This window comes from Bos indicus x Bos taurus, chromosome 20 (assembly GCF_003369695.1).
Source record: "Bos indicus x Bos taurus breed Angus x Brahman F1 hybrid chromosome 20, Bos_hybrid_MaternalHap_v2.0, whole genome shotgun sequence".
In the NCBI taxonomy this organism is placed as follows: Eukaryota; Metazoa; Chordata; class Mammalia; order Artiodactyla; family Bovidae; genus Bos; species Bos indicus x Bos taurus.
The window spans coordinates 22710770-22782858 of NC_040095.1; the positions used below are offsets into that span (position 1 = coordinate 22710770).

Here is a 72089-nt window from a genome sequence, read left to right on the forward strand (position 1 = left end):
CCTTGCCTTTAACTTGGAGTCATTTTTGGTTTCTCTTGGAATCTGTCACAATAGATGAAAAAAGAAGATGTTAGTTGGTTCTGGTTTTCCTGGTGGCTCGGATGGTAAAGAATCTGCCTGCAATGTAGGAGACATGGGTTCAATCCCTGGGTCAGGAAGATCCCCTGGAGAAGGAAATGGCAACCCATTCCAGTATTTTTGCCTGGGAAGTCCCATGAGCAGAAGAGCCTGGTGGGCCACGGTCCACGGGGTTGCAAAAAGTTAGAAACGGCTGAATGATGTCTCTGTAATTACAACCATCTGAAGCCCACTATCAGCATTTTTTCCTTCTTGGCTGTGTCGTTTTGATTTGAGACTTTTGAAGACAAGGATAAAGTAGAAAGAGATATAGCAAATCCAGCTCAGATTGTGTTGCGTTACCAGAGCATCCTGAGAATGCCAAATGTTTATGTGCTGACCTTGGCCTTGCACAGGCTTGCTTTGTCTTCCTGGAGAAGCCTCTTGACAGCTAGGGGCCCTCAAAGTCAGTGGCCTGCAAAGGGAAATGATGAGATGAGGAGACCTCGACCTGTGGAGACATTCTCTTAATAAAGGAGCTGTTCTTCCTTCATCCATTCGGCCACACTGTGCGCAGAGATCCCAGTGCAAAGCAGAGTGCCTGATCAGGGCCTGGAGCAGCAGAGAAGCAAGCCTGGGGCGTAGGAGAGAGTGAGGGGTGGAGGGAGGGCTGAAGGGAGCCCCAAGGATGGAAAATTAGCCCTTGTAAAGCATGTCTCCTCCCCTGCCTCTGCTGTGTTGGATTCCAACCAGAGCCATCAGGCAATGGTACAGAGATGGGAGGGCTTGTTGTTGGCTGGAGGTCACCCAAAATAGAAGATTCAAGAATCCTAACTTGCAAGGAGTGATGATGAAGTCCAAAACATTTAAAAAGAGGGCCATTATCATAGTCGGTGTCAGGAAAGAACACACCCACACTCAGCCTTTAAGCCTCATCACCTAGAACAGCTGCAGCAGAAGCAATGACAACAGGCAGCTCTGACTTGGGAAAGTTTCCACCCCATCCATTGTTCCACCCAAAGGCTCTCAACCTTCCCAAGGCAGGATTGCTCTTGTCCTCACTCTCAGCCTCAAGGAGGGAAACAGCAGCCCAGGCTATGGCTGACAGCTTCCCTCGGGGAAGATCAACTCTGGGCCGTCTGAAACATAGAGTGCTTTCTTTCCCTGGAGCTGTCTACCTGCCAGGCTTCTGCCACGTTCACATCTGTCCACTCTGTGCCCACCTTAGAGAGCATGCAGTCTCCACTCTGTACCAGCTGATAGCAAACCTCAGAAGCTGTTCTAAGTCGGTGCCTGTCCTGCTGCCCAGCACTTTGCTCTTTTTAGGGCCTCAGTTTGCTCAATGAAGAGGTTGGCCTAAGTTGATTGTAAGATTCTTTGCACATTGGGTGTCCCAAGAGATTCGTATGCACCAGCTTGGTGTCTAGTACCAGTTCTTGCCTGGCTACTCCAAAAACCTTGATTTACACTCTGAGCTTCTGACCTGCCCCTGCTTTCCCTCCCAAACATATTCATCCTGTACCTTATGCCTTCAGGGTCTTACTCAAACCATTCCAGTTACTTAGTACCTATGCTTTCTCCATCCTATGGAGCCTATCAGTGGGTTATCCAGATAAGAAGCAAATCAGAATATACAAATTAATACTTTTCTGAAAATTATGTTTTTGAGAACAGTGCACATTCTGATCACAGTGCTTCACTGAGTGAAAAGCAATAAATTAAAGATACTTCAAAAAATCCAGATGGATTTATTTGGATATTTGTTACAGGCTTCCCTGGTGCCACAGACGGTAAAGAATCCTCCTGCAATGCAGAGATCTGGGTTCGATCCCTGGGTTGGGTAGATCCCCTGGAAAAGGAAATGGCAACCCACTCCAGTATTCTGGCCTCGGAAATCCCATGGAGGAGACACCTAGCGGGCTACAGTCCTTGGGGTCACAAGAGTCCGACACAACTGAATGACTAAACATTCAGGTCAGAATGCTAAACCTCAGATCTCAGTTGTGGCTTTTCAAACAGACAAGTTCTAACACGAGCTGAGAATGCCAGGCATATCCATACTCAAGATATAGACAAGAGATTGGAGTGGATTTGCCACTAGTGAAATGCAGTGTCCTAAATCCTAGAACTAACACTGCAGACTGAAAATGGAATGTGGTCCCTGGTCATGCCACTTCCAATAAACTTCAGGTTTAAGAAATAAGCAGCAAATGTAAGCTGAGAAGGGAATGGGAGTCGGGGATGAAGAGGGAAAATATATGATTCTCTATACCTCTGAATTCCCATGCAAGAAAGAATCTTCTGTACTTTATTTCATTAATCTAGTTAAATATTTCTGAGAGCCATCCAGATGCCAGAGTGTTCTAAGAAGCAGAGAAGCAAACAAAAATTCCTCCTCTCATTGATCAAGCATTCTAACTGAGCGAGGGAGAAAATAAACCCGTCACATAAACAGAACATATAGTATGGTGGAAGTACTGTGGAAGAAATGCAGAAGGAACAAGGTATAGGGAATGTCAAGGACATGGCTATTTTAAGTAGGGTTGTCAGGGTAGGCTTGAGTGAGAAGGTGACAGGTAAGCAAACCCCCAAGGGAGGCGATGGAATGAATTGTGTGGACGTTTGGAATAAAGTGTCCAGCAGAAGAAACAACAAGTGCAAAGGCCCTGAGGCAGAAACATGACATCTGAGGATCAGCGAAGAGGCCAATGTGGCTAGGTCAGAGCATAGAAAATCAAAGGGGAGCCTCATAGTAAATGAGGACAGTGAAATAATGAAGAAACAGTTTATGCAGTGTCTTAAAGCTTTTGAAGGTACATGGCTTCTGCTGATGAAATAGGGGGCCTCTGAGAGTTTAAGTGGAAGAATGATGTTATCTGACTTAACACAGGATCCCTCTGGCTGCAAGATCAGGAGTTGACTGAAGTGGGCAGAAGCAGAAACACCAATGGTGGAGACTGTCGTAACACTGCAGGTGAGAGACAGTACGGATTTAGACTGGGGTGAAGGTCAAAGAATTGATGCTTTTGAATTGTGATGCTGGAGAAGAGTCTTGAAAGTCCCTTGGACCGCAAGGAGATCCAGTAATCCTATAGGAAATCAACCCTGAATATTCATAGGAAGGATTGATGCTGAAGCTCCAATATTTTAGCCACCTGATGTGAAGAGCCAACTCATTGGAAAAGACCCTGATGCTGGAAAGATTAAAGGCAAAAGGAGAAGAGGGGGCAGAGGATGAGGTGGTGAGATAGCATCACCAACTCAATGGACATAAATTTGAGCAAACTCTGGGCAACAGTGGAGGACAAAGGAGCCTGGCATGCTGCAGTCCATGGGGTTGCAAAGAGTCAGACATGACTTAGTGACTGAATAACAGCAAGGCAATGATAGTGACCAGAAGTACTAAGATGTGGGATATGTTGTGAGAGCAGAAGTGACCGTCACTAGCATTAGCAGCTAGATTAGACAAAAGGAGAGAGAGGGAGGGAGACAGAGAGAGAGAAGCAGAGGAGAGAGGCAGGAAGAGAGAAAGAAATGGGAAGGGGAGAGAGAGGGGGGGAGGGAGAGAAAGACAGAGAGGTTGAGAAGAATCAAGGCTGACTTCAAGGTCTGTGGTGAGAGAAGCTGAGGTGGGGAAATGTCTGGTAGGAGCAGCTTTGAGGAGAGCGAGGATCGGAAACTCAGTTTTGGACTTTAAATCTGAAACATCTTTTAAACTTTCAAGTGGAAAGTTTCAATAGGCAATTAGATGTATGTGCCAATGCCTGCAAGGCATAAAAAAAAAACCTGTATGTTAAAAACAGTTTTATAAAGAGAGACTACTGTGGAAATTAGAGGTTGAATCAGTGGTAAAAAAAAAAAAAGTATTAATTTGTTAATTACTTCTTCAAACACTTGATTATTCATTCATTTGTTTACTTAATATCCATGTGGCCCAGTTTCTTCATGGAATCACTTTAAAATAAGCACAGGTTAGCAACTAAAGGTAAGCTTAAAAAAGAACCAGCCTGTACTTTTGATTAGGGAAGAGCTCCCAGAGGACCCATGCAGTATCACCCACACCAACAACTTTCCTCTCTTGCTCCTAGGGACAGGAACACACACTCAGAAGATGAGTTTTCTCTCTCCCATGGAGACTTCCTGGTGAACAAAATTTCCCATTTTATTGTATGATACAGTGATAAAGACATAGTGAACTAATATTTGCAAGTCACTCAGAACTGCTATGGAGATATGCAGAGAGTTACACTCCAGAACAAGTTTCTCAAGCTGGCTATACATTAAGATCACCTGGGGATATTTCTGAAAGTATTAATGTCCAAACCCACCCTAGATAATCAGGTTTAATTGATCCAGAGCAGGGTTGGTTTAGTAGTTTGTAGAAACTCCTCCTGGTGATTCTAATATATCTAACTGAGGTTAAGAATGTGTAGTGTTAGTCGTTCAGTCGTGTCTGACTCTATGTGACCCTGTGGACTGTAGCCTCTGTCCATGGAATTCTCCAGGCAAGAACACTGGAGTGGGTAGCCGTTTCCTTCTCCAGAGGATCTTCCCAACCCAGAGATTGAACCTGGGTCCCCCACATTGCAAGCAGATTCTTTTAGCCTCCAAGCTACTAGGGCAGCCCTAAGAATGTGTGCTGTAAGCCAAAACTCTAACCTAGTCTATCTGTTCAGCTGCTGAAAGGCAGTGATTTTAAACTGAAATTGAAGAAATAGTGAATAAAATGAAGTGGGTGGTAGAAAGGTGGAGCAAGGCAAGGAGAACGAGGCAATTCTCCAGGCAATAACAGTAGCCAGCAAAGACATGCTAATACCAGAAGTGAGCAGCCTCTATAACCATTTTAGTTATTCTGTGGGGTGAAAGAGAGTTATGCTCCAAAGGAGAACGTTTACTTCCTAATTTTCCACAAAGGCATATGAGAAATGATATAAAGAGAACACACTGTCTTATAGAGCTGGCACTGTTGTGGGAATCATTGGGTACTTAGATAACCAAAGGAATAGGGTTTTCACTTCCCTGGTAGGTATAGATTGAGTTTACAATTTAGCATGCGTTAACTACTGTGTTTTTGACTACTTTATCCATATCTTGGGATCACTTAGAAAGAGTATCAGTGAATATAATTCTACCTGGAATTTATTGGTTTTCAGAGACAAGGCTAAGATCCCCCGGGGAAAGTCTACTGGAACCATTACATCAAAATATGTAAATCCTGAACAGTTATCCTATTTGGTGAGAAAAAAGATAGAAAATGTAATGTTAACAAAAATAATGCAAGATTTGACCCTCATGTTACTGGAAACCTACAGGAAAGAATGGCCTTTACTGAGCTTTTTCCCATCTTCTGAGGAGCAAAGGCCATATCTCAGTAATTATTTTAGCTCTCTTAGCCTTAGAGCAATGTTTTGTCCACAGTATAATCATGTCTGGGGCCCAGCCTGATTAGTGCTTGCATCTTACTTCTCCCAGTCCTAAATATTATTTTTTTATCCTCTGCTTTTGTCCTTATCTTCCAATTGCTATTGGTTTGGGAAGATTAACGGAGAAGGGGATTAACAGATTTTGTTTCGAGCATAAAGTCTTAATGGTCTTTCCAAAGGATTTTTTTTTACAATGTATTTCACATTTTTCCTGATGACAAAAATAGTCCTTGACAGGAAATATTTGTCTTATATGCCTATGGTAGTCATGATGGAAGAAGTGAGAATGGCCTTAAATTCTTGCACCATATTGTGTCTTTTCTTCAACTACACATGGTATTGGGGGACAGGGGAGAGGAAATGGAAAGTTGTTAAAGTAATGTCAACTTGGGGAAAAAGTTTCCAATGTAAACATATTTTTGAGTTTTCTTCCATACTCTGAAATAAATTATTTGAAACCAATCACTGTGTTATAACAAGCTATTGTTTGACAAGGATAAAGAGAAGGGATTTGTGTTCAAATTGAACCTGGAATTTGGGGCCATAAACAAACCTTATAAATGTGTGGTGATCTTCAGAACACTAATGATGCCAGTTCTTTGAATTTGTGTAGTCAATACAATGTATATATTGAATTCATATAGTTAATATATTTTAAAGAAGCTCACCTTTGTATACACCCATATGCAAGCATTAACTTCTAATCAGTCATCTTGAGGTAGGAAGAAGATATTGATGGAGCTGTTTTCACTGAAAAATATTTTCAAAGAAACTTTGATTTGAAAGTAGTGGAAAGTGATTTTTATATTTTGTAACTATTTAGATACCTATTATAAAAATATAGGGCTAGAGATGAAAAATAATGAATAAGACATAATCCCTGCCCTTGAAGAGCTCTTATATGAACTGAATCTTCAGTACAGTTCAGTTCAGTTCAGTCGCTCAGTCGTGTCCGACTCTTTTCGACCCCATGAATTGCAGCATGCAAGGCCTCCCTGTCCAACACCAACTCCCGGAGTTCACTCAGACTCACGTCCATCGAGTCAGTGATGCCATCCAGCCATCTCATCCTCTGTCGTCCCCTTCTCCTCCTGCCCCCAATCCCTCCCAGCATCAGAGTCTTTTTCAATGAGTCAACTCTTCGCATGAGGTGGCCAAAGTACTGGAGTTTCAGCTATAGCATCATTCCTTCCAAAGAAATCCCAGGGCTGATCTCCTTTAGAATGGACTGGTTGGATCTCCTTGGAGTCCAAGGGACTCTTAAGAATCTTCTCCCACACCACAGTTCAAAAGCATCAATTCTTCAGCTTTCTTCACAGTCCAACTCTCACATCCATACATGACCACTGGACCTGAATCTTAGAGGATGAGAAAAAGATAGCCAGAAGGAAGGAAGGGTGTTCCAGATGGTGGAAACATCATTTTCAATGGCACAAAAATGTGAAGAACTCTAGAAACTTCCAGGAATGAAGAGCTCTTTAGAGTAAATGGAGCACATGACTGCGGCAGGAAAAGATGGTATTTGAGTCTTAGATGATAAATGGGGAGATAGAAGAATGTGGTAGTTGACAGCACAGAGTCCAGCCTGGGTTCAAACCTGGATTCCTTCATTGACTAACTACTTATCTCTATGCACCTCATTTCCTCAGCTTTAAAATAGGGACGATGATACTTCTTGGGTACTGAGAATAGTGCCTGGTATGGTTTACCCAGCTAAGACAACAGGAGTTCATCATGAAATGATGACGACCAATGCTAAACCAGTGTCACTGATAAGGAGAAGAGAGCCAATTGCAAGAGATGTTTCGAGTGTATTTGAAAGGTTTGTAGAGTGATTGGACTAGGTGAGTAAGAGAAAACAGGAAAGAGTAAGTCAAGAATGACCATCATGTTTTCAGGTTGAGAAATCCTAGATGGTAGAGCTTGTGATTAAGATCAGAATATAGAGGAAGGAAGAGAGACATTTTGGTCATGTTGTGTTTAAGATTCCCATATAACAACTAGCTGGTGCGAAATAAGTCACTTCAGTCATGTCTGACTCTTTGCGACCCCATAGACTGTAGCCCACCAGGCTTCTCTGGCCATGGGATTCATTAGGCAAGAATACTGGAGTGGGTTGACATACCCTCCTCCAGGGGATCTTCCTGACCCAGGGATTGAACCTGCATCTCCCAAGGCTCCTGAATTGCAGGTGGATTCTTTACTGCTGGGCTACTGAGGAAGACCCAATAACCAGGTTGAGCCCTCTGTTAGGTAATTAGTATTAAGAGTATGGGGTTTGGGAAATAACGGGTTTGACCATTCTGAGTTCAGAAATGATACTCAGAGAAACTTTAAAATGAGAGTGTGTAGAGCCTGTTTTCTCATGCTTAGTTCTACTCACATTTGAGGACAGAGGATTCTTTGTGACAGCAGGGGTGTAGGCATCCTATATATTCTAGAAGATGTTTAGCAGCATCCCTGGCTTCTACCCTCTTGATGCCAGTGGTACTTTCCTCCTTAGCTGAGATAATCAAGAATGTCTTTAGATATTACTAAAGGCCCTCCAGGGGCGGGAGTAGGGGGGTTATTCCCTGTTGAGAACCAACGACATAGAGTAACGACGGTAGAGAATGAAATCTGGGCAAAGTATACACATGCTGAGCCTCAGTTTCTAAATACATTAATTGCAAATAATTCTAACAATAGCACAGATACTATTGTGAGAAGCATTTTGAAGCAGTCAAGTACTGAGCAAATGGTACTTGTGATTAGCCAAAGTTGAAAAACTTGTATGTGACACAGTTAAAAGAGTAGGGGTTTTAAACTCCCTTCTCGTTATGGGAGTGTTTGGGGCCATCACTAAAGATACTCATCCATCTCCACTCATGCCAGCAGTCACTCTTCACATCACAGGCAAACACTTGGTTTCACATGGCAAAGCAGAGGGCCAAACATCTTACACTGTTTTTACACAAGGATGCACTGGCTATTTGTTAGATGAAATATTTCGAGTCCCACTGTATTCTCACTTTCTCTATTCTTTCTGTTCCTCCCCTAATGGAGAAAACTGTTGCTAATGTCAAATAACATATTTGTGGCTGTTCACGTATCTTGGTTGTCACAATTACTGGACATGAGATCTGTGGTATCATATATTTTGGTGTTACTCAGAAACATTTTTTAAAGAGCAAATGAAAACAAAGTCAGACCCCGGGTCCTGGTTTTCAACAGTAGTAAATAATTCCTTGTATTCTCTTTTGCACTAGGCACTTATACCACATGTACTCAAGCTATATCTCAAAGCCTGGGCACCAAATGGCTCCCGTAAATCAAGTGAACTTGCTGTAGAAAATGACATAATCTCTGTCTAGAAACACTTCCCCACAGTCTTTTGCTTTAGGGAGTAATCCATTAGCAAGACTGAAACATTGCTCCACTTATTTTATGCCTGCTTCTCCTCTTGGCTGTATCTGAGATTTGTTGGGTATTTTTTTATTTTGGTTTGCTTCCTCTTCATTTTCCCCTCCTCCCTCTCCCCCACCAAACAATCTCGAGAAGTAAAAATTTACTGCCTGGAACCAAAAGTCACCGCTCAATCAGTTAACAAAATCTGGTTTCCAGCTAAGGGTGAAAGCAACTGGCTATAAGTGCCTCAACCTGCTGATCCTGCAAAGGCCCTCACCTCCCACACCACCAGCCTTCCAGTGGAAAATTCCTGAGCACAGAAGGGTCAGCCTACAGACAAGGAATCAGCCTGCCATGCTCCCCTGGGCACAAGGACCTTGGCATCTGGCCAACCACTGTCATTAAAAGTAGGGGCTTTTATGTTAGTTTTTCTTAAGTTCATGATTCGGGCAGCTCTTCATTATGATGTGATTATTTTTTTTTCTCCAAGGCCAGGCCTCCACCCTCACATCTTTGGTGGAATGTGTTAATAATTTGCTCTAGGGAGATGAAAGCCTCTTTGATACAAGTAGAATAAACACATGGAACACTGCTCAAAGGTCTAATTTCCACAATAGGAGCCCAGTTTAGGAACTGAGAGTTGAATGAAGAGAACAGTTTTATTTCTGAGTCACTTTTCTCCTGCAGAGTCCCTCCTTAGCCTCTGAAGCTCTTCCCTGACTTGTCTAGCTGAGAACAATGCCAACACCTACTGCAGAACTCTCCAGACACTTGGCAACTGATAAAGGCCATCAGTAACTGTTGTAAATCCCGAAACAAGTCCTGAGACAGACCATAAAGGTAATATCTTTCTGGATAGAAAGAAGAGTTCAGAGTTTTTCCAGGTGCTAAATGAAGACTAGTTTCATGATACCATTACATAGTGGAGTGGGAAAGATATTACCAAGTCTAACCTGTTCATGTAATAGATGAGAACACGGATATTCAGGGAAGGTATATAACTCATATAGGTCTTTCAAATTCCAGCACAGTTTGTCCTTAAGACCTGTGTTGTTATAGTCTCATGGCCCTCAAGGAATGGTGGAAGTAAAAAGCCAAAAACCCACTTTTCAGAGCTTCTGTAACCCCCTTTTCTGACCTCCCTGCATTTTGGGTGTCCCTCCCACCAAACTCTGAACACCACTCCAGGAGTTCTTGAACCCTCTAGAATCCTGCTCAGTTGCTTGGTCTCAGTGATCTGGCAACTTGGGGCATCTCACTCACAGTTCTTCAAAGCCTCTATTCCATGTCTTGAAGACTCTGTCTGCTTCCTGAAGCCAAATGAATGCATCAAAGGGCATCCCCAGTGGGTCGGGACTTAATGGGCTACTCCTCTCAGACCTCTCGCAATTCATAGGAATACCTCATAGAAAGTCACTTGAACATCCTGAAGCCAGCCTAGAAAAGATTTGAACAAGGATGTATTTCTTAGTTCCCTTTGCACTTCAGGCTTTTTCAAGTTTCACTTTGGTATACAGGTTTGGGTACATCAGAAGAGTTGGTTTGTGCGCAACTCGTGGTCTGATGGAAGTGGGGTGTCCACAGGCCAAGATCTGGGAAATGCTATCAACTAGGTTTGACCTTACAGAGCTACTTATCTTCCCTTGAGTTCTGCCTCACCAGACAATTAGATGGAGATAAAACCTGCTCTAACCAATTTCTCAGGAGTGATGTGAATATAATTAAACAATAGATATTAAAGTAGTTCTTTAAGTAAATGGATGGAAAAGAGTCCAATATCTTTATAGTATATTTTTCATCTAATAATTTTACGAATTTTACACAGTAGATAAATAATCCTACACACAGTGGCTATTTCATTAATGATAGACTCTTACTTTAAACTTCCTTTCATGCAACATGAATTCATGTGCATATTCAACATTACTATGATGAATTTTCTATGTAAAGGTTTATAAGGTTCTTGCTTTTTATTGCTTTTTTGAGGCACCCAAGTATCCGCTTTCAGCCTTGTAATTCAAAGGTCATTCTCTCATTTCTTTTCCAAAACTTGAAACATGACAGTGATCTTCTTTTTATCCAAATTTTGTAGCTTTGATCTTTGTTATCGCAACCTTCAAAATATATAGTTTTTTTTTTTTTTTTTTATCATCAAAGTCATAAAACATGTTTTGGCTCAGACACCTCAAGAGAGATTGAGTTCATTTCTGCAGTTCCTCTGTCAGATTCCTCCTCTGTAGCAATTTGCGTATCCTGAGGCCACATTCCTGAGAGATACATCCTCCTCCTCACCTCACATCCTCCTTATCTGTCTCCCTCCACTCAATACACAGTCCTTTCTAGAACACACAGTTCAAGGATTAAAGAAAATCCCTCTTAATGGCGAATATTTCAATTCTTTAAGGCTTCATTTCCTCCCAAAGACAGCATTTAATTTGTTTCTGAGTTGACGCCCTTTCCAAAGCGGAAATGTCCCTGAGAAAAATTAGCAGTGCTTTTAATCTACTGGGAATTAGTGGCATCTTGCCCCTTAATATTCGGCAGTGAGTACCGTTTAAAACCTCTCCTTGAAAATCCTTACCAAAATAAGCTCCTTGGCAATTTATGTTCAACAAAATGTTAATATTCTTAAATTCTGCCCCCCCAATCATATCATTGTTGCATGTCCTTTGAGAATAAACTTCCTTCCTCCATGATCTACAATATGCTGCTCTTCTGGGAAAACACCGTCAAAGCCTTGGAAACCTATGGTGCTGGGATGCAAAACAAGGCAGAAAGAACAGAGATTAAATCATTGAAAGGATACGACAGAGATGGGTAGCTTTCCTTCAACCAACTGCAGTTTCCTTTCAGGCACTGGGTGAATCAGCATCATTTTTTTTATGTGCCACCTCTACCAATGGCTGTCTCCTCCAGAATGCTAAGCAAAGAGGTGCCTAGTTTCTAAATTCAGCTTGGTGAGCGTCAAGCTACAAATTAGCTTGTGATTAATTAGTGATCTGCCCATAAATAGAGCCACCACACTGACCTCCAAGGAGGCTGTGTGAATTCACTCTTGCTTTATAGCTTGCTTAAAAGGGACAAAGCATTCTGTAAAATGTTAACAAAGTTCGGCACTGGGGATTTACAACCGTTTACTCAGCACCGTTGCTCCCACCGCTCTGTCTTGTCAATTGCCCAAGCTGTGCCCTTGTCTCATCCTCCCCTGACCTGAAACAATACAGAAACGTCAATATAATGACCCTAATACTGGTTCCTTTGTGTTTATATCTTTGCTTTTTCACCCAAAGTTTCTTGAATGCACAAACTCACAAAGCCAGGAGCCCACACATCTCTGGAATATGGAACACGGGCTTATCAATGCATACAAGGCAGAATGTATTTTCCACATGTGGCATTGCAAGAGTTAAGTGATTAGCCTGAGACTAGAAAGGGAGTAAACTGTGCCAGGATTCAACCTGTTCCACAATAGTCTTGTCTGTGATGTTATCTCCAGAGGTCATCTCCTGTAAAGCACTAGATACTCATATCTTTGATACTCACTGCTAACTGCTAACTGGCTGGGGCTTTCCACCATGAGGAAATGTCAAAACAATAAGCATTCCTTTTTTTGCTGGGGGAAGGCCTTGTCTCACAGGATATTAGTTCCCTAACCAGGAATCAAATCCGTGCGTCCTACTGTGGAAGCATAGACTCCCAACCACTGGACCACCAGAAGATTCCCTAATAGGCAAGTATACTTCAGTGAAAATAAATAAAATTTAAAAATCTAAAAAAGATAACAAACTTGTTGTTTAGTCATTAAGTCATGTCCAACTCTTTTGCAACCCAATGGACTGTAGCCCACCAGGCTCCTCTGCCCATGGGATTTCCCAGGCAAACATACTGGAGTTGGTTTCCATTTCCTTCTCCGGAGAATCTTCCTGACTCCTGTCTCCTGCATTGCAGGTGGATTCTTTACCGCTGAGTCACCAGGACCCCAATAAGAAACTTACTAGTGGAAAAACAAAAGTAACTTCATCTAAGAAACCTATGTCCCTGAAAAGAGGAAAGATCCATACGTGAAATAGTAGATCCAATCAGTACTCTATTTAGCGCCAAAACAAATTGCTTACTTTGTGAGTGTTGTGGAGTTCCCAAGAAAAGGAAATGAATGGGAGCCGAAGAGGTCTGGGAAGATTCATAGAAGAGTGGGCTTGATTTTCAGTCGTTCAGTCGTGTCCAACTCTTTGTGACCCCCTGGACTGCAGCCCGCCAAGCTTCCCTGTCCTTCACCATCTTCTGGAGCCTGCTCAAGCTCATGTCCTTTGAGTCAGTGATGCCATCCAAACATCTCATCCTCTGAGATGGCTGTACAGTGAGCTGGCGGGCAGAGACGAGTTCTAGCCAGGAAGAGCCACTGAACATACCAGTCTTTACAATAGGCTGACAAAATTTACATAACCTAGGTGGAGAAAAAAAAAAGAAAGAAATACGTAAAGATGAAAAAAAATTCCTTTTTCTTTAAAAAATTTTTAAATTGTATTTACTTTTATTAAAGCATAGTTGCTTTACAATGTTGTGTTGATTTCTGCTGTAAGAGGAAAAGCTCCTCACTGTCAGTGTTTGACTGGAAGCACTTGGGTTCACAGGAGCCAGCAGGCATTTTCCTGAATGTATTTTGACACATTCCTCCTCTGCCACGTCAGAGATTTGGCCAAACCAGATGAAGAGAGTCAGTGACATTTGCTGTCTCTTTGCTGGGTTGAATATATTTGCATTTGAATATCAAATTTGAAATGTGCAAAATATTCCCAGAGAGAAGATTCATTAAATACTGTAAACCTTTGCTAATGAGGAAGTAGTGCCCGAATGGCCCTTTTGTTTAAAAATAAGACAGAGCTAACTATGCTGTAATTATTACTTTAACCATCTTTCTTCCTACCACCTCTCTTTCTCACAACACTGTAAACGATATTATCCCATTGCCCTAGGCTGCCTATACTACTACTACTACTACTAAGTCACTTCAGTTGTGTCTGACTCTATGAGACCCCATAGACAGCAGCCCACCAGGCTCCCCCGTCCCTGGGATTCTGCCAACACTGGAGTGGGTTGCCATTTCCTTCTCCAATGCATGAAAGTGAAAAGTGAAAGTGAAGTCGCTCAGTCGTGTCCAACTCTTAGCGACCCCATGGACTGCAGCCTCCCAGGCTCCTCCGTCCATGGGATTTGCCAGGCAAGAGTACTGAAGTGGGGTGCCATTGCCTTCTCCTGAGTTTGAGTAAACTCTGGGAGGTAGGGAAGCCTGGAGTGCTGCAGTTCATGGGATCGCAGAGTCAGACAAGACTTAGCGACTGAACAACACAAGTAGAGATGTGTTTCAGTACATTAGAGAAAAATAATTCAATACTTTGCTAACTAAAATCTGGATGAAAATGCCAGAAATATTAAAATATGCCTCCTCAGATCTTGAAGCAGAGGGAAGAGAGGAGATGCTAAATTGCAAAAGGACTGCCAGGACAGAGGACCAGACATGTGCTTAGTAGAAGTAGGAGGCCAGAGAGGAACAATCCAGAGAGATGTCTTGGGCAAGGGGAAAGCACATGTTCCCTGGACAGATTCTCCACAGCCCCGCGTACTGTCCTGGAAGTGTCAGGGGCTGTGAAGAGATGCCTGGACTTTTACAGGAACAGGCTAAATCATGAGCTCCTGGGCAGGACTACAGAATCCCCCATGGGCTCTCATGTCCCCAAGATCTCCCAGGTATTCGTGGATGCCAAAAATTCCTTTCACAATACAATCATTTAAACAAACAACAACCAAAAAAAGGCACAAAACACAAGTACATAAACGGGTGTGGTCTTGCTGTATGAATAAGTTCCAGGCAAAGCATTAGGTTAGCCAAAAAGTTCATTCAGATTTTTCCATACCATCTTAGAGAAAAACCCAAATGAACATTTTCACCAAACAATAGAAGCCATTCCCACAAAACGTCTGGTGCCAGAGCCTGTATGAAAGAAGAAAGGAGTGATGAGGACAAGAAGGTACCTGAGTATCTTAAGTGGAAGAAGGAAGCCCTGGGAAGAAAAAGGAAGGCAGATCCTTGTCAGAAACTTCACAACTCTTCCTGGGGGTGGGTAGGTGTCACATTTGTCCTTAAACCCAGGCACAGACAGAAGTGTGCCATCACACAGGCATAATAAGCAGTTCATGCCTGTGATAGGTAAAATCTGGCTTTCTTCTAGACATCACCAGGAGTGACCCAGCATGATTCTTATATATGAATGATGTCTAAGTGTTGGCATTTTAACAGTTAAATCTACTGTGTTAACTTGGGCAAAGTTATGTAAACGTGTGCCTCAATTTTCTGATTTCTAAAATGCGGATCAGAACAGTTCGCATCTCACAGACTTGATGGGATTAGTAAAGAAATTAACACATATTTTGGCTTAGCATAGGGCCTGGCATGTGGTAAACACTCAATAAATGTTGGCTCTAAAAAGCTACTTCATGTTCTCTCCAACAGGTATTTTGCAAGACTTTGATGACATATGGGCTTCCCTGGTGGCTCAGATGGTAAATCGTCAGCCTGCAATGCAGGAGACCTGCGTTCGATCCCTGGGTCAGGAAGATCCCCTGGAGAAGGAAATGGCAACCCACTCCAGTACTCTTGCCTGGAAAATTCCATGGACGGAGGAGCTTGGTGAGCTACAGTCCATGGGGTCACAGAGTCAGACACGACTGAGCGACTTCACTTGATGACGTATCATGGCAAAGGAAGTGGACAAAGTTTCAGCTGTATCTCACCCCACTGGCACATCAACATGGGAACATCAAGTCACACCAACATGGAAGCAGAAAAAGTAAAGCCCCTGAAATTGAACTTCAGAGATACTGGAAAGTTTTCTAAAAGTGTTGTTTTCAAAAGCTTGAAAGTACCATGGTGTAGTGGCCAAAATAGCCATTGGCTTTGGAACTAGTAACATATAATCTTGAGTTCTAGCTTAAATCATTATTGAGTCCAAGCTCACTTTGCTTGCCATATGACAGGCCAGTTAACCAAGAGAAAAGGTGTTGAGGCAAGGAATACTGACTGAGAAGATGGCAAACTAATGTCTCAAAATAACCATCTTTTCGAGGTCTGGATGCCAGGGTATTTTATAGAACAGAGATGGGGGGAGGTGAGGAAATAAAATTAAAAAACCATTAATATTGCAAATATCTCCTGGAGTGGCCAGCCTCCAGGAAGGGATGTGTCAATTTCTTCCTTCCTGTAGCCATCCACAGATGGACAGGGTCCTGAACAAAGGTATTCTGGTTTAACATTCAGGCAGGGGGCAGGGTTCCCTGAAGCTAGCCATTATATACGGACAGTATCCTTTCAGTAAACAAAAGTAACAGGAAGCAAATGATAAAGTAAAAGAAACAGATCCAACATGGAGTCAGTTCTTGCCTGTAACAAAATACTTAATTCATCTTTGAGCCTCCATTCTGCCATCTTTAAAATGGAGATGATATCAGCACCATCTCGCAGGACTGCTACAGAGATTAATTAATGTAATCACATACAGCATTTAGCAGAGGATCATAAATACTTGGCACAGAGTGAGAGTTCAGCAAGGGCTGGCTGCCAGTAGTGGTAGAGGAGGTGATAGTGGCGGACAGGTTTGCTTTACAGAACATTTTCAAATCACGTTTGGGAGATGGGCTGCTGCATTCAGAAGAGCACAGGTCATGGAGATCTAGTTCAACTCTTCCATTAGAATCCAATGAGAAGTAGGCTACTCAGTGCTAAAATGTCTGTCATAATTGCATATGTGTATATCAGTTTGTTTTGGACCTTCTGCAGTGTTTAGGATTTGGATGTTTCCTGAAATTCCATTTTAATGGGACGACTGTATCACTCAGAATGTTCCCAGTGAAACTATACTTCAGTTCATTGCTTTCCTGCCATACCCAAGACACACACACACCGCCATCCAAGACACAGGAACCAAATGAAGTGAAATCCACTCACACTGTAGTCCAGAAGTACAGATAGGGTATAAGGCGCCACTCCTTTACTTTGTCTGTAGCTAATCTGACGTGATACCCTTGCTACTGTATTGTTAAGAAAACTTTAACATTTAGTCCTATCTGATTTAACACTTAGTCTTAGCCTATAGTTTAAACAGTGCCTTTAAACAGTTCCATTCTTGGACACAAAGTCTCAGTCTTTCAAAAGACTTCCTCCTTTCCTTCCTATTCTGTCTCCCTCCTCTTCTGTCTTTTCCTCCTTAGGTGGCAGATTAGAAGGAAGACTAGGAGGAGGAGATTGCTATGGCTTACCTGACCTTAAAGCAGAAAGGAAGGGACAGAGCCTGGCAGTGGGGGTCCCCTACTGTTCTGGTCTCTGACACAGGGCCCTTGCCCCCCTGGGGGTCTGTGGCCAGAGAACCGGTGACTGGGTCTCTCTCAGGTTGGTCAGGACCTAGTGCCCTCACACCACTGACCACCTCTGTCAGCACTGCCTGCAGACCCTGAGCCCCCCGAGTCTCCATAGCATCTTCCATCCAGGCCTTGGCTCTACTGCAAAGGCCCTCATGCAAAGGGCCCCAGGAGGCTCACAGGCTTTTCCTCACCACACCTCAGAGCCTCCCCTACCTGAGCACTCTGTCCTGCAGACTAGGTTAGTGAAAGCCAGACAGTTAGATATTTTCTGGAGCCCTCAAGTAGAAACATGAGCCTTCTCTGCCCTCAGTGTTCCCTCCACCTACTCAAATACCTCCTAGGGCATAAAGGTCCTTTCAGTTGGTTCTTCTTTACCATTCCTGCACCCCCATCAGGAGCAGGACCCTCTCTTGCATCCTATCACCTGCATCCTATCAACCTTCCATTAAAGCAGCAAATGCATGGCCTTGGTGTTCTGAAAAGATGAGGGTTTTCTACCCTATGGGAAGAACCAGTAGGGTCCCCAGTCTTGGCTTCTTAAAGGAGAGATTTTTAAAAAATATTTTTAAAATCTTCCCTCAAAACAATAGCCTTATAAATGGGTACTATTTGAAGCTCAAGAAGCTGAATATTATGAGAACTTTTATACTTGGAAAAGTTCAATTTTTAAAATCCAACCCCTCCCATTTCCCCACCCCTCCCATCACCACCCACATACAAAGATACCATCACTATTTGAACATGTCTATGGCCAAAAGGAGTAAGGAATGATGTCCAAAGGCAAGAAAATGGTATATTCACATTTTCCAAAGTTTTGAATGACACATGGCAGGAAGTTACCAAGCCTTCCTAAATTAACTAACCCAGCCCCAATGAGATTTCAGAGATTATGTGGAAACTTGGTGTACATAGTCACCAAACACCTAAGTGTTTGTTTTCTGTAACATGAAAGCAACGTAGGAAATTATGCAAACCATTTGGAAAGAATGTGTTCCTTCTGCAGAATGGGCCCTTTCCTTTCCAGATCTAACTTTTACTTTTAGGTTCTTGTTTATGTTCAGAAAAGCCTTCAGTATTAGGAACACAATAGCCACCAAAACTTATTTTTAGAAAGAACACCACCACCCTATATTCCATGGCTTTTCACTCGGCTTTAACAAGATCCTATCTATTACATTAAATCTATTCATGGGCTACCCAAACACCTGATTCACAGTCCTTTGTCAATAACTTGTCTAGAGATAACTGTAATCCACAGGAAAAAAATTGAATGAATCATGAATGAATTTCTGATATACATGGGCCCCAGGGTAAAAATCAGTCCAGACTAACCCATTGCTAAAATTCATATGTTGATGCTCTAACTCCCAATGTGATTGTGGTTGGAGATTGGGCTTTTAGGAGGTGATTAGGTTAAGTGAGGTCATAATTACAGGGTCCTAATAGAGTATATTAAAAAGCAGAGACATTACTTTGCCAACAAAAGTCTGTCTAGTCAAGGCTACAGTTTTTCCAGTGGTCATGTATGGATGTGAGAGTTGAACTGTGAAGAAAGCTGAGTGCCGAAGAATTGATGCTTTTGAACTGTGGTGTTGGAGAAGACTCTTGAGAGTCCCTTGGACTCCAAGGAGATCCAACCAGTCCATTTTAAAGGAGATCAGTCCTGAGTGATCATTGGAAGCACTGATGCTAAAGCTGAAACTCCAATACTTTGGCCACCTCATGTAAAGAGCTGGCTCATTGGAAAAGACCTTGATGCTAGGAGGGATTGGGCACAGGAGGAGAAGGGGATGACAGAGGATGAGATGGCTGGATGGCATCACCGACTCGATGGACATGAGTTTGAGTAAACTCTGAGGGTTGGTGATGGACAGGGAGGTCTGGCATGCTGCAATTCATGGGGTCGCAGAATCAGACACGACTGAGCGACTGAACTGAACTGAACTGAATCGAGTATAAGAGGAGGAATAGAGAGAGACCTCTCTTTCTCTACTTTACTAGCACCAAGGAAAGGCTGCGTGTGGACTTTAGGAGAAGACAGCCATCTGAAAGCTAGGAAGACAGTCCTCACCAGAAACCAAACCCTGTTGGAAACCTGATCTTAGACTTTCCAACCTTCAGAACTGTGAGAAAGTAAATTTCTAATGTTACCAGTCTATGCTATTTTATGGCAGCCAAACAGATTAATACACCAACCAAGATGCTGAATAAGAAAACTCTCAGTATCATCTTCATGGATAACCCTGAACATCAAATTAGAGGGGTGTGTGTGTGTGTGTGCACGCGCGTGCCTGTGTGTGGAGAGAGAGAGACAGAAGACATTTTGCTCTGAAGTATGCTCCTGGATTTGTAAACATGTTTACTGAAAGCAAAGTTTCCATGGTTTCTACTGCATCTTTATTTTGGTTGATTGGAGAACAGAAGTGTATTCTTGAATACAGTTGGAGAATATGTGTTAGCCTAGGATCAAGTGTTGTTCACAACTCTTTTGCAAATAATCGCTATGAAATTTAGATAATTTAGTTTAAAAATAAGAAATACAGGGAACTACTCTTACAAAGGATGCTGATAGTAGGGAAACTCGTTCATTGATTTAAAAAAGAAAGATAAAAATTGGAAAATCTCCCTTGCCTTTATTTTAAAAAAGTGTGTACATTGTTGTACATTTAGTGGAAACTGGTACTTTCAGCTCCCTTACCTTTAGTGAGCCTTACACAACCTGAGGATGCAGCTATCATGTTGCCTCTGCCATGACCTAATCACTCGACCTTGGACAAGTTCCTCCAACTTTCTGTGACTCAGATTCCACACCTGTAAAATGATGACAATATTAGTAACTATATCTACAGTTGTTATGAAGATGACATGAGATAATACATGTAAAGTCTATTAAAAAATCTGATACAGAGTAGAAGCTCAGTCAATAATAGACATGTTCATGTTATCATTACAATTATTTTTAGCATAATTGTTATTTTATAGATCTGACAGCTAAGTCTCAGAGCAATCAAGGATTTTGCCTAATATGTGCCAGATCCAGAATTCAAATCCAAAACCACCTAATGTCAAAATCCATGCTCTTAAATCACCTACCACCTTATCCTTATCCTGTCTGCAGCCATGTAGACTCAAGCAAGAAACCCAAAGCTGAAGAATACTCAGTTGACCATAACTCCCAGCTTATTCAAGGGATGAGTCCTTGCTTATTGGAAAAGAGCTGGACCATGTCCCTTTCCTTTCAAGGGTGAGCAGCTTGGATCACTGCCTCGGAGCAGTAGCGCCAGTCACCTTAATCTTTCTGTCTTGCTTACAGCCTCCAGTCTCCTCACCCCACCTCGACACCCCATGTCGATAAATCAAAGAAATGGCAGCAAAGTGAAAAGACTAAACATTTTTGTAAGGATCATATGAAAAGGGATTTTTCTTTTCATTAAATATTTGATAACAATATCTTAGGCTTTCTGATATTACTTTCCATATTTTGCACCGGATGAAAGTGTATGACTCATAGAAATAACCAAGAGAGGAAAAGAAAATGAGTCATCTTGTCCAGCCCATTTGGGTCTTCCTGCCGCTGCGCTCCTGGGCACAGCATCCGTGAGGTCCAGATCAGACAGTCCCACCTGCTGCAGCTGGGGATGCATAGGAGAAGAAGGGGGTTTCTTCTGGAGACATTTGGATTCCCAGAAAAGGAGTTAGTCCAGGAAAGTGGAAAGTATCGGGGCCTCAAGGAGTTACCCTGTAAGTTTTCCAAAAAGCATTTTCTGCTATCAGTTTAGAGGTTTCTTGTCCACATTTCATCACTTTCAACTCCCAGGTATACCCCCACTGCTGGCTAATCACTCCTTGAGTGCTGTGCACACTTCAAAGAGTTGCCAGCTATGGAACTCTCCTCCCCATTCAAGTAAGCCGAGGTACTGATATTTGTGTATCTTTCCAACAGATAAATCTCTGTTCCCTTGATTGTTTTTATTGCTCTATTGGAACCTGTCCAACATGTATCCTTCTGTTACCAAAGTGCCAGTTAAGCTCATACTTCTGGATTTAGTCTGTGGAGCTGGGGGGAAGAATTGTTTCATCCTTCAGCGCACTTTGCCTTAGGTCTTTTCAAACTTCCTTCTTTGAGTCATCTACTCAGTGAACGACATTTCAAACCTAAGTGCCCCATCCTTTGTCTTTCTACCTGAATCTCTCTCATTGTGCTACTTCTCTGCATTCACTCCCCGGTCTTCTCCACTCAGACTTTGGTACCTCGGGGCCTTTAACTTGAATTCTTGCAGCCCTGATTATCTCTCAAATGGACTTTGAGCAGATTGATCAATATGAGCTTCAGTTTCCTCATCAGGGACAAAGGGATAATAATGCCCAGGTCCTTGTACACACTACTATATTTAAATAGATAACGAACAAGGACATATTGTGTAGTAGAGGGGACTCTGCTCAAGGTTATGTACCAGCCTGGATGACAGGGGAGTTTGGAGGAAAATGGATACCTGTGTGTGTATGGCTGAGTCCTTTCACAGTTCATCTGAAACTATCACAACATTGTTGAAAGGCTATGCTGCTGCTGCTGCTAAGTCGCTTCCGTTGTGTCCGACGCTGTGCGACCCCATAGATGGCAGCCCACCGGCTCTCCCATCCCTGGGATTCTCCAGGCAAGAATACTGGAGTGGGTTGCCATTTCCTTCTCCAGTACAAAATAAAGTTTATATAAATATATAAAAGAAAAAGCAAAAACAACAACAAAAAATAATTCCCATGTCCTAGTGTTGGGTGAGGATTTAGAGCCTGGTAAGTAAGTTGGGGTTTTGGGGTCTATTCAGTCTGACTCTCTCACCCTCATCATCCAAAGGTCTCTTTTTCTCTAGGGATAGCTCCCCCTATCCCACACTACACCCTCTCAAGGTAACTTTTTTAAAATTTTCCATTCATATATTCTCTCACAAGGGCTTATTTTTCTTTGTCTTCACCAAGACTTACAATTCTGTCTTTATTCCCAGGTATCTAGGACTGACTCAATTGCAATATTGCACCAACAGTTTATTACTCTCAGCCAAATCAATAATAGAAATTAAAAACAAAGTCATTTCTTCCATTGGTCTTTTTTTTTTTTTTAAATCCACTGAAAACTTCTCTCCATGGAACTTACGTAACCAAATTCACGTGAACTCTAAAGGCATAGAAAGACGGCCATTGTGTGCTTAAGTAATTTTACCAGAAACACTAAAACACCCTCCAGGTGGTTTTTAAAAATAATACTTTAATCTCTGCTCAGTTAAGAAAAAAGCAAACAAGATAACACTCTCCATATAATATTGTACATTCATTCTGTGTTAATTGGACTAAGGTATGTTTATTTTTTTTTCAGCTGTCTAGGGTGTTAAGAGGTATTTTCTTTGCAAACAATTTGTTCAGTTTTACTTTTGATAATCTAGTTCCTTCTTTTTAAAATTGTGTACAAACTTTTCTAACACTCAACTCTGAGATATTTATAGGCAGAGTTCTCCAAAGAAGCAAAGCAGTTATACTGGTCATTTAAAATTCACCCTCACCAAACCCCCTCAATATAACTTGATTTTCCAAATTTTGATTATGGGACTAGTTCAAGTTCAACCAGAAGACCACAGGGTAGCCATATTGGAATCTGCTTTTTATTTAAGGTTTTTTCTTTTTTTTTAATAGCTGTATTAAATCTACCCCCCCCCCCTCCCAAACAGCCAATATTCAACACCTTGAAGTAGATGATATTCTTGTAAACTGTTCTGCTGTCAAACTAAGGACCATTTTGTTGCTTGAGACCTGCTTTTCTGTGGAGGGCTCTTAGTCCATAAAAAGAATCTTAAAATTACAAGTCCCAAAAGATTTAATCCTGGGAAGAAATGAAAAGCAAAGGTTTCACATTCTACAGTGTTTCTAATAGATTACTATTCCTATTCAGAATATGAATTATAACTAAACAAATGACTAGACTAAAAAAATAAATCTCCATTCATTCATAATTGGACACTAGCCATTACTTCTGCAGAGAAGGGGAGTTTTAGGTTGAGTTGGTTACTAGCTGTCACCCCCATCTAAAGCATAATTAATAACTACAGGCCCAAATCAATCCACTGCAGTCATTGTTATTAACATATTAATGACAAGATATAAAACATAGAAAAGGTAAAATCGTCATGCAGACCAGAGAATTCAAGTATAAGCTTGTTATGGGGCCAGACAAATCAGTGAGTGAAACAGCCTGGAAGGTGAACTGGATAAGGGAGAAGCTGCTGCTTTGTTCTCACCATTTACTGTCAAGTAGAAATGCTGGCCAGAAGATCTGTTAGATTTCTGATTGTTTGAGAGAACCCCAAAAGAGTAGATTTTTTTTTTTTTAATGTGAACTCTTTCCATAGTCAAAATTTTAAACTAACTTGAATTTTTAAAGGATTTGCTGCAGCCAAAAGGAATTGCAATCAGGGGCAACCTTCAGCTTTCCTGCCACTAATTTATGTGATCTTTAATTTAAATCATATAACAGACTCTACCTAGATGCTCACCAAACCTGTTTCCTCTTCTTTCTGAGCATGCAGCTGAATTATATTTCCCAGTCTCCCTTGAAGTTAGCCCCAAAGAATGTGGGTGAAGGCAGTGGCCAGCACTGCCAGGCTCGGTCCTCTACTGTGTCTCCTCTTCTCTGCCAGCCAGATGCAGGGGAGCCAGGAGTACCCCCGGGGTCATGGAAGATGGCAGAACCTCCATGTCAGGGGCCCAAAGGACTGCATGGAGGAGGGCCTCCCTCCTCAAGCCTTCCCTTAAAGAGACTTGCACTGGATTGTGATGAGACCAAGAAATAAACCTTTTGAAAAGCCCTTGAGGGCATTCCTCAGTGGTCCAGTGGTAAAGAATCCGTCTTCTCACGTGGGGAACTTAGGCTCGATCCCTGGTTGGGGAACTAAGATCCCACCTGCTGCAGGTACCTAGGCCCGCTCACTAACCCCCTCCTGGCAGCTAGAGAAGCCTATGTGCACCAATGAAGACCCAGCACAGCCAAAAAAAAAAAAGCTCTTGAGATATTGGGGCTTAGCTGATCTTGATTGTCGGTAGAGTTTCTCCTTTTTATGTGTCAATAGTGATAATTGTTAGCCCAATTTGATCTTTAGGAGAAGGCAATGGCAACCCACTCCAGTACTCTTGCCTGGCAAATCCCATGGACGGAGGAGCCTGGTGGGCTGCAGTCCATGGGGTCTCTAGGAGTCGGACACTACTGAGCAACTTCACTTTCACTTTCATGCATTGGAGAAGTAAATGGCAACCCACTCCAGTGTTCTTGCCTGGAGAATCCCAGGGATGGGGGAGCCTGGTGGGTTGCCGTCTATGGGGTCACACAGAGTCGGACACGACTGAAGTGACTTAGCAGTAGCAGCAGTGAAACCTCAAAAACAACAAAATTATTTTTCACATCATGCTGAAGTGGTAGAAAAAGAAATAATACTAAGATTTTCATGCCTACTTTGTTTTCTGAGATTGCAAATGGGCATACGTTTTGTATCCAAACTCTTTATTAAGAAACTCTACTGCTAGAGAAAATAAGTCTTTCCTCTACAAAAAGTACTCTAATAGCACAGACAGGAGGAGTTAGAGATGGCCGCATTCCACAATCATAGCCTCAGGCCCTTTCTTCCATCAGGTTATCTGTCATATTTATGGTTGACCTAAAATCCCATCTCTTTGAATAGCCAGAATGGCCATGGAAATTTTAGTGCTTCTTCCCTCTCCTTCCTATATTTTAGTTTTTCTGTCTTCACTTTCTTAACTTTTAGATGTTTGAAACTCTTGTTTTTCACATTCACCCTAGCTAGAAACACTAATGCATTAGAAAATTTTTAACTATTCCTATTTGAAAATCACTTCCTCTTTTGGAAGCTTGAATAATTTCTAAATCAGCAAGGCATGCATAACAAATAGGGGAAATACTGCAGAATGCAGTTTTATGACCCCTCTGGTTCATTCTCACCATGGAGAATTCCTTTCTCAACAGTGGATACGTCCGCTTGAACATAGTAAGATAAAAGAACATAAGAAAGCAGCCTTTGTAATAATGACATATTTCAAATGATTTAACATACTGGCCATGTACATATATATCGGAACAAAATACTTGCAGAATTAGAAATAAAGTTTGAAACTCATTAGTGCTGTATTCCTGTGACTAAATTTGGCACCAGATGACCAATTATTAAGAAAGTAGCATAAAGCAGTACTAGTCTACTAATCATAATCACCCTAAGTCGACCGTTGGTACTGATAGAATGTCACATCCAGCTGTGTCCATAGTGCCAAAGAAAATGCAGTACTTGGAAAGAGTTTAGAGGAGAATTACCAATTTGATTAAAGGGAATGATAACAAGACCTACTTGTAGAAAGAAAATCTGTAAAGTATCTAAACCACAATTTCCAAGTATCTAAAAGGCTTTGCTTCTTTTCTTTGTAGGGGGAGGGAAGGGGGAAGAACAAAAGATGGATTAAATTTTCACTCTTGAAACTTGAGTTAGACAATGGGCTAGGAAGTGCCGTGGGGGAGGGTGGGAGGCATCCCTGTAGCTTATCTATCCTGCAGTTCTGAAGAGTGTATCTCTAGGAATACTGCTCTTTGCTCATCATGCAACCTACCTCTTAATTCAAATTACTCTCTACTTCTTCTAAGGGTAAGCCCCTCTCCCTAAATAGTTGAGTATTGTTAAAAGGGAGTTGCCCCTCCTTGCCTTTTCCTTGTTAAGTCAAAGATGGGCAGAACTGATAACCTAAAGCTAGGAAGAATTAATGATAATCAAAATAGTGGCAAATATTTCATGATGCCTGATTAGATTTTGTTTATCATCCCAGTGGATACTGAGCAGGACCTTACAAGGTAGGGCTTCAGGGCAAACATCATTATTCTCATTTTACTGATGCAGAAATTGAGGCATGAAGAGGTTAAGTAATTTGTTTAAAGTTGTGGAGCTAGGAGCTAAAACCAGGCAGTGTGATTTTAAAATCACTTAATCTTACTACTATACCATATTGGCAATGGTACATAATCTCTGGGAATGGGAAGTGTCAACCAACTCTACACTTTAGGTTATTTGTGAACTAGGTTTGTCTCTCCAAAAAGACCTTGGATGGGAGACCTTTATAAGATACAGGAGGCTGAATCATGAAAAGGTTTAGTGTGTAAGGCACTGGTCTTAAAAACTGGGCAAAATATCAAGCAATGTCCAGGAATTTAGATTAGTGGTTAAGTACTGGGAAATTGCCTCGGGATAACACAGATCAGAGACAAAGCATGGATCAAATAAAAACTGTGTGTCTTATAATTTTGTTACCATCAGATCAAAAAGCCACACTTTATAATTCAGAAAGTTGTGGGTTTTATATTTCCCTTGATTATTCTGTTTTTTGGCTTTTCATAACTTTTCATAGAGGCCTTATTATCAGTAGACAATAAGAAAGTTCATCAATTATTGTTTTTTTCTGAGATCAGAGTAAAAGGAACAAGGCAAAGATGGGGATATTGGTGACAAAACAAAGGAAAAGCAGTTTAGACTTTTAGGTTGGCCAACTGTGAGAAGGTAAATATATGGGGAAAATAATGGACGATATGAACTAGTTTATATGGTTTGTGTAGACTCTCTGTGCCATCTTGTCTCACAGAATGAAGTCGTTATCAACTTCCTGGTTTGGAAAAGTAGGAGGAACACCTTCACAAGGGAAATTTATGATCTGCTTTCAGGCAGATTGGGAAGGGCAGTGAGCTTGTCCTGTATCTGCTTTTTCTTGACTGCCTTCAGCTCAAAATAATCTCGTGCCAGAGAGGCAAGTTTTGGGGTGATATACTCTGAACCCCTTGAACCTCTGTTATAGATCTATTAGAACTGAACAATGTTGAACTTGCCAATCAATAAATACATGTCTCCTATTCAATTAAGTCTTCTTTATTTTAACTCAGTGATGTTTTGCTGTTTTCAAAACAAGTATTGTACATTGTTGTTAAATATGTGCATAATTCAAGGATTTTTCTTTTTTATTGTAAATGGGTTCAAACTGACTTTGACAGGCTTATCTGGTGGCTCAATGGTAAAGAATCTGCCTGTCAATGCAGGGCACACAAATTTGATCCCTGATCCAGGAAGATCCCACACGCCTTGGGGCAACTAAGCCTGTGCACCCCCACTATTGAGCCTGTGCTGTAGAGCCTGTGAGCCACGATTTCTGAAGTCCACGCACCCTAGCGCCCATGCTCCACAGCAAGAGAAGCCACCACAGTGAAAAACCCGCACACCCCAGCTAGAGAGTAGCCCCGGCTCACCAGAACTAGGGAAAAATCCACACAGCAACAAAGACCCAGCATAGCCAAAAATAAATAAATAAAAATTTTTTTAAAAAAGAAAACAAACTGATTTTGTATTGGTGGAGTCTCTTTCTGTAAAATCTGTTTCAAGGAGTATAGGAATTCATAATTCATTCCTAATTGTCAAGAAGAATATTACTAAAAATTCGGTTACCACATTATGTTCAAATATAAAATTAGAATAAAATGAAAAATCAATCTAAGGCAATCTGCCCTTAAAATTACATAGATTTCCACCCCCCCCCCCAACTTTGATTCTTGCTGGCAAATAAAGACTTTTTTAAAAACTAACTGAAGAGAAAATATAGAATTAAAATTATAGAGAATCAGCTCTCCACAAGTCACACTTAGGGAAAGCAAGAACTACTGCATATTTTATTTGAAATGGCTTACTCAGAGGGAAAAAAAAAAGCAGATCACATTCATAATTATATTTCGCTTAGAATAAACTTAACATGAGTTCGTAGGATATGTTTTTCAACATCCTTCTGAGCAGCCATAAACTTAGGTCTGCGATTAAGAAATTGCCACCAAAAACTCCCGAAAATTAAAAGCCACAAACAGTGAAGAGTATTTTGTGCTGTGTCCATACATGTGATACAGTGGTAAAGAACATGAATTTGGAGTCAGAGAGCAGTATTATTACCTTCTCCATAAAGTTCTGGTGAGTGTTGAATGAGAAAATGTGTGAAAAAGTCTTCAGACAGTGCTAGGAACATAGTAAATGATTAGTAAGAGATTGAGACTATGATAACGTTCTTATTTATGAAGGCAATGAAGTTTGTGATGATGATTGTAATCAGTTCAGTTGCTCACTCGTGTCCGACTCTTTGTGACCCCATGGACTGCAGCACTCCAGGCTTCCCTGAACACCACCAACTCCCGGAGCTTACTCAAACTCATGTCCATCGAGTCGGTGATGCCATCCAGCATCTCATCCTCTGTCGTCCCCTTCTCCTCCTGCCTGCAATCTTTCCCAGCATCAGGGTCTTTTCCAGTGAGAAAGTTCTTTGCATCAGGTGGCCAAAGTATTGGAGTTTCAGCTTCAGCATCAGTCTTTCCAATGAATATTCAGGACTGATTTCCTTCAGGATGGAATAGTTGGATCTCCTTGCAGTCCAAGGGACTCTCAAGGGTCTTCTCCAACACCACAGTTCAAAAGCATCAATTCTTGAGCACTCAACTTTCTTTATAGTCCAACTCTCACATCCATACATGACTACTGGAAAAACCATAGCTTTGACTAGACGGAACTTTGTCAGCAATGTCTCTGGTTTTTGATTTGCTGTCTAAGTTGGTCATAACTTTTCTTCCAAGGGGCAAGTGTATTTTAATTTCATGGCAGCAGTCACCATTGGCCATGATTTTGGAGCCCAAGAAAATAAAGTCTCTCACTGTTTCCATTATCTTCCCTGGTGACTCAGACGGTAAAGCGTCTGCCTACAATGCGGGAGATTCGGGTTTAATCCCTGGGTACGGAAGATCTCCTGGAGAAAGAAATGGCAACCCACTCCAGTATTCTTGCCTGGAGAATCCCATGGATGGAGGAGCCTGGTGGCCTACAGTCCATGGGGTCGCTAAGAGTCGGACACGACTGAGCGACTTCATTTTCACTTTCACATGACTGTTTCCATGTTTCCCCGTCTATTTGCCATGAAGTGATGGGACCGGGTGCCATGATCTTAGTTTTTTGAATGTTGAGTTTTAAGCCAACTTTTTCACTCTCCTCTTTCACTTTCTTCAAGAGGCTCGTTAGTTCTTCGCTTTCTGCCATAAGGGTGGTGTCATCTGCATATCTGGGATTATTGATATTTCTCCCAGCAATCTTGACTCCAGCTTGTGTTTCATCCAGCCTGGCATTTCACATGATATATATAAATATAAATAAACAGGGTGACAATATACAGCCTTGAATTAACTCCTTTCCCAATTTGGAACCAGTCTGTTGTTCCATGTCCAGTTCTAACTGTTGCTTCTTGACCTGAATTCAGATTTCTTTGGAGGCAGGTCAGGTGGTCTGGTATTCCCATCTCTTTCAGAAGTTTCCACAGTTTCTTGTGACCCACACAGTCAAAGGCTTTGGCATAGTCAATAAAGCAGAAATAGATGTTTTTCTGGAACTCTCTTGCTTTTTCAATGATCCAGCGGATGTTGGCAATTTGATCTCTGGTTCCTCTGCCTTTTCTGAATCCAGCATGACATCTGAAAGTTCACGGTTCACATGCTGTTGAAGCCCATCTTGGAGAATTTTGAGCGTTACTTTGCTAGGGTGTGAGATGAGTGCAATTGTGTGGTAGTTTGAGCGTTCTTTAGCATTGCCTTTCTTTGGGATTGAAATGAAAACTGACTTTACCAGTCCTGTGGCCACTGCTGACTTTTCCAAATTTGCTGGCATATTGAGTGCAGCACTTTTACAGCATCATCTTTTAGGATTTGAAATAGCTCTACTGGAATTTCATCACTTCCACTAACTTTGTTCATAGTGATGCTTTCTAAGGCCCACTTGACTTTGCATTCCAGGATGTCTGGCTCCAAGTGAGTGATCACGGTATTGTGGTTATCTGGGTCACGAAGATCTTTTTGTATAGTTCTTCTATGTATTCTTGCCACCTCTTCTTAATATCTTCTGCCTCTGTTAGGTCCATACCATTTCTGTCCTTTATTGAGCCCATCTTTGCATGAAATGTTCCCTTGGTATCTCTAATTTTCTTGAAGAGCTCTCTAGTCTTCCCCATTCTATTGTTTCCTCTATTTCTTTGCATTGATCACTGAGGAAGGCTTTCTTATCTCTCCTTGCTATTCTTTGGAACTCTGCATTCAAATGAGAATATATCTTTCCTTTTCTCCTTTGCCTTTCTCTTCTCTTCTTTTCTCAGCTATTTGTAAGGCCTCCTCAGACAACCATTTTGCATTTTTTCATTTCTTTTTCTTGGAGATGGTCTTGATCATGGCCTCTTATACAATGTCATGAACCTCCATCTATAGTTCTTCAGGCACTCTGCCTATTAGATCTAATCCCTTGAATCTATTTATCACTTTCACTGTATAATATAAGGGATTTGATTTAGGTCATACCTGAATGGTCTAGTGTTTTTCCTTACTTTCTTCAATTTAAGTCTGAATTTGACAATCAGGAGTTCATGATCTGAGCCACAGTCAGCTCCCTGTCTTGTTTTTGCTGACTGTATAGAGCTTCTCCATACATGTATAGAACAAGTCTGTTCTGATTTCTCCCACCAAAGACCTTAATTGAGGCAAGAAAAATAACCCACAAACACCTTTAGATTTCAGTAGTCAGCTGGAGAGGGATGGGGTGTAGAGACATGGGAGGGATTGATGATGTAGAAGCGGACAAACAATAACTCTTCCTCCTTGGACTACAACTTGAGAAAGAAAAGCCCAGAAAAGAGCAAATAAAGGCCAGATCTGAGACTCTTTCTAATCTATAACAATAGTAAGAAGCAGAATCTTTCTTAAGGGTCTTCATTTCTGGTCTGTTGGATCTCAAAGTCACTATTCTCCTTCATTCAAGACCCAAAATGAAGACTAAGAGTTTTCCTTAAAAATATAGCTCATCAGGCTTCCCAGGAATTAGGAATCACCCAGGAGAAATGGTTCACCTTCACTTAAGGCTAACAATAAGCCAATTGTTTATATCGAGTGTCCAACATACAAAGACTAGAGGATGAATCCGAAAGAGTTTAGGGAAGGCAATGCATTTGCTGTAGTCTTTACAGGAAAAGCAGTGAACAAGACCATGTTTTATGTAGGCAAATTTAGCCCCTTTTAGTATGAAAAATGGCCTGCCATGCAACATAAACAATCTTCCATACAGCTACTTTTAAAAGTTCATCCATTTATCTTTCATCATTTTTATTACTGCTGCATTTTATTGTAAACATTATGAGCAAAATCATTTACAAGGAACAGAATAAAGAAAGTAGCACTCACTCATGAGAGGCAGTGATGAAATGCTGATACAAACTTTGTGTGTGAGTGCAAATATTCACATCTTTCATTATCTGTCTTTGCATGTTCTAGGTTAATGGATTTCCTTGTGTAGACAGACGTTCTATCAGAGATGCTTGTCACTTTTTAACAACTCTCAGTTCTTTCCTGAGTCAAGCAGTGTGCCAAGTACAGGTCCTGACATATCCTACTGGTTTTATTTCAATTTTCTTTCATTTAATTACGTTGACTTGAGCATCTCTTTGGAACCTAAGGAAGACATGCTTTTGGCATCTAAACCATTTTTTATCACACACAGTTTCAAGTCAATAAAAATCTTAACAATGACTATAAAATGCTAGCTTTTCCCATACACCCCAACCTAAACTTTCAGAAAACCTAGGAAAAAAAAAAAAAAAAAACAACTGAATGTAGGCTCTGAGCCCATCATAGCAGAAAAATCATTCAGGATTGAAAACCAGCACTTCTGAGCATGGCATGCCAGTGGGGTCTGTGAGCAGCTCGACCTCCCGTGTTCTCTGCTACCTAGTGCTGTTTCTCCTGACTCATGACCACTCTACATCTTCCAGAGGTCTTCTACTCCCCTCCAGAAACCTGGGGCTTTCCCAGAAGAATCCTGCGAGTTGGCTCCAAATTTATTTTCACACCCACCACCCACCATCGTCAGCTATTTACGAATGCCTACTGTGTTGGAGGCATTATGCTAAGTACCAAGGATACAGTAAGACATAGTCACAGGTGGGAGAGGCACAAATGACACCAGAATTATAGTACTGTTCTGAAGTTTCTTACGTAGGGGTGTGTGTGTGCTCAGTTACTCAATTGTGTCTGACTCTTTGCCACCCGTGGACTATGGCCCACCAGGTTCTTCTGTCCATGGAATTTTCCAGGCAAGAATACTGGAGTGGGTTGCCATTTCCTACCTTCATAGACTAGGAGGTCAGCATGTGTGGTGTCAGCCTGGAGGTGTCAGCCAGTGGTGCTGTTTGACAAAATGTAAGTGACTGTATGATTGAACGAAGAGAGATTTAAGAGTGGAGACAGATGAGATAGGATAACAGGTCATTGGTATGGGGACTATATGAGTTATGGGAGGTGATCAGATGCAACTTTATTTTTCCTACCAATGACCCTTTCAAATCTATTTAGTGGAAATAACATAAATGTTCCACTCATAAGATAATGAGTAAAGGGTGATTTGCTCATATGATATAATATAGCAATATAGAGTCGATTTCATCTTTATATCTATCAAAATGCATAAATCTTAAATGTGCAATAAAGCAAGTTGCAGGTACCACTTATTTAACTTTTAACACAGGATTACATATTTTAATAAAAGCATAAAAACATGACCTAAATAAGTACATACCTATATATGGGATCAATAACAGTGTTATAAACTGTGAAGCATCGACAGAGTAGATGGAGTAAAAAACAAAGATGATGTCATTTTAAGTATTCTTTTTAAAAAATATGCCAAATAGATATTCCAAAATGTGAACAGTTCTTAATTCTGGGTGATAGACACATAGGTATTTGTAATTCCATGTATAGTTCTCTATTTTGAATAATTTAAAAGTGTTTTATATTGGGGGAGTTTAATGTTTAGAAAATAAAAAATACTTAATAGTTACTCTGACAACAGGACAGAGGATAAATTAGAACAAGTAGAAAATATAGGCAAGGAGATTGGTTGGAGGCTACTCAAGAAAGTGTTAGTCACTCAGTCATGTCTGACTCTTTGCAACCCCATGGACTGTAGCCTCTGTTCATCTTGAGTAGCCTCTGCTACTATATGATGTCTGAAGTTCTGACCTGAGGGTGACTATGATAATAGAGAGAAAAAGATGACTGTGAATAGTACTAAAAAGGTAGAGTCTGGGGACTTCCCCGGCGATCCAGTGCTTAAGACTTTGCCTTGCAACGCAGGGGTGCGCATTCCATTTCTGGTTGGAGAGCTAAGATCCCACATGCCTCCCAGCCAAAAACCCTAACCATAAAACAGAAGCAATATTGTAGCAAGTTCAATAAAGACTTATAAAAATGGTCCACATCGAAAAAGTTATTAAAATTAAAAAGGTAGATTCTATTGGACCTGCCAACTGAGTCCGGCGGGGACAGGGAGTGGGAAGGAGACACAGGGTTCAGGAGGGAAGCCACGTTTTCTACTTCAGGAGCCTACTGAATAATGGTTGTACAGTCACAGGCAACTCCTGAGCTCTTTCGTCACTACAGGTCAATTTCTATTTTCTAGAACTGTTTATAAATGGTATGCAGTATGTACTCTTTTTGTCTAGCTTCTTCTTCTCAACATAATTATTTTGATATCTACCCCTGTTATACAAAATCACTGTTTATACATGAAAGTGAAAGTGTTAGTCACTCCGTCATGTCTGACTCTTTGCAACCCCACGGACTGTAGCCTCTGTTCATTGGATTTCCCAGGCAAGAATACTAGAAGTGAGTAGCCATTCTCTTCTTCAGAGGATCTCCCCAACCCAGGGATCGAACCCAGGTCTTCTGCATTACAGGTGGATTCTTTTCCACTTGAGCCATCAGATAAGTATATATAAATAGTTCATTCTTTTTTATGGCTTTGTAGAATGTTAGATTTTATTGATTGCCAGTCTCCCTAGACTCTTCCTTTCATGCCGAGCTTCTCGCTGTCATATCACACAAGATGTATTCTCCTTACCTGCCCACTGCCCTCCCACATCAAAATCTGCAGCTTCTTTCCTTCCCTATGTCCTCTTGTCACTAACTAATGGGCAATGATAAGATTAGAGAAATTTCCTGGTGGATTGTACAATGCTACATAAACAAAATATTAAATGCACTATATTCTCAAGGGGGTTGGATGAGCTAATCTTCAAAGTCCCATCCTCAAAAATTCTCTGATTTTCTGCATTTCTGTTGAGTTCACAGTTTCACAAATGAACTGTCACTTCTAATATGGATTAGCTAAAGAAACAAAGACCACCAGAACAAGTGAGGTAAGACTAACTAAATGAACACCCCAGTTACCATGCCAGAGTTGCCTCCAACTTCATCTCTCAGTTGGCCTGTGCAGATAATAAACAAATCAATATCAATGGCCTACGGTCTACATAATTGGCATCTTGCCATTCCCAGAGCTACCATATGGATCAAATTCAGCTGGTAGCCTGAGGACTCCAGGACTGCCTTAGAAAAATAACTAGTCTGGCATATCAACATCTGGGAAGTCTGCAGAAGCCAGATTCCAGGAAACAGGCACTGTGACAGGGTTACAGCATGGATGCCCAAGGGACTGAGAAGCCCTGAGAGAGCTGTTTCAAGTAGCTGCTTAGTGATTGAGTACCAGGAATGCTTTCACTTGGCAGGGAGAAATTACACGACCTAAAGATGTCTGGGTGGCATTCAGAGTTGATAGACAGTAATGAGCGCTGGTTTAAAAAAGTATTTTAGTGTGCTCACAACTGCTAGACTTCCTGAGAGACATCTCCTTTCTGTGTTTATATGTTTACACCTGCATTAAGAAAGGAAAAAGAGCGCAAAGCGAAGAGGGAGGGAGGGTGGGAGGAAGGGAGAGTTTCCACCTTGGTTGTCTGTTCCCAAAGACTTCTGTATCATTTAAAAACTAGCAGTAGCTGATCTTCTGCTACATACACACCAGGCTTCTTGTCATGGGCTTTACAAATACGAGCTCATTTAAGCTTCACAACAACTACTTGAGGTAGATAGTATTTCCCTGACTCTTAACATGCTAAAACCAGGCAAGTTCCGGGTAAACAGGTCCAAGTTAGTTCTCCTAACAAAAACCAAAAATTGAAAGAAACCTTTCTCTATGTGGGCTTCCCTGGTGGCTCAGATCTGCTTGCAAGAATCTGCTTGCAATTCAGGAGACCTGGGTTCAATCCTTGGGTTGGGAAGATCCCCTGGAGAAGGGAATTGCTACCCACTCAAGTATTCTTCCCTAGAGAATCCCGTTAACAGAGGAGCCTGGTAGGCTACAGCCCATGGGATCACAAAGGGCTGGACATGACTGAGCGACTAAGCACACACGTTTTCTCTATGCTCTTAGAAAGCTTCTCCATGTTAAGTGAAAGGACATCATAGTATGCAGAGACGAGGCTCTGAAAAAAACTGGGTCCTTGTTTCCACCGCTAATAGCAGCTAGAAGACTTTGAGCAAGTCACATGACCTCTCTGGGCCTCATTTGTTTCTTCCTTAAATGATGACGGTAGATTGAATAAACAGTCCTCCACCCTCACTGCACACTCGAATCATCCAAGAAACTATGAAAAAATATTGATGTCCAAACCCCACCCCTGACCAATTCCTGACCGATGGAGTCTCAGGATATATAGGGTTGAGATAAACTATCTGGCTGGACTGCAGGGAATAAAGTATATATGTCCCTACATCCTAGAGCTAACAACTGAGTGGGAGAAACAAAAGGCAAAGAAATGTACACAGCAGGATGGTAAGTATTAAGTAAGGGAAAGAATAGCATTATGAGAAAGAATATTACGGAAAACATGACTTTAAATGGGCAGAGGGGAACTGAAACTATCATTCCAAGTGTTGGAAGAATACAAATGGGAGATGGGCCAGGCAAAGTGCAGAGGAAAGAGCTTTCTAGTCACAGGGAACATATCTTACTTGGTTAGATATATATCAAACTTGGTCATTTCCATATATGTTGGTGTGTGTGTATATATATATATGAACATGAACAATTTGCTTCAAGATTCAGATCCAGACCACAGAGGTGCAAAGGAGAGTACAGAGTGATGGGGAAGAGGCACTAGGTTGGCCCAGTGGGGGTTCCAGAGCCAGGACACGTTGAGGATATTAGATGTTTATCTTCAGTACAACGGCAATAGCAAACCAGGGATTGGTTTAGACAGGGGAGTGACACATTCATATTTGTCTTTTAAAGATCATTTGTGTTTACGTGTAGAAAAAGGCTTGGTTGGGGCTAAAGGAAAAAGAAGAAAATACTTAACACATTTTTATAATAAGTGAGTGAAGCTTTTGTTCTTTGATGATGCCAAGTTTTAGCAGAATTCTGGGTACCTGTGGAGATTAAATAAAGAACAGAAGAACAGGAGACAAGAAATTTGACAGAATGCAAGTGACAGAACTCATTAAAAATCAGGAAATTGCTTTATACTGAATTAAGATGAGTGCCTTTGGCTTACTCTATGCTATTCTCTTCTAACTGGATTTATTTTGCCCCACAAAAGCATACTGAAGTAGCCTGCCCCCATTCCTATTCTCTCTTCCATTGTGTCTCTTTTTCCTGGTCATTGTTTTTGTCTCTATGCCAAGGCTTAGGGTGGCATTCAACCTTGGAGTTCCCGTTTTCATCCTTGCACAGGTTCCCATTGTGCACCAGAGCATGGTTGGAGGGAAACTCTGATTGTGTAGAGTTTGGCCAGGCACTGATTTTTTAGCTTTTTGTCCCCGCCTTGAGTAGCTGGTCCATTGGCTTCAGTCCATTTCCTAATGGAGAGGTGTCAGCTTCACAAAGGCATCACCTCAATTGGCACTAATTACCACGTTTCAGAGCCATCATCACTCAAAGACTCAAGACGAAAGGTCAGCAGGAAAATGAACTTCCACTCACACCTTCTGGGGTGGTCTCTGGCTTCTGACCATGCAGAGAACAAGGGCTAATGGGGAACAGACCTTTCTGCCTTTCTGCTCTTAGGCTCCATGTTTTTTGAGAAATCTACCTTTGGTTCACCAGTCCTCAGCTCATGAGATGACTGAACTCACGGCAGAGCTCAGGCTTGTCAGGATTCCGTCCCTGTCCCAGTTTCCCAGTGATTCCTGGTCTCTCCACTCCAACCTTCATTGCCAACCTCCAGAGGCTTCTAACTGCATATGGTCCTGGTAAAGGAGGTAACAGTGGGGCTTCCCTGATGGTCCGGTGGCTCAGATTCCATGCTCCCAGTGAAGGAGGGCCCAGGTTTGATCCCTAGTAGGGGAACTAGATTCCACATACCACAACTTAAAGCCCCCACAAGCCGCAATGAAGATCAAAGATCTCATGTGCCTCAACAAAGACCTGGTGCAACCAAATAAGAATACATTTTTTTTTTTGAAGAAAGGAGGTGTCAAGGCCCCTCCTGGTGTGCAGCGACAGTAACAGCCTCAGCCAGAGGCACAATGAGAGAAGAGAAGTAAGTGGTGATGATTTTTGCTCCTGAAATTAAGTTCATTAAGACAAGCATTTGGCAATCTTCATTAGTATATCAAATAAAACGATGGAAAAACATCAGAACTGTTATCAAGATATGAATAAATGTTTACAGAGAACAGACAAGCTGGAAAGTACCTTAGGTATCAATTTATGTAATTCCTGAAACTTTCTTTTTTTAATAAGTTTTATATTGTAAAAGTAAAATATACCCATCAGATTTGGGAAATGATGGAAAAAGTGCTCCCAAAACTAAATTAAATGATTTATACAATAGTAGTCTTACTATTCAGAGATAACTACTGTTAACATTTTATTTCCTTCTAATAATAAATGCAGTTTTCTTTCTATGACTGGATTCATGACTCTGAAATTAGAAATACCTCCTCTCTCTACAAAGAGAGTACTTTTTTTTTTATTATGACCAGATGATGACTTTTATTATAAAATACTGAGATGAATCCAAAGGGTCTCCCTTTCCTTTGAGTCCTGTCTCATTGCAATGCTAAGCAATACCCAGCTACTATCCACACCAATTCCTTCCTCTGCCCAAAGATGGGCCTATTCAACTGCCCCACACACACACATCTGTGGGTGACACATGGGTTGCCTTCTACTGGCAGCTGAGCGAAAATACTAGAAAGCAGTCATGCTCTGAGGCATGTGGGATCCTCTTGAACCAGGACTGGAACTGGTATCTTCTGCATTGCTAGGTGGACTCTCCAGTACAGAGCCATCAGAGAAGGCCATGTAGTCTGTGCCTTTAACCATCACAGAAGAACTCCTATAGAGATGCTCACAGCATCATGGTGATACTGAAGCTGCAGAACATTCTAGCGTTATAGACAAAAAGGAGGAGGTTCCAAATAAAAAACTGAGAATGACTTAGAAATTCAGGTTTTACTCAACTGTGAGATAAAAACCATACTTAGAAAAAATGAGTGAGATAATTACTTAAAGTCATGCTTAATTCCATTTTAAAACTAGTATCATCCATTGCAATGGAAAATTATATTATATAACACTTAGGCGTATCTTTTTTCATGTTTTTTGGTTGAAAAAAGAATAAATCGATTAGAAAAGCATGCTGAGTTTGTCTTGGCTAATTCCCCAAGGGAAGGCCATAACCCAGGCCTCAGATTACAAACTATTAGAGTCAGGTAGTGGGAACACCATGGACTTGGGATTTGAAGTCCTGCTCCAACATTTGCTAGATGAGTTATTTACTAGGTGAACCTTGTTCGTCTTGAATTCTTTACATAGGGAAATGGAATAAAATCTCCTTTGCAGTGTTTTCCTGAGGATTAAAAAAGACAGTGTCGGTAAATGCCTGGCAACAGAAGTTGGTTAAGAATTGATAACTTTTATCCTCTGTTCTTCTTCATGACAGTTCATTGAATTTGAAACATAGTACCCAAAGGGGGAAGAGCATCCTCACACCTTGTAGCTGAGGCAGTGCAAACCCTGTCACGGTGGGTATGGTAAGAGGAGGATGACTGCAAAGGGTAGCAAGAAGTAGTTCATCTCTCCCTCAGCACAACGGCCCTACCCGCCCAGGCAGGGAGCAGCAGCTCGGCCAGCAGGCTGGGAGCTGGCTGGCCTTCTCAGGCCAATTGGGATCAGATAAAAGCAGAGCAGAGAAGGGAAGAGAATCTCTCCCAAATACTATGCTAATCAGCTTCTTTTAAAATCTCTGAATCTTCCCAGGCTCACCCTGAGTCTCCAGTCTATACCCTGGTGTCCCGTGGGGATGCAGATGAAGATAGATAATTGGAAATATGACTCAGCTACGTTATAATATTACAGATTAGAGGTTTGATACAGAAAGGCTGCAGGGTGGTTGAGAATAAAATAATTACAGCCCCCCAGGATCCTGCCTCTGACATCTCCCCTTTGAAGAGCCCAAACAGCCTTGCCAATATTAATGGGCTGCTCATCCTTGATCCCAACATTGCTAGAAATGGGAAAGGGACAAAAGGAACAGAGAGGCTCTTCCAGGGCCCTAGTTGGTGAACACCAGTTACTGGGCTCCGAGGAGCACTAATAGCCATGGAAAGGCTCACAAAGTTCATGCCTCCAAATTTCTTGTGGAGACAAAATTGATGTAAGAGCTAAGTGGCAGACGCCAAGTTATAGTGAAGTATTTAGGCTTCTCCTGAGAGCTGAATTATGATTGTAGCAGAGTGAAGCTTGATTTTTTTTTTTTTTTAGACTATTAAGAAGTGCTGCTTGAACTTTTCTGAGAGAGGAGGGTGCAAACTTGCCTGAGAAACCCAGAGACCTGTGAAGGAAGGCACTAAAGCTCCAATACCTCCTCTCTGAAATTCAGTTATTGAAATCTGAGGTGAACTAAGGGTCAGTGGGTGACCACAGCTGCGATCCGGGGACAAGGAAGCCTCTGAAACAGAACTAATACTTTGAGAGAAAAATGAGAAAGGAAGAAGAGCCGCCTGACCCCAACTCCACCCTCCCTTCCCCCCAACTCCACCCTCCCTTCCCCCCAACTCCACCCTCCCTTCCCCCCAACCTCCACCTTCCCTCCCCGAAGCTGCACCTCCCCTCCCACTCCACCACCCCTCCCCCTCTTGCTTCCTGAGCCAACTGGTTGAAGGGAGTAGCAGAGAATCTTGTCCTCTAGGCGGCAGTCTGGAGCCTTGAGATGTGGCTGCGAGGGCGTCTAAAATGGTGCCGCTGCGGATTAGCTCCAGGTTGGTGTGTTACCCTCCGGACTCAGAGTAGCACCAAAGGGTGAAAAGTGAATGATTTTCCTTTTTTCCTCCTGAAGAACTTCTGCAGCCTGAGGGATCTTCACTGAATCTTGGTCGATGGGAAGCAGAGCCCAGCCACACCACCACCTTGCAGGACATGGGGCTGACGGGTCTGCAGACCTTGTTGGCTGAAGCTGCGTTCAGTTTGCATAGAAGCTTAATAGCTGAGGGAGTGTTCGTCTCTGCCTGGATCTGCTAAGAAAGATTGGTTTTTCTGCAGATCTGAAGAGCAGTGGGCTTGAGAGTTGTATTTTCTGAGGCCAGCTGGGGAGCGGGCATTTCTATCCCCAAACTACAAATAGTTTAAACGTTAAACTCAGTACACATTAAACCGCTTCAACAAAGGAGGAGACGGTGAGCGTTCCTGTGGTTCAGAGCTTGGGCTCTGTGGTTAGACACACCTGATTTAGAATTCTGTTTCCATCACTGAGTAAATAGCTCTGTGTCCTTGACCAAAGGCTCGGACTCTCTCAGCTCTGTTTCCCCATCTGTTATTATCCTCAAATGGGAACAATAATGATACCTATCTCGAAGAGTTGTTATGAGAATTAAATAAGGTAAGTCATGCAAGGTCTGTGGCACCTAGTAAGCCTCAGTAAGTGTTAGATGTAACAAACCCATCTAGGCACCAAGGTCATTCCATGAGAAGAAAACTGAATTCGAAAAGTCCCTCCAGTGGACTCAGCAATTTGTGTGTGAGTAATAGTAAGTATACTTCACCAACGCTGAGAGAATCATGCTGAGAAATAATGAGCAGTTTGGTGAGAAAAAAGCAAGTGAGTTTGGGACAGGCCCAGAACATCCTGAAGGACTTGGATGGCGAGAGGATTTAGACAGAACTCAAGGCGTCCTGTTTTCCAAAACAACTGTGCCATTTGGGGAATAATTTTTGACTCTCCCTAAAGATTTTCAGTTTTGTACAAGGACATTCCCTGTTTTAGTTTTTCCTCCATTTGTTTCTCCCTTCCCCCCAACCTCCCCAGTGGATTGCTCCTTCGCATCTTTCCATTTAAATTCTCATTTGAAAATAGAAATGTGTGCAGCTGTTCACTTGGTGTTTTGGTCCAATATGCTCCACTTCAGACACGGGAATGCCTTCCTGTGAAACGTGTCACAGAAGGACAGGCAACGCCTCTCAGGATGGTGGTGGAAGAGATAAAACTTCCTACATTAGGAATCTTCTTGACAGGCCTTACTAGGCCTGAGTCCAAGATGAAGCTGAGAAAAAATGAAAAGGGATTTGGTTGACAAAGCAGATGACAGGCAGGGAGAGCCAGTGAAAGGGAATTGGCCAATGGCAAAAGGGGAATTGGCAGGGCTTTGTGAACCCCTTGCTGAAAACCCATAAACCTCAGATTGTCCGTTTGGCGCATCGGTCCTCTGAGGCACATCGTTTTTGCCTGTGGAAGGTGCCTGCCAGGAAGCTGCACCTCAGGGGGCGCCTTTGGAAGAGTGGGGTCGGGTCTGGATTGGTGCCCAACACCAAGTGGACGGGGATAAGAAGAAACCGCTTACAATGAGATCTCTTGAGGGCCGGGAGATGGGGAGCCACTCCTGTGGCTGACACTTGTGAGTCAGAGTGATGGGAAAAGAAGTTGAGAAACAGGAAGAGGACGGGATGCTGGGGAGGGAGGAGGTGGGAAGTGGCACTGTTTATTCAGTCAGAGACTGTCAGGGCCTGCCTCCTTCTGTGACGGGTCCCCCCCTTGCAATTACTCACCCGCTCTTTCGAAACTCAAGTCCGCCTTCTTCCAGGTGAATAATACACTCCTCTGGGTGTCCTGAATGAGCATTTACCCTCAGGAATAAACTCTCTCTGGAGGAAAGTCTGTGTTTGCGTGCAGGATTGCCATGGGCTGATGCTGGGAGGGATTGGGGGCAGGAGAAGAAGGGGAAGATAGAGGATGAGATGGCTGGATGGCATCACTGACTCGATGGACGTGAGTCTCAGTGAACTCCGGGAGTTGGTGATGGACAGGGAGGCCTGGCGTGCTGCGATTCTTGGGGTCGCAAAGAGTCGGACACGACTGAGCGACCGATCTAATCTGATGCCTGAGAGCAGGACTGATCCTCCTGCGGTGGGAGAGCAGGACCTCCTCTTAGAGCCCTCCAGGGCTTCCTGAGTGGCCTTTTCCTCTTGTCTTAGTGTCGTACCTTTTGGTGCCAGGCATCCAGAACTCCACTTCCAGCCTTCTCTTGTGGGCCTCCCACTCAATTCTTTCCTTCCCGAGAGCGTCCTGGCTTACGACCCATATTTCCAGCTTCTCCCCTACCCAGATTTGCTTGACTATGTTTCCTTTCCATGGAGAATTAGCAGAGAAAAGTGCGTGCTAAGGTGTTAATAACCAGCAATAATTCGGTGTGATAAACTCAGTCAGCGCATAGTGCCCTAACCGAGTGCCCCCTAACCTTTTCTCATGTCTGGCACACAACAGAAAATGATAATAACATTCCCGTTCTTGTTCTTTAGTCCCTCCTTTGTGTCCAACTGTTTAGCGACCCCATGGACTGTAGCCTGCCAGGCCCCTCTGTCCATGGGATTTCCCAGGCAAGCATACTGGACTGGGCTGCCATTTCCTTCTCCAGGGGACCTTCATGACCCAGGGACTGAACCCACAGTTGGCAGGGGGTTTCTTTATCACTAGGCCACCAGTGAAGCCCACCACTGAGGTAAATTAAAGTGAGAGACAACAGGTCACAGATGGCTTGGCCACAGTTCTACCCACACCTCCCCGTCAGCCCTGTCTATAAGGACTGAAGGACTTGGTATCTCCCAACTTGTGTAATCCTTTTGTGTACGCCAACTGGGAAGCTCTGTTTTAACCCAGTGGTTTTTCAGTGGCCTTCAATGAGCCTTAGCAGTTTGCAGATGTGTCTCAGAGGGAGTAAGGGGCTGACTGGATGGGTCGTCTACTTCAGTTACAGCATCTCTGCTTTATATCTGCTTTATTAGGCCTCTGAATAAAATTTGTTAATGATTTCTTTCTTTTTTTAAATTTTTATTTATTTTTTTATATTTGGCCGCACTCAGTCTTCATGGCTGTGTGTGGGCTTTCTTCTGCTGTGTGGGCTTCTCATTGCAGTGGCTTCTCTTGTTGAGGACCACAGCCTCTAGGCACCCAGGTTTCAGCAGTTGCACTTCATGGGCTCTAGAGCACAGCCTTAACAGTTGTAGCACATGGGCTTGGTTGCTGAACAGCATGTGGGATCTTCCCTGACCAGGAATGGAAACTGTGTCCCCTGTATTGGCAGGCCTACTCTTAACCTCTAGACCACTAGGGAAGCCCCTAACTTTTTATTAAATGGGAGAATGTTGGCAGCTTAAAGGAGTTAGAAAATCACAATCTTAAAACCAAAAACTAAAGTCTTTAATGGTTGAAGCTTGGGCAACCATGCCAGAGTAGTGAGGGATGTAGTCTGAGGACAGAGAGGTTTTCTGGGGCCCTTCATCCATATCATTCAGGCAATATAGTTTATTCCATACTCACCTCCACTGCTGCTGCTACTGCTAAGTCGCTTCAGTCGGGTCCGACTCTGTGTGATACCATAGATGGAAGTGAACCAGGCTCCCCCATCCCTGGGATTCTCCAGGCAAGAGTACTGGAGTGGGTTGCCATTTCCTTCTCCAATGCATGAAAGTGAAAAGTGAAAGTGAAGTCGCTCAGTCGTGTCTGACTCCTAGCGACCCCATGGACTGCAGCCTACCAGACTCCTCCACCCATGGGATTTTCCAGGCAAGAGTACTGGAGTGGGGTGCCATTGCCTTCTCCACTCACCTCCACACAAGCCTGCATATCTGTGCAGATCTTGCCCCTCTGGCTTTAGGGGGTTTGTCTCTTTCAAAAAGCTGATGCTTGGAAAAAAATCATCCTAACACCAGCTAGATGAATGCCAGAGACTGCCAATGTCTCAGCTTAGTGAAAGCTGTTCTTGCCTTTGCTACCTTTTTTACTGCACCTTGATTTATTTCTGCCATTTTTTCAGAAGCCATGCAACATCTAGGAGATCAAAGCTGCTGAAAGAAAGCCTAGCAAAATGAAATGCATGTTGGTCAGCTGAGCTATTTCATAAGATTGAGGCATTGGTTCATTTACTATTTTATTGTATTATTTTGTTGTTATTACTTTACATATTTCCACACCTGCCTCATTCCAAAAAAGACTCAAAATGGGAAAGATTCTTTGAATCGTGTTCTTCGAAAGGGATTTAATCTCAAAGTTTAGGTTACTTGGTGTTTGATGAATGACAGTTTCCAAAATAAAGTTTATGGTGAAATTATTTTAAGATTTCAGTTGCCTGATTTTAATTTATAACCTTGTGTTAAAGTATCAATTAGAGTTACAGTTGTGTGTGTGTGTGTGTGCATGCACCTGTGTGTGTGTTTTATTTATATTCCATATTGTTCTTGAAAAGGCTTGACATATCTTACAAAGAATTTGAGTCAACAAAAACAATAGTTTTATACTTTAGGGAGAATGTCTTTTAAAAACAATTAGACTTTTACCTTTCAGCCAGGATTCCCCAGTAACGTTTTTTCTGTAAATCAATGGAATTTTGATAACACACTTGAAATTTATGCTTCTTCACTGTTAGATGTTTCTCTACTAGAGTTTTTCAGCAGCAGCAGAGGAAAGTGGAGGTGGAGAACTGAATCAAGTTTTATTTCTTGTAAAATAAGATTTTACAATCAAGATTTATTTCTTGTAAAACAAGTCAATCTCCAGCAAAGACAGCCTGTCCTTCCATGGGACTCAGTACCTACTGAAGTAGGACTCACAAAGCAAAAAGTCAGCTGGTCAAGACTTTTTTTCTTGCTTCCAACTCTGTCTATACCTCAGTATAAGCGTTGTGATGTAGTTGTATACACAAGTTACTCTATCTTCTAAGAGCAGTTAGCCAGCATTTTTTTTTAATTTATTTATTTTAATTGGAGGCTAATTACTTTACAATATTGTAGTGGTTTTTGCCATATATTGACATGACTCAGCCATGAGTGTACATGTGTTCCCCACCCTGAACCCTCCTCCTACCTCCCTCCCCATCCCATCCCTCAGGGTCATCCCAGTGCACCAGCCCTGAGCACCCTGTCTCATGCATTGAACCTGGACTGGTGACCTATTTCACATATAATGATATACATGTCAATACCATGTTTTGGAAATCTGCCCTCCAAAGGTGGTTAACCAATGGGTGAAGAACCCTCGCCAGAATCAAGATCTTTAAGATAGTAACTTATTTATTTCATCAAAGTATAATTAATTTAAAATATTGTGTTGATTTCTGCTGTTCAGCAAAGTGATTCACTTACACATAAATACACTTTCTCTTTTTATATTCTTTTCCATTATGGTTTACCACAGGATATTGAATATAATTCCTTAACTATGCTGTAGGACCTTGATGTTTATGTATTCTATATATACTAGTTTGCATCTGCTAACCCCAAACTCCCAATCTATCCCTCTCTCATGTTGGACCTCTTGGCAACCACAAGTCTGTTCTCTCTGTCTTTGAGTCTGTTTCTGCTTTGTAGATAAGTCATTTGTGTCATATTTTAGATTTCACATGTAAGTGATTTCATATGGCATTTTTCTTCTCTTTCTGACTTACTTCACTTAGTATGATAATCTCTGGGTCTGTTCATATTGCTGCAAATGGCATTATTCCATTCCTTTTTATGGCTGAATAATATTCCAGTGTGTGTGTGTGTGTGTCATATCTTCATCCATTCATCTGTCAATGAACATTTAGGTTGTTTCTATGGCTTGGCAGTTGTGAATAGTGCTGCTGTGAACATAGGGGCGCAAATATCTTTCTGAATTAGAGTTTTATCTGGATATATGCCCAGGATTGGGATTGCTGGATCATACAGCAACGTTATTTTTAGTTTTTGAGGAATTTCCACACTGTTTTCCACAGTGGCCGCACCAACTTACATTCCCACCAGTGATGTAGGAGGATTCCCTTTTCACCACACCCTCTATAACATTTGTTATTTGTAAACATTTAAGTGTTGGCCATTCTGACTGGTGTGAGGTGGTATATCATTGAGTTTTGATTTGCATTTCTCTAATAATTGGAAATGTTGATCATCTTTCATATGCCTTTGGACATCTGTAGGTCTTCTTTGGAGAAATGTCTATTTAGATCGTCTGCTTGTTTTTTGAATGGTTTGTTTGTTCTTTTGTTGTTGAGCTGTTTGTGGTATTTGTATGTTTTGAAAATTAATCCCTTGGTGGTCACATCATTTGCAAATATTTTCTTCCATTCCATAGGTTGTGTTTTGTTTATAGTTTCCTTTGCTAGGTCACTTAGTATCATAAATAAAATTAACTGTATGTACACCAGGAGGCCAATTGACTAGCATAGAAAATGTTTGAAATAGTTTTTAATTGGTGAAATTAGTATTCAAAAATGTGGCTGGTTAGTAGTTTCATGCAAGAATGACTGCCATGTCCTGAATGAAGTATTAATACCTGGCAAGCTGACAAATGTCTGTATAGCCAAAGCTATTATTTTTCCAGTGGTCATGTATGGATGTGAGAGTTGGACTGTGAAGAAAGCTGAGTGCCGAAGAATTGATGCTTTTGAACTGTGGTGTTGGAAAAGACTCTTGAGAGTCCCTTGGATTGCAAGGAGATCCAACCAGTGCATCCTAAAGGAAATCAACCCTGAATATTCACTGGAAGAATTGATACTGAAGCTGAAACCCCAATACTTTGGCCACCTGATGCAAAGACCGGATTCATTGGAAAAGACCTTGATGCTGGGAAAGATTGAGGGCAGGAGAGAAGGGGGTGATAGAGGATGAGATGGCTGAATGGCATCATCTACTCAATGGGTATGCATTTGAGCAAACTCAGGGAGATAGTGAAGGACAGGGAAGCCTGGCATGCTGCAGTCCATGGGGTCACAACAACAGTCTGTTGTTCACAGACTGAACAACAACAAATTGGCTTGGATGGATTCCCATTCCATGCAAATTTCAAGTCCACGCTTCAAAGTCCAAAAAGGACCCACTTTCAAACATCCAGAGTTTATTTAGATAAAGATGGTAAACTTACGATTGTATTTTTCTTCCCTTAAAATTAAGGGTCTCTGATTGCCTTACTTGTCCCTGAAGACCCTGCTACTGTGGTTTCTAGGACATTTTCTAAATCCTTATATATAAATTCTGGGACCCTGAGAGTTGCCTGCTTGAGCAGTAGCTGTGCTCCTTTTCTGTGCCATTTCCTTATAAAACATTGGGTTCTAAACAGGTTGCAGTAGAAATCTGGAGCCACTGAGGGAAGAGTGGAAACTGGGTAGAATGTTCCTCCACTGTGCGGGCTGTGATGGGAAGCACTGCCCAAGTTTTGAGGAGAGGTTCACTGCAGGATTTCTTTTGAGGTATCAGGCTTATCAAGTTTATTTTCAAAGAACACAATGCCATTCTGAGTTTTATTGGTATTTAAATGAGGGTCAACCACTGACTAATTGTGTCGGAGACAGGTCAAGCCAGAGCCTGCTTTGGGCAAGAAGTTGGAAAGATGACTAGAACAATGAGGGGGAATTGAAAGGCCTGTTGAGAAGCATCAGCACAGAAGCATCAGCATTACTGGCAACAGTAATGGTTTTTCTTTTATTCTCCTCTCTGAACTATGTGGAGCACTGAAGACCTTGAACAGGACCCTTGGCCTAGAGTGGATGAGCATTCTCCCCAGGGCTGCAGGGCACTGCATCAGAGAACCCCTAGGGGGCAGCACTCAGATTCAGATCTCAGTGAGACTCAGCTGCAGGGCTGTGCAGGCATCCAGGGACACCATCTCCTGCTTCTCACGTAGAGATTAGTGCACATGCTAAAATAAGAGTCCTTGGAAAAGACCCTGATGCTGAGAGGGATTGGGGGCAGGAGGAGAAGGGGACGACAGAGGATGAGATGGCTGGATGGCATCACCGACTCAATGGACATGAGTCTGAATGAACTCCGGGAGTTGGTGATGGACAGGGAGCCCTGGCGTGCTGCGATTCATGGGGTCGCGAAGAGTCGGACACGACTGAGCGACTGAACTGAACTGAAAGATAAGGAACATTTCTCAAGCAGTAATAAGGTCTTGAATACAAAAAAGGCAGCAAACCAGAACATTCCAACAAGAAAACAAGAACAGACTAGTGTGTCCAAAAGAATACAAGCCAGGTTTCACCAAGTTTATATTGAGAACAAACTGGGTGATTTTATGAGAATCCTAATGTATAATAATCATAATTGGATTATAATTATATTTAACATTTGGTCCTTGTTCCATATGTGATTCAGTCATTCTCTGTCATTTTGTCATTTTTATGAGATCTGGTCATGAAAGTTCCGTAAGCATCCTGGGTTTACTTACAGAGCACGACCTGGAATGGTTGTCTCCTCCCTGCTTATGGAAGTGAACATTCTGGGGATACTAGCTGAACAGACCTCAGAGCATTTATTTCTGGATCTTCATCACATCTCACATTCACCAATTTTAACTCTATTCAGAGAATTCCTTTCGTGGTCCTGACTAGTCTGAAAAGTAAATGACCAGTCACTTCAAATAGTGTGTGAATTTTATTAAAAGAGGAGATGAATCTTTAGATTGCCTTTGGGAAAGTTTCAAGCTGGGTGATTTCTGACACAGATTGGTTCTCTTCCCTGTAAAACCTGAAAGTATCCTATAGCTCAGCAATGTTTGGATCCTCACTTTAATTGCCTAGGATTCAGATGTGACCTGGTGCGCTCAGTCTGAGACATCTGGGTGAATTCACACATCTGTGAAAACCCCAGGCCTTGCCTGATTTCTGCTGATTCTGAGTGACTGACACCCTCCTGGTCTCTCCTCCTGCCTCTGGCTTCTGAGTCCACATGTGCTGTCTCTGCATCAGCCTCTTCCAACCCAGCAGTAATTCTCAGCCCTTTGCCATTTTATCCCCAAAACTCGCTAAGCATTTCATGAGTAATACATTGTACTAAAGGTTTGAGACTCTTGGGTGAAGAGTGCATGGGTAGGTCATGTTGCATTATTAAAGGTGTGACTAGGTCCCAGTAATTCTCTTTCCTATTCGCCTCCCCACCCCATTGTCCCTGGAAGCTCCATGATCTGCTCCCTCCATTAGCCAAACTAACCCAGGTCCTCTTAGCTCCTAGCTCTACCCTGCTACCAAGGACCCGCAGAACAAAGTGTCATCTGTGTAAAAAGACCCGGGCTCCTTAGAAGATAGCTAGAAGTATAATAACATCAACAGTTCATTTGCATGTATTTACTAATGTATTGAGATCCAGTCTGAGTCTCTGCCTGCATTGAAAGGCAGCACAATGTTTTAGGAAAGGAGCTGAATTTAGAGTCAGTTTCTTGGGGTTAGAGCCAGCAGCACCCCTCAGTAGCCATGTGGGAAAGTCAGCAATCCATTTCAAACCTCAGTTCATCATCTGAAGAGTGAAGATGTTACTAATATTTTGAATTGTTATGCTGATTCAAATAGTTTTGAAATAGTTTAAGCAGTGCACTCTGGAACACAAGAGCAGCAGTGCCCATGACATTCATTCAGCTTTTCAAGACTCAGGAAGCTGCTGGCATTTTGGGTACTGTGCATCCTGCATTGTGCAGATTCTAGGTAACACAGACCAACTTCATTACATTCCAAATAACATGCCTGTGGAGAAACACTGTCTGAACACAACGTGAAGATAAAGTATGTGGCCTCTGACCTTCCACCTTTCACACAAAATGGAGGTGGATTGATATATAGTGCAGATGATTCTTCAGAAAGAGTTTCCTCATTCTGGGTTATTTAGACCTGTCTTTGTTCGAAGGTGATAGCTTCTGTGGCATCCAATGGCATCACCAAAATTTTAATTACAATCTTGAGCTTTCTTCTATAAGGAGTGCTTCCACTTAGGATGTTTTTGTTTAATCTTTTAGTTGAAACTACATTATATCCTCCAGAAGACAAAAAGAAGGAGAAAAATTATGGAATAGAGGCCACAGGAATTTTCCACATGATGAAGATACAAGGAAGCAGGTGATTCCTGCGTTGATCAGCTATTGATGTTAAGTATTAATAGTTGCCTTTTTTTAATCCATGTGAGTTATTTTAATAGCTACTTCAGGATAGTCCATGATATTATACAAAAAGGAAGATCTGAACATTAAAGCTGATGGCAGGATTGTATGCATGATGTCCACAAAACAAAAAGCAATTTAAGTCGTCTATTCTCAATGATTGCTAATCATACTACAGAGAAAATTACAATATTAAAATATGTCATTATCAATGAATTAATCTTCCTTAGAAAATCTGATTATTACAGGTAAAATATAGCATTTAGAACTTTCATTTTAAATACAAATTTTATTTTTAAATTTTAGAATTTTTTCAATGGGAATTATAAAGGTAAATGATAAAGAAAATTTTACATTCAGGTAATATCTCTTAAAGCATTATGAAAAATAGTTTTTATTTTGAAAATGATGTCAGGAAAGAGTAGCTGAATTCCCCTAAAACTAGTTATGCAATTATCATTTTGGTAGCATTAATAAGCAAACATGTTTACGGTTTAACACTGCAGCTATCTGTCAAGTAATTAGGAAGAATAAATGTTGCATGTGCATTAGGTTCGGAGAAGGCGATGGCACCCCACTCCATTACTCTTGCCTGGAAAATCCCATGGACAGAGGAGCCTGGTGGGCTGCAGTCCATGGGGTCGCAAAGAGTCGGACATGACTGAGCGACTTCACTTTCAATTTTCACTTTAATGCATTGGAGAAGGAAATGGCAACCCACTCCAGTGTTCTTGCCTGGAGAATCCCAGGGATGGGGGAGCCTGGTGGGCTGCTGTCCATTGGGTCGCACAGAGTTGGACACGACTGGAGTGACCTAGCAGCAGCAGCAGCAGCAGTGCATTAGGTTGAACATTACTTACATATACTTTTAAATATGGAGTTCTTTAATTTAATTTTTTGATAATTTGGACTACACACTTAAGTCTTGTTGTAATACTTTAAAACAATTTAGAAACATTTTCCTTAACATCTAGCCTTGAAAACCCATTCTAATGCCTTTATCAATAGTCACTGTAACCAAATGAAATTGGCATTTTGGGGCCTTAATGTAAAGTTTAAAACTTCACATATTCAAAGCTGTGATGAAGTGACTCCATGTTTCCATTTGTTTATATGGTCTGAAATCACAGTTCTGTATAGTGGCCATGTTTTTTCTCTCCACAAAATATATGTTGACAGATGAGAAGAACCGGCTTTTGAAATTCATCTTGACATATTGAACAAATATCATCTGCATCTGAACACTGTCTCTTGCTGGCAGCCACTCCATAACTTGGTCATGTAAAAAATATTGGCAAAACCTGTCTTAAAATTCTTAGACGTCAAAAAAATCCAAAAGGTTTAGTATGAGGTAGAATAAAACCATCAATATTCCAAGAATCCATCTAATTATGTTACTAAACTCCCCATAGCTTATAAGGTAATGAAACCAAACTGGTATGGGAACAAAAGTTTGATAATACTGACACAATTCTTCTAAAAGCATATGCCAGTAATTCTAGGATTTAAAAGGCATGATGCAAGAAGGCATTTTAAGTAAATAGGCATTTTAAGCCCATGAAGAGGAATGTCAGAATGAAGCCTGTAATTCCAACGAACCAAAGTACTTCCCAGAAACTCTAATGGACTATGGTAGGAGTTTTTAAAATTAAGCTGTAATGAAGTGACTGAGAATAAAATGTGTAATATGAAAGAATGGAAAATCCTGCTAAGACTACCAGTAACCAAACACACTGAGCACCCTTCTCTTAGAAAAACCCGGTTTACAATGCTTTCATTTGCATATATGAAAGTTGTGAGCAGTCCAGTTCCAAGAGCAATTCTCGTTACATGCTGCATAACAAGTTTTACACCCAGAATCAAAATATATGGAAGACTTTTTTGCAATCCCTTGAAGAGGTATTTGAATTCTGAGAAGGAGCTACAATGATCTCCAGGCTTGCTTCATTGTGGGAGTGACTCCATAACTGGCTGTGTACACATCCGTGGGAACAGCTATGGACTCCTGACCTTCTAGTAATATCTCTGGAGCTTAGATTTTCAGCACACTCTTTAGGTATGGAGTTTATCTGAATATGAACATCTCCAGAACAAAAACAGGAAGCTTCTCCTGTCACTCTTGTTTGGGCACGTTGGGAGGCTGAGGCATCCTCACTGACTACAGTTCCAGAAGGGCTGCGCAATTGGCTAAAGTTGGTTTTACATGAGCCTTGAGATCCAAATTTCTTTACTTCTGGGTTCTGCCTCCTCTTGTGACACTGAGTGGACTGAGGCCCGGGCGTCGACAGCAGGAACAGTGGGAGACACCCTGAGGCTTTCAGGCAGGGCCATCACCATCAAAGCCCACTACCAGCATCTCAGCCCTGCTTGGCAGCCCACGTCGTTGTCTTTCCAATGCCAGTATTACCCAGTTTGGGCTTCCCAGGTGGCGCTAGTGCTAAAGAATCTGCCTGCCGATGCAGGAACTGTACAAGATGCAGGTTCGATCCCTGGGTCAGGAAGATCCCCTGCAGGAGGGCATGGAAACCCACTCCAGTATTCTTGCCTGGAGAATCCCATGGAGAGAGCAGCCTGGCAGGCTACAGTCCCTAGGGTCGCAAAGAGTCGGACATGGCTGATGGGACTTAGCATGCACATATACACGTTACCCAGTATAAATAACTGTTGAGCTAAAGGAAGGACAAATTTCACTACCTTTCCCATCCTTCTCCCTCAGTTCTTGATAAGCCAGGTAGACATAAACAGGGCCCAGATCCCCAGCCCCCAGACCTCCAGGAGCAACGCAGTTGTGATCCTCTAGCTCTCCGTCTGCCCATCATGTTGTGGAGAGGCCTACCATCTGTAGACCTGACTCCTGGGTTACTGTCTGGCCCCCCACCTCCACTCTGCCTTTATTCTCAGGCGTAGACTCATGGCTACTCTTCCTGCCATGGAGGAAGTCCAGGTGAGGTCGGGCAGGAGGATGGGTACATATTGCCCTTGGGCCAGAAGCTAGATGAAAATGTGCATTCCTCCCATTGACTGCATTCCCGGGATTTAATGAGCTGTTTTGAAAGATGCTTGATGAAGTGATATTTTCTCACAGATATTTCATGATTTATGTAAGGAGAAAAAAAGCTGGCCTCTGTGGGCTTCCAGAGGAACCTGCTTCAGATGAGGGTTGGGGGCCATGCTGACAGGAAGTAACGAGATTTGTAAGCCAGTGTGATTCTGTCTCCAGTCAACAGGGTGAACCCTAAGTTTTGTTCTTAGATCACGTCTCTGATGACTTTGACAATGTCACTTCCCCCTCTGAAATCTTCAGTAACCCTGTGTGCTGACAGAAATATTCCGATTTCCTTTCACTTTAATCCAATTTTTCCATAATTTGAGTCCAACCTGCTCCTTTGGTCTTCTCTCTTGTTTCTCACTTCATAAATCTTACACCTCAGGTCCCTTCAAAAACAAAAAATAAGCAAACAAAAGAACTTGTCCTTCCCTGAAAACAGGTTCTCCAACTAGTTCAGCTGCTAATTAATGAGCAATGGGACCCTGGTTAATCATTAACATCCTCAAGTCCCAGCAGCATAGCTTGTAAAACCCAAGGGCAAGGCTTGGTCTAGTGAATTTCTCACATGTTGCCCGGGTATATCTAACACACATCAAAGTCTGTGAATCTCTGGACCAAAAGCCTCCTCCAACTCTGATTTTCCCACACCTTAGCCATGCACGGCAATTCTCTGCACCCATGTGTTTATTTAATAAAGTACCTTCTCCTGAAATGTTTTGCTTTCCCTCTGATTAACCCCAGCGCATCTGTGTGTACATGTGCATGCATGCATGTGCACGCACACGGGCGCACACACACACACACACACACACAATCAGTGTCCCTTAAGATGACTTTCAATGCCACCTCCTTTAGAAAGTCTTGCCTGAGGGCTGAGCTTGCCTTCTTAAGCTCTTTGGTCAACACCTTGACCACAATCAGTCCTAGTTCTTAAGTGAGTTTTGTTTATGGTATCATTAGTAGATTGTAAACTTTCTGAGCATAAATGTCCCTTCCTGTTCATCCTTCATTTTCCACCTTATTCATGGGAGCAGCTCTTGAGAGTAGGTTGAATAGAGTTAAACTGTCCTTGAGAGACATCTTAGCAAAGGTGACTTGTTGGAGGGCCTTGGGAAGATTGCTGATGAAGGTGAAGGTCATGTGTCTCTCTATCATATGACCTGACCAGTCACATTCTCTGCCTCTCTCGGCATGTGATGATGGACTCAAGAGAATAAGAAAAGCTGCAGCTGTTTTTTGTCAAAATCAGATGATTTTATATCTGTAATCTTGCAACCAGAGCAGTTGAGCTGATATACTTAATGACTCACTCTATACAGACGAAAGTCTGTTCTTGAGAAATGAGGAGGGGGAACCATTAATCTTTTATAAAATAAACAGAGTGGTAATTACACTTGGATCTGAAGAGTACAGACCCTGAGCTGGAACGCGGCATATAGGGACCCGCCAAATTCCATGACCAGTGAGGAGCACCCGGGTGATAATTGATTGTGGGATCCTTTTCCCTGTGGTCTCTGAGGGACTGTCAGAGTATCACCAGTTTTGAGAAGGCCCTTATCAAAGGAACTGCCTCAGCTTCGTGAGAAAGAAAAGCTTGTCATCATCTAAGGCCTTTGGGGAACTTGCTTTTCTAAGTTTGCTTTGAAGCTTTGGGTGCCCACTGGGTCAGCATTTTGCTTTGGGTTGCCTATCCCTGTGTCACATCCATGCCTTTCCCACCCACCCACCCCCATACACAAGTTCCTGCTTCTCCCCGAGGCATGCAGGAGAGAGGCTCTGTCCTTGGCTTTCCCAGTACTCACTTATTCCCTAATCCCTGAAGACTGCCCAGCATACCCCTCAAGGTCATGAAACATCAGCTTTCTCTGCTGACAACCAGGCTCAGCAGTCTCTTTCCGACATCCTGCTTGACTTCTCAAGGGCACGTCAGATGTTGGACTCCCTTTGTTGCCTTGGCTTCCAACCCAATTCACTTCTGCTTCTCTCTTCTAAATTCTTCTGATTCCTCTTCCTTGCTTGTCACTTAAACACTAGCATCTCCACACTTCTTTCTTAGGTCAGCCTCCTTTCTCCCACCTCATTCTCTTTTTTTTTTAATTGAAGTATAGTTGATTTACAATATTGTGTTAGCTTTCACATCTATAGCATAGTTATTCAGTATTTTTGCAGATTATATTCCATTAAGGTTATTACAAGATACTGCATGCATGCTCAATCACGTCCAACTGTTTGCGACCCCTTGAACTGTAGCCCTCCAGGCTCCCCTGTCCATGGAATTTTCCAGGCAAGAATACTGGAGTGGATTGCCATTTCCTACTCCAGGGGATCTTCCTGACCCAGGAACTGAACCCAAGTCTCCTGTGTCTCCTGCATTGGCAGGCAGATTCTTTAACACAGGGCTAATAGAAGATAATGAGTATAATTCCCTGTGCTTATCTATTCCTTGTTGCTTATTTATTTGATATATGGTAGTTTGTTTCATTTAATCCCACACCCCTGATTTGTCCCTTCACACTTCTCTCTTTGCTGTGGTAACCACAAGTTTGTTTTGTCTGTGACTCTGTTTCTATTTTATATATACATTCATTTGTATTATTTTTTAGATTCCACATATAAGTGATAAATACAGTATTTATATTCACATTGCTGCAAATGACAGTATTTCATTCTCTTTTCAGTTCAGTTCAGTCACTCAGCTGTGTCCGACTCTTTGTGACCCCATGAATCCCAGCATGCCAGGCCTCCCTGTCCATCACCAACTCCCAGAGTTCACTCAAACTAATGTCCATCAAGTCGGTGATGCCATCCAGCCATATAATCCTCTGTCATCCCCTTCTCCTCCTGTCCCCAATCCCTCCCAGCATCAGAGTCTTTTCCAATGAGTCAACTCTTCGCATGAGGTGGCCAAAGTACTGGAGTTTCAGCTTTAGCATCATTCCTTCCAAAGAAATCCCAGGGCTGATCTCCTTCAGACTGGTTGGATCTCCTTGCAGTACAGTCAAAAAGCATCAATTCTTCAGTGCTCAGCTTTCTTCACAGTCCAACTCTCACATCCATACATGACCACTGGAAAAACCATAGCCTTGACTAGATGGACCTTTGTTGGCAAAGTAATGTCTCTGCTTTTGAATATGCTATCTAGATTGGTCATAACTTTCCTTTCAAGGAGTAAGCATCTTTTAATTTCATGGCTGCAATCACCATCTGCAGTGATTTTGGAGCCCCCCAAAATAAAGTCTGACACTGTTTCCACTGTTTCCCCATCTACTTCCCATGAAGTGATGGGACCAGATGCCATGATCTTCGTTTTCTGAATCTTGAGCTTTAAGCCAACTTTTCACTCTCTTTCATTTTCATCAAGAGGCTCTTTACCTCCTCTTCACTTTCTGCCATAAGGGTGGTGTCATCTGCATATCTGAGGTTATTGATATTTCTCCCAGTAATCTTGATTCCAACTTGTGCTTCTTCCAGCCCAGTGTTTCTCCTGATGTATTCTGCATATAAGTTAAATAAGCAGGGTGACAATATACAGCCTTGATATACTCCTTTTCCTATTTGGAACCAGTCTGTTGTTCCATGTCCAGTTCTAACTGTTGCTTCCTGACCTGCATATAGGTTTCTCAAAAGGCAGGTCAGGTGGTCTGGTATTCCCATCTCTTTCAGAATTTTCCACAGTTTATTTTGATCCACACAGTCAAAGGCTTTGGCATAGTCAGTAAAGCAGAAATAGATGTTTTTTCCGGAACTCTCTTGCTTTTTCCATGATCCAGCAGATGTTGGCAATTTGATCTCTGGTTCCTCTGCCTTTTTAAAACCAGCTTGAACATCTGGAAGTTCATGGTTCACATATTGCTGAAGCCTGGCTTGGAGAATTTTGAGCATTACTTTACTAGCATATGAGATGAGTACAATTGTGCAGTAGTTTGAGCATTCTTTGGCATTGCTTTTCTTTGGGATTGGAATGAAAACTAACCTTTTCCAGTCCTGTGGCCACTGCTGAATTTTCCAAATTTGCTGGCGTATTGAGTACAGCACTTTCACAGCATCATCTTCCAGGATTTGATATAGCTCAACTGGAATTCCATCACCTCCACTAGCTTTGTTCATAGTGATGCTTTCTAAGGCCCACTTGACTTCACATCCCAGGATGTCTGGCTCTAGGTGAGTGATCACACCATCGTGATTATCTGGGTCATGAAGATCTTTTTTGTACAGTTCTTCTGTGTATTCTTGCCACCTCTTCTTAATATCTTCTGCTTCAATTAGGTCCATACCATTTCTGTCCTTTATCGAGCCCATCTTTGCATGAAATGTTCCCTTGGTATCTCTAATTTTCTTGAAGAGATCTCTAGTCTTTCCCATTCTGTTGTTTTCTTCTATTTCTTTGCATTGATCACTGAGGAAGGCTTTCTTATCTCTCCTTGCTATTCTTTGGAACTCTGCATTCAGATGGGTATATCTTTCCTTTTCTCCTTTGCTTTCCACTTCTCTTCTTTTCAAAGCTATTTGTAAGGCCTCCTCAAACAGCCATTTTGCTTTTTTGCATTTCTTTTCCATGGGGATGGTCTTGATCCCTGTCTCCTGTACAATGTCATGAACCTCCATCCATAGTTCATCAGGCACTCCATCAGATCTAGGCCCTTAAATCTATTTCTCACTTCCACTGTATAATCATAAGGGATTTGATTTAGGTCATACCTGAATGGTCTAGTGGTTTTCCCTACTTTCTTCAATTTAAGCCTGAATTTGGCAATAAGGAGTTCATGATCTGAGCCACAGTCAGCTCCTGGTCTTGTTTTTGCTGACTGTATAGAGCTTCTCCATCTTTGGCTGCAAAGAATATAATCAATCTGATTTCGGTGTTGACCATCTGGTGATGTCCATGTGTAGAGTCTTCTGTTGTGTTGTTGGAAGAGGGTGTTTGCTATGACCAGTGCGTTCTCTTGGCAAAATTCTGTTAGCCTTTGCCCTGCTTCCGTACTCCAAGGCCAAATTTGCCTGTTACTCCATATGTTTCTTGACTTCCTACTTTTCCATTCTAGTCCCCTATAATGAAAAGGACATCTTGTTTGGGTGTTAATTCTAAAAGGTCTTGTAAGTTTTCATAGAACCATTCAACTTCAGCTTCTTCAGCGTTACTGGTTGGGGCATAGGCTTGGATTACTGTGATGTTGAATGGCTTGCCTTGGAAACGAACAGAGATCATTCTGTCATTTTTGAGATTGCGTCCAAGTACTGCATTTTGGACTCTTTCATTGACCATGATGGCTACTCCGTTTCTTCTAAGGGATTCCTGCCCACAGTAGTAGATATAATGGTCATCTGAGTTAAATTCACCCATTCCAGTCTATTTTAGTTCGCTGACTCCTAGAATGTCAATGTTCACTCTTGCCATCTCCTGTTTGACCACTTCCAATTTGCCTTCATTCATGGACCTAACATTCCAGGTTCCTATGCAATATTGCTCTTTACAGCATCAGACCTTGCTTCTATCACCAGTCATATTCAGTCACATCCACTACTGGGTATTATTTTTGCTTTGGCTCCATCCCTTCATTCTTTCTGGAGTTATTTCTCCACTGATCTCCAGTAGCATATTGGGCACCCACCAACATGGGGAGTTCCTCTTTCAGTATCCTATCATTTTGCCTTTTCATACTGTTCATGGGGTTCTCAAGGCAAGAATACTGAAGTGGTTTGCTGTTCCCTTCTCCAATGGACCACATTTTCTTTTATGGCTGAGTAATAGTCCATTGTGTGCATGTGTGTGTGTGTGTGTGTGTGTGTGTGTGTGTGCGCGCGCGCGCGTGTGCATGCGTAAGCACATGCGTGTGTTGATCACATATTCTTTTTTTCAAACTTTATACTTTTTTTTTAATTGAAAGATAATTGCTTTACAGAATTTTGTTATTTTATGTCAAACCTCAACATGAATCAGCCATAGGTATACATATATCCCCTTCCTTTTGAACCTCCCTCCCATCTTCCTGCCCATCCCACCCCTCTAGGTTGATACAGAGCCCCTGTTTGAGTTTCCTGAGACATACAGCAAATTCCCATTGGTTATCGATTTCACATATGGTAATGTAAGTTTCCTCTTCACTTTCTGCCGTAAGGGTGGTGTCATCTGCATATCTGAGGTTATTGATATTTCTCCCAGCAATCTTGATTCCAGCTTGTGCTTCTTCCAGCCCCACGTTTCTCATGATGTACTCTCAGTTCAGTTCAGTCGCTCAGTCATGTCCGACTCTGCATATAAGTTAAATAAGCAAGGTGACAATATACAGCCTTGACATAGAGGATAGTGAAAAAGTTGGCTTAAAGCTCAACATTCAGAAAACGAAGATCATGGCATCTGGTCCCATCACTTCATGGCAAATAGATTGGGAAACAGTGGAAACAGTGCCAGACTTTATTTTGGAGGGCTCTAAAATCACTGCAGATGGTGATTGCAGCCATGAAATTAAAAGACACTTACTCCTTGGAAGGGAAGTTATGACCAACCTAGACAGCATATTAAAAAGCAGAGACATTACTTTGCCAACAAAGGTCTGTCTAGTCAAGGCTATGGTTTTTCCAGTGGTCATGTATGGATGTGAGAGTTGGACTGTGAAGAAAGCTGAGCGCCGAAGAATTGATGCTTTTGAACTGTGGTGTTGGAGAAGACTCTTGAGAGTCCCTTGGACTGCAAGGAGATCCAACCAGTCCATTATAAAGGAGATCAGTCCTGGGTGTTCATTGGAAAGACTGATGCTAAAGCTGAAACTCCAGTACTTTGGCCACCTCATGCGAAGAGTTGACTCATTGGAAAAGACTCTGATGCTGGGAGGGATTGGGGGCAGGAGGAGAAGGGGATGACAGAGGATGAGATGGCTGGATGGCATCACTGACTCGAAGGAAATGAGTCTGAGTGAATTCTGGGAGTTGGTGATGGACAGGGAGGCCTGGCGTGCTGGGATTCATGGGGTCGCAAAGAGTTGGACACAACTGAGCGACTGAACTGAACTGAACTAAATGTAAGTTTACATGTTACTCTTTCCATACATCTCACCCTCTCCTTCCCTCTCCCCATGTCCATAAGTCTATTCTCTATGTCTGTTTCTCCATTGATATCCTATAAGTAAATTGTGCAGTATCATTGTTTCAGATTTCATATATTTGCATTAGAATATGGTATTTATCTTTCTCTTTCTGACTTACTTCACTCTGTGTAATAAGTTCTAGGTTCATCCACCTCATTAGAACTGACTCAAAGTTGTTCCTTTTTATGGCTGAGTAATATTCGATTATGTATATGTGCCACAAGTTCTTTTATCCATTCATTCATCTGTAGATGGACATCTAGGTTGCTTACATGTTCTAGCTACTGTAAATAGTGCTGCAATGAACAATGAGATATATGTGTCTTTCAATTTTGGTTTCCTCAGGATATATGCCTAGGAGTGGGATTGCTGGGTCATATGGTGGTTTTATTCCTAGTTTTTTAAGGAATCTCCATAGTGACTGTATCAATTTACACTCCCAACAACAGTGCGAGAGCATTCTCTTTTCTCCATACCCTCTCCAGCATTTATTGTTTGTAGATTTTTTGATGATGGCCATTCTGACTGGTGTGAGGTGGTATCTCATTGTAGTTTTGATTTGCATTTCTCTAATAATGAGTGATGTTGAACATCTTTTCATGTGTTCGTTAGCCATCTGTATGTCTTCTTTGGAGAAATGTCTGTTTAGGTCTTTTTCCCACTTTTTGATTGGGTTGTTTGTTTTTCTGATATTAAGTTATATGAGCTGCTTGTATATTTTGGAAATTAATCCTTTGTCAGTTGTTTCATTTGCTATTATTTTCTCCCATTCTAAGGGTTGTCTTTTCACCTTGATTATAGTTTCCTTTGCTGTGCAAAAGCTTTTAAGTTTAATCAGGTCCCACTTGTTTACTTTTGTTTTTATTTCCATTACTCTAGGAGGTGGGTCATAGAGGATCTTGCTTTGATTTTTGTCATGAGTGTTCTGCCTATGTTTTCCTCTAAGACTTTGATAGCTTCTGGTCTTACATTTAGGTCTTTAATCCATTTTGAGTTTATCTTTGTTTATGGTGTTAGGAAGTGTTCAATTTTGTTCTTTTTCATGTAGCTGTCCAGTTTCTCCAGACCATTTATTGAAGAGGCTGTCTTTGCCCCCATTGTATACTCTTGCCTCCTTTGTCAAAATAAAGTACCCATAAGTGCATGGGTATTTCTGGGCTTTCTATCTTGTTCCATTGGTCTTTATTTCTGTTTTTATGCCAGTACCATACTGTCTTGATGACTCTAGCTTGGTAGTATAATCTGAAGTCAGGAAGATTGATTTCTCCAGCTCCATTCTTCTTTCTCAAGACTGCTTTGGCTATTCGGGGTCTTTTGTGTTTCCATACAAATTGTGAAATTTTTTGTTCTAGTTCTGTGAAAAATGCCATTGGTAATTTGATAGGGATCACAATGAATCTGTAGATTGCATTTGGTAGTATAGTCATTTTTCACAATATTGATTCTTCCTGCCCAGGAACATGTAATATCTCTCCATCTGTTTATGTCATCTTTGATTTATTTCATTAGCATCTTATACTTTTCTGTGTACAGTTCTTTTGACTCCTTAGGGAAGTTTATTCCTAGATATTTAATTCTTTTTGTTGCAATGGTGAATGGGATTACTTCCTTAATTTCTCTTTCTGATTTTTCATTGTTAGTATTTAGAAATGCAAGTGATTTCTGTGTATTGATTTTGTATCCTGCAACTTTGCTAAATTCACTGATTAGCTCTAGTAAATTTTTGATATTATCTGTAGGGTTTTCTACATACAGTATCATGTCATCTGCAAACAGTGAGAGCTTTACTTCTTTTCCAATCTGGACTCCTTTTATTTCTTTCTCTTCTCTGATTGGTTTAGCTAGGACTTCCAGAACTATTTTGAATAATAGTGGTGAAAGTGGACACCCTTGTCTTGTTCCTGATCTTAGGGGGAATGCTTTCAGGTTTTCACCATTGAGAATAATGTTTGCTGTAGACTTATCATATATGGCCTTTATTATGTTGAGGTAGGTTCCTTCTATGCCCATTTTTTGAAGAGTTTTAATCATAAATGGGTGCTGAATTTTGTCAAAGGTTTTTCTGCATCTATTGAGATTATCATATGAGTTTTATCTTTCAATTTGTTAATATGGTGTTATCACATTGATTGATTTGTGTACACGGAAGAATTCTTGCATCCCTGGAATAAGCCCAACTTGATTATGGTGTATGATCTTTTTAATGTGTTGCTGAATTCTGTTTGCTAAAATTTTGTTGAGGATTTTTGCATCTGTGTTCATCTGTGATACTGGCCTGTAGTTTTCTTTTTTTATGTGTTGCCTTTGTCTGGTTTTGGTATCAGCATGATGGTGGCCTTGTAGAATGAGTTTGAAAGTATTCCTTCCTCTTTGATTTTTTGAAAGAGTTTTAGAAAGATAGATATTAGCTCTTCTCTGAATGTTTGATAGAATTCTCCTGTGAAGCCATCTGGTGATTTCTCCTGTGAAAGCCATCCAGGCTTTCATTTTGGGGGAGATTTTTGATCATAGCTTCAATTTCAGTGCTTGTAATTGGGTTGTTCATAATTTCTATTTCTTCCTGGTTCAGTCTTGGAAGGTTGAACTTTTCTAAGGATCTGTCCATTTCTTCAAGGTTATCCATTTTATTGCCATATAATTGTTCATAATACTCTATTATAATCCTTTGTATTTCTGCATTATTTGTTGTAACCTCTCCTTTTTCATTTCTAATTCTGTTGATTTGATTCTTCTGTCTTTTTTTCCTTGATGAAATTGGCTAAAGGTTTGTCAATTTTGTTTATCTTCTCAAAGAACCAGCTTTTAGTTTTATTAATCTTTACTATTGTTTCTTTCATTTCTTTTTCATTTATTTCTGCATGGATCTTTATAATTTCTTTCCTTCTACTAATTTTGGGGCTTTTTGTTCTTCTTTTTCCAGTTGTTTTAGGTGTAAAGTTAGGTTGTCTATTCGATGTTTTTCTTGTTTCTAGAGGTAAGATTTGGAGAAGGTGATGGCACCCCACTCCAGTACTCTTGCCTAGAAAATCCCATGGATGGAGGAGCCTGGTGGGCTGCAGTCCGTGGAGTTGCGAAGAGTCGGATACGACTGAGCGACTTCACTTTCACTTTTCACTTTCCACTTTCATGCATTGGAGAAGGACATGGCAACCCACTCCAGTGTTCTTGCCTGGAGAATCCCAGGGACGAGGCAGCCTGGTGGGCTGCCATCTATGGGGTCACACAGAGTTGGACACGACTGAAGCAACTTAGCAGCAGCAGCAGAGGTAAGATTGTATTGCTATAAACTTCCCTCTTAGAACTGCTTTTGCTGCATCTCATAGGTTTTGAGTTGTGTTTTCATTGTCATTTGTTTCTAGAAGTTTTTGATTTCCTTTTGATTTCTTCAGTAACCTATTGGTTATTTAGAAATGTATTGTTTAATCTCCATGTGTTTGTTTTTCTTACAGTTTTTTTTCTTGTAATTGATATCTAGTCTCATAGCATTGTGGTCAGAGAAGATGCTTGATATGATTTCAATTTTCTTAAATATACTGAGGTTTGATTTGTGACCCAAGATGTGGTTTATCCTAGAGAATGTCCCATGTGCACTTGAAAAGGTGTATTCTTCTGCATTTGGATAGAATGCCCCGAAGATATCAATGAGATCCATCTCATCTAATATATCATTTAAGACTTCTGTTTCCTTATTAATTTTCTGTTTTGATGGTATGTCCAATGGTGTGAGTGAGGTGTTAAAGTCTCCTACTATTATTGTGTTACTGTCTTTAAATTAAAGACTTTTTTTAATGTCTTTAAAGACAATTTCACTGTCATACAAATTTTTCCTTTTTTGTCTGTTAGTGTTTGTCTTATGTATTGAGGTGCTCCTATGTTGGGTGCATAGATATTTACAATTGTTATGTCTTCCTCTTGGACTGATCCCTTGGTCATTATGTAGTGTTCTTCCCTATCTCTTGTATATTCCTTATTTTAAGGTCTATTTTTTTCTAATATGAGGACTGCTACTCCAGCTTTCTTTTGCTTACCATTTGCATGGAATATATTTTTCCCTCCTCTTACAAGTCTATATGTGTCTTTAGGTCTGAAGTGTGTTTCTTGTAGATAGCATATATATGGGTCTTGTTTTTGTATCCATTCATCCAGTCTGTGTCTTTTGGTTGGAGCATTTAATCCATTTACATTTAAAGTAATTATTGATATATATGTTCCTAGTACCATTTTCTTGATTGTCTGGGGTTGATTTTGTAGATCTTTTTTCTTGTCTTGTATTTCTTGACTGTATAAGTCCCTTTAACATTTGTTGTAAAGCTGGTTTGGTGGTACTGAATTCTCTTAACTTTTGCTTCTGTGAAAAGCTTTTTATTTCTCCATCAATTTTGAATGAGATCCTTGCCAGCTACAGTAATCTTGGTGGTAGATTTTTCCATTTCAGTACTTTAAATATATCCTGCCATTCCCTTCTGGCCTGCAGAGTTTCTGCTGAAAGAGCAGCTGTTAAACATATGGGGTTTCCCTTGTATATTACTTGTTGCTTCTCCCTTGCTGCTTTTAATATTCTTTCTTTGTGTTAGGTCTTTGTTAGTTTGATTAGAATGTGTCTTGGTGTGTTTCTCCTTGGGTTTATCATGTATGGGACTCTTTGTGCCTCTTGGACTTGATTGACTATTTCCTTTTCCATGTTGGGGAAATTTTCAACTATAATCTCTTCAGAAATGTTCTCATACCCTTTCTTTTCCTCTTCTTCTTCTGGGACCCCTATAATTCAAACATTGGTGCATTTGATATTGTCCCAGAGGTATCTGAGACTGTCCTCAGTTCTTTTCATTCTTTTTACTTTATTCTGCTCTTCAGAAGTTATGTCCACCATTTTATCTTGCAGCTCACTGGTTCTTTCTTCTGCTTCAGATATTCTGCTATTGATTCCTTCGAGTATTTTTAATTTCAGTAATCGTGTTGTTTGTTTCTGTACGTTTATTCTTCAATTCTTCTAGATTCTTGCATTTTCTCCATTTTGTTTTCAAGGTTTTTGATCATGTTTACTATCATCATTCTGAATTCCTTTTAAGGTATTTTGACTATTTCCTCTTCATTTATTTGGACTTCTATGTTTCTAATTTGTTCCTTCATTTGTGTAGTATTTCTCTGCCTTTTCATTATTTTTTTAACTTATTTTGTTTGAGGTCTCCCTTTCCCTTTCAGTGTTGGATTTTTTCTTCCATTTGATTTCTGTTCTTCTAAGGTTGGTCCAGTGGTTTTTGTAAGCTTTGTATAGGGTGAGATTTGTGCTGAGTTTTTTGTTTGTTTGTTGTTTTCCTCTGATGGGCAAGGCTGAGAAATCCTGTCTGCTGATGATTGGGTTTGTATTTTTGTTTTGTTTGTTGTTTAAATGAGGCATCCTGCACAGGGTGTTACTGGTAGTTGGGTGATGCTGGATCTTGTATTCAAGTTGTTTTCTTTGTGTGAGTTCTCACTATTTGATACTCCCTAGGGTTCTGGTAGTCTAGGGCCAGTTCTGGTAGTTCTCTGGTAGTCTAGGACCTTGGAGTCAGTGCTTCCACTTCAAAGGCTCAGGGTTTGATCTCTTCCTAGGATGCCCTCCAACACTGTGCTGATCTCTGGACCTGTTGTGGGGCAGCTCAGATTCTAATCTGGTCTTATTCCTGTGTGTTCTTGACTCCAATGCTCACAACTATCAGAACTAGTGCATTTTCTTTTGTGAGAACTCTCAATGTCATTTTATCTCTTCCATAGACATAGAGTCTGCCCAGTTGATCGTGTGGATTTAATCTGCAGCTTGTTCAGCTGGTGGGAAGGTTTTGGGTCTTCTTCCTTAGCCACACTGCCCCTTGGGTTTCAATTGTGCTTTTATTTTCACCTTTGCAGGTAGGTCATCCACTGGTGTTTGCTCGAGGCTGCCCTGGAGGACTTGGGTTTGGCCCTGTGAGGGCCAGATGTGGAGGTTATGCAGCTGCTTGGGTTGCAGGGGTTCTGGCAGCACCAGGTTCTCAGGGGAGTTGGTAGCTAGGGCAACAGAAAATATAGTGCTCTAGAAGGGTATGGCAACCAGTACTGGCCAATATACTCCAGTATTCTTGCCTGGAGAATGTCCTTGACAGAGAAGCTTGACAGACCACAGTCTACAGGGTTGCAAAGAGTAGGACATGACCGAAGTGACCCTGAGTGCATAGATGCAAGCCTTTTTTTGCCTGTGGCAGCTCTGCCCCAGTGAGAATTGAGCGTGAAGGTGGTGCAGCTGCTTGGCCTGCGGGAACCCTGGTGGCACCAACTATGCAGGGACATGGACTGCCTCCGCCACAGGAGTTACGGCCCTATCAGAGTCTTTTTTCTGGCCTCTTGTAGCTGTTGATCAGAAGGCCTCTCTGGCCGGTCTTTCTTCGCAGATCTGCCCATTCAGGCACTTAGAGGGCTCCCTTGCCTGGGGTCCTTCTCTGTTGTTCCGTGCATCAGGCACACAGAGAGGTCCTTCTGGCTGGGATCCTACTCTGTAGGTCGGTGTGTCAGGCACTTAAAGGGGCACCCTGGGTGGAGAACTACTCTGTAGTTCTGGGCATCAGGCATTTGATGGGCCAGCCTCTCTATTGTTCAGCTGCCAATGCTGGTGTGTGGGGTAAGAGGGGCTATAGTGATGGCTCCAGCCCCTACACATAACTCAGCAGTATCTCCTTGCTTCCATGGCTGCCCAGCTTTCCTCCACAGGCAGTTCCAACCACAATCTCCTCTCTCATAACCCCACGATCAGTCTCTTCACAGTCAACAGTAGCCTTCACCCTGGGATTGCTCCACAATCCCTAAACTCCAGCTGCCAGCCACTGCGCCTTCCAGGGGACCTGCATCCCTGTCTGGGGTATGTATGATTGTGGCAAGGACTATCTGATTCTCTTTCCATTCTCTTTCCAATCAGCTGTTTCACTCTTAGCCTTAAATGTTCCTCCTGTGACTAAGACAGTTGCCCTGATGTGGGGATCAGACCCCTGCTTCAGTTCCCCCACCCGCAGAAGGCAGATCCACCCCTACTAACACTCCTGTTTTTCCCCCTAGTTCCTTCATCCTACCAAGTTTTGCGTGGTTCTATATATTCTATTCTGCTGGTCAGTTACTCCTCTCTCAGCTGGTGTTCTGCGTGCACTTCTGTGTCTGAAGGTGTATTCCTGATGTATCTGTGGAGAGAGATGTACTCCACATCCACCTACTCCTCTGCCATCTTGCGCTCCCTAAACTTTTTATTTTTTATTGGGGTATAGGCGATTAACAATGTTGTGATAGCTCCAGGTGAACAGCAAAGGGACACAGCCATATACATATATATATATCCTTTCTCCCCCAGCCCTGCCCACCCACCCCCAGTCCAGCCTGGCACACAGCGTTGAGCAGAGTTCCACATGCTACACAGTAGGTCCTTGTTGGTTATCCATTTTGAATATAGCAGTGTGTACATGACCTTTACAAACTCCCTAACTATCCCTTCCCCCGGCAACTATAAGTTCGTTTTCTGAGTCTGCAAATCTCTTTCTATTTTATAAGTAAGTTCATTTGCATCGTTTCTTTTTAGATTCCACATATAAGGGATGTTATACAATATTTCTCCTTCTTTGTCTGACTTACTTCACTCAGTATGACACTCTCTAGGTCCGTCCATGTTGCTGCAAATGACATTTTTCATTATTTTTAATAGCTAAATAATATTCTATTGTATATATGTAGCATATCTTCTTTATCCATTCCTCTGTCAATGGACGTTTAGGTTACTTCTATGTCTTGCTATTGTAAACAGTGCTGCTATGAAAATTTGGGTGCATGTATCTTTTTGAATTAGTGTTTTCATTTTTTCTAAATATCTGCTCAGGAGAGGAATTGCTGGGTCATATAGTAGTTTTATTGGTAGCTTTTTAAGGAGTCTGCTTACTGTTTTCCATGGTGGCTGCACCAATTTGCATTCCCACCAGCAGTGTAGGAGGGTTCCATTTTTCCACATCTTCTCCATCATTTCTTCCCTGGTAGCTCAGACAATAAAAAATCTGCCTGCAATGCAGGAAACCCAGGTTAGATCCCTGGGTTGGGAAGATCCCCTGGAAAAGGAAATGGCTATCCACTACAGTATTCTTGCCTGGAGAGTTCAATGGACAGAGGAGCCTGGTGAACTACAGTCCATGGGGTCACTTAAGAGTCAGACATGACTGAGGGACTAATACTTTCTCCAACATTTGTTATCTGTAAACTTTTTGATAATGGCCATTCTAACAGGTGTAAAGTGATATCTTGTTGTGGGTTTGATTTGCATTTCTCTAATAATTAGCGATGTTGAGCACCTTTTCATGTGCTTATTAGCTCTTTGTAGGTCTTTGGATAAAATATCTATTCAAGATAATGTTATTTATTTCCACATGACCTTGATGCTAAGGTTTCTCAGACCTCAACCCTCTCACAACTACAGGATCTTTTTTTTAATGCCGTGATGGACATCATTTGGACATACTATTTCACAATCAGCATTTCCAAATCTAATGGATTATCTCTGACCCACCCCACCCACCCGTGCCTCTTCTCATTGTCTCCAGGACCCATTTTCCATTTTCCCTGTTTCTTGTGGTAGCACACAGTCATCCCAGTCACCTTGTACTCTAAATTCTGAAATATGTGTGACTCTCGACTTCTTTTCCATTGCTTTCTCTGACAGGTCACTATTTACCGAATTCTTAAACTTTAGTCTCATAGATTCTGTATCTGAATTGTCTCTAGTAAGACTCTTCTTTCCATATCTACAACTATAGTTCAGCCTCTCATTATTTTTGTCTCACAATAGCCCATGACTGACAATCCTCCTTCAAATGCTGTTAAGTTAAAACACCCTTGACACCAAGACTCAGGGGAGCGTCCCTGTTTGGCAGCCCTTCACATGTGTTATCACACACAATTGCTGGCAAGTAAAGTGTATCCTCCTGCAACTCCACTTGGAGGGGAGAGCTGGCAGCTGGTACCTGGTTTCACCTGGATTTCTTTCCATGCACTTTTCTCTATGGATTTTAATCTGGATCCTTTCCCTTTAGTAAACCGCAACTGTCAGCATCACAATTTCTGAGTCTTGTGAGTGCCAGCAAATTGTTGAGCCCGAGGGTAGTCTTGAGGCTTTCCAAAGCATCACATCACATGCAGACTTTAGAACTTTAACTTATAAATTGCTGGTGACTACTTCACAACTGGTTACAGCCCACCAGCAAATCCTAACATGTGGGTTGTACTCTGTAAGGGGAGGGAATATGCCTTTCTTTTTATTCCCTGATGATTCCATGCACACAAAGCATCCTTCTCATTTTGATTTTGCCCCCCAGATAAGTCTGTCATTTAAAAAATGAACTGATTTTTGGAACTTTCAAGAAGTCTGGCCCCTGATTTATGGATATCTCCTGATAAATCAGTAAGATGACTTCTGATTATGACTTGGGTTACCGTAAGATTGCCACATGGAGAAAATTCCCTGAAACAGGCCAAAGAAAGTTTTTCTGCCAATGGGATGGTTGTATATTTTATTTAATTAATTTTGTTTACATCCTTGAGTCTCATGCAAACTAAGGTTTGTTTTTATTGATATGGATAATTCTTATCATGTGATCACCAGGCACTGCCAATAACGAGATTCTGAGCTTTTGAGGGAGGGGTGGATGCTCACATGAAGCTACCTAATTGAGGGCCTACAACTGAGCGACTGAACTGAACTGAGCTGAATGTGAGGGCACGTTGGGCCCCAGTCGTCCTTCCTTAGACCACAGCACCACTATTTCTATCTCCGTTATATCTCTCGATTTCTACATAACTCATGTCTCTTTCAAAAAATAAGATGTAATCTTGAAACAAGTGAGTTTTGCTAGATGGTTCTTGTCTCCATGTTCAGATCACTCTGAGAGAATTGAACTTATTTATTCAACAAAGGTCCATCTAGTCAAGGCTATGGTTTTTCCTGTGGTCATGTATGGATGTGAGAGTTGGACTGCGAAGAAGGCTGAGCGCCGAAGAATTGATGCTTTTAAACTGTGGTGTTGGAGAAGACTCTTGAGAGTCCCTTGGACTGCAAGGAGATCCAACCAGTCCATTCTGAAGGAGATCAGCCCTGGGATTTCTTTGGAAGGAATGATGCTAAAGCTGAAACTCCAGTACTTTGGCCACCTCATGCAAAGAGTTGACTCATTGGAAAAGACTCTGATGCTGGGAGGGATTGGGGGCAGGAGGAGAAGGGGACGACAGAGGATGAGATGGCTGGATGGCATCACTGACTCGATGGACGTGAGTCTCAGTGGACTCCGGGAGTTGGTGATGGACAGGGAGGCCTGGCGTGGTGCAATTCATGGGGTCTCAAAGAGTCAGACACGACTGAGCGACTGATCTGATCTGATCTGATTCAACAAATGTGATTTACCCCAGATCCCTATAGCTGGACAAAAAGATAATATGAGAGTTTTTCCTTATAACATTGTGCCTTGCCAACTATTCTCCTGGTACTAGAAAATTGATCTTTTTCTAACTCTAGCAATTCTGTCTTCTGGGGTACACTTCTCAAACTTTAATGTGCCTATGAGTCACTTGGAGGTTTCTGTTAAAATTCAGGCTCCAATTCCACAGGTTTGGGTGGGGCCTGGCATGTTGCATTTTTTAAAGGCCTCAAGTGATGCTAGTGCTGCTGGTACACCACACTTTGAGTGCATGGGGTAGAGCAAGTCTCTGGGGGAACAGACGTAGGTAGACCAGGTGGTCACTTATACCACTGGGATTGAAGGGACAGAAATTAAGACTTCGGTCCACTGCCAAGTATCCATTCCACAACCTGTCATTCTACCATGATGGCTTTATGCCTTTGTCTGATGAAATTTTCCCAGCCCCAGGAATCCTATGTTAAAAAGGAATAAATACTCTTTGATAAAAACATACATTATGTCCAGCTATTACCTTAGCAGGGATCCCTTGAAGCTTGTTGAAAACAAAGATGGCAGTTGGGCTATGAGAGAGGGTGCTGACTTTTCAGCAGTTCAGAAAGAGATGCTGTTCAAAAGGAAGGAATATCAGATAGGAATGCTTTTAGTTGCAAATGACAGAAAACCCAATTAAGGGTGATTCAAGAAATACAGACATTTATTCATCTCAGCAAATAAGTTCAGCAGTTAAGTGCTCAATCATATCATCAAGAATTCAGGTTCTTTCTGTCTTCTAACAACCAGTTTCTTTTTAAAAAGTGTATTTATTTATTTTAATTGGAGGATAATTACTTTACCACATTGTGATGGTTTTGCCATACATTAATAT

General features: G+C 41.7%; 1 pseudogene; it reads right to left on the reverse strand.

The window, feature by feature from the left end:
• Nucleotides 1-51626: 51626 nt before the first annotated feature.
• LOC113878843 lies at nucleotides 51627-53816 on the reverse strand (annotated as a pseudogene).
• Nucleotides 53817-72089: the final 18273 nt, after the last annotated feature.